The sequence below is a fragment of the Adiantum capillus-veneris genome, chromosome 28 (assembly GCF_014529385.1).
Source record: "Adiantum capillus-veneris isolate H3 chromosome 28, ASM1452938v2, whole genome shotgun sequence".
NCBI lineage: Eukaryota > Viridiplantae > Streptophyta > Polypodiopsida > Polypodiales > Pteridaceae > Adiantum > Adiantum capillus-veneris.
In genome coordinates, this window is record NC_140958.1 from 28,879,842 (window position 1) to 28,951,930 (window position 72,089).

A 72,089-nucleotide genomic window follows, 5' to 3' on the forward strand; every position below is an offset into this window, starting at 1 on the left:
CTACACCGGTTTCTTCACCATTGATACATATATATTCGGCCCTACATTACTGGCCCAGCATGCATGGTATGAGTTTGTTCTTAAGATGCGCGAAAGCCTCCACTGAAGAAGCAGCTCTACTGTCATGTCGGGGACGACATGATCTAGGAGGGGGGGAGTGTTAGCGGCTGGACACACCCAACAGAGGATGATTGCCCGGCAGGATACTAATTTCCTTTGTAATCATTCCTTAATTGAGAGGAAACCGTCATTTCACCTTTATAAATAGTGGGGCTTGCAGAAGCTTCCAAATTGTATCCCATTTTTGACATTTAGACTTTGTAAATGGTTAAATTGGAACGTTAGGGTTTGAGATTGTAAGGTATTTATACCACTTTTGACCTTAATGCAAAAAACCCTTTTGTCATTTTTATAAGTTTTGTCTGTGTGAGTGGAGCGTACTCTGTGTACGAGAGAGAGTGAGAGTTTTATCTTGACGCTACGCGCGCACTGGTGGTTGGAATCAAGTGCGGAGAAGTGCAGTGTGTTGCCCCCGAAGAGAGCTACGCGCCAACACCTACATTGCAGGTGTACGGCCCAGTTTTGCGAGATCGACCCATGAGCTATGTCTGGGTATTCGGTGAGCATACGTTGTCTGTTTTTGCATTTCAGCATATCCACGCGTTCACAATGAATAGAGCTACACATTAGGCACTTTAGTTTTTAGAAATGACGACCTGCAAAAACCTGTCAGACATCCTACGTGATTTTGCACCGGGTGTTTAGGGTTGGGGTTTTGGGTCACGGACCTTAGGGAGAGCGACCTATTGATGTTAATAGGATTTCCCTCAAGTTTCGTAGCGTTTCGAGAACGTTTGATGGGTATTTGGCTCTTGAAAGAGTTGTAGGAAATCTCCTCTTGTGTACTCTTGAAGGCTGTAACTTAGACATTGGGTAGAGACCTCTGTAGGAAGTAGTCAATAGTCGGTCGAGTGTAGGTTGACACCCTATGCTTGCTTCCACGCGCCTGCGGGTCGAGCTTCGTCCTTAGCTGACAAATCTTGTTAGGCGAGTTCTCGCTGTGCTGACGTCCGTCACGGTGTATCCGCCAACAAAGTTCAATGACAGTACAAAGAGCTCTAGAACTAAGAAAGAAAAGGGTCACATAAGGAGACACTCAAGTGATAGTGAGTCTTCTACTGAGGAAAACTCCAGTTCCAGTTCCAACTCTAGTTCATCTGAAAGTGAATCAAATGACAAGGGCAAAGGGAAGGAAAGGATCGTGGACCAGAACGATGGAGGAGATGTCGAAATAGATCTCCAAGATTTCCAAAACAAGACCTTCAGTCAAGAAAATGGAAATTTGGTGCTCCAAGTGTAGATCCAAAGATCATAGGTCGATGAATGTTCACAGGGTACTTACTGTAAAGCCTATGGTCATGTGTGAAACAATTGTGGAATTGGAATCCATCATTTCAACAAAGGGAAGGATCTATCAATGATAGCACTGAAAAAATCTTATAGAAGTCAAGGCAGATGGGGCCAGTGGGTCCAAAGAAAATGAACCCAACCCAAGTACTAAAGGTACTGGTACTAGCAAGGGTAGGTACTACGGGCACATTGGTAGGGGTAGACGTCGAGGATAACTTGAGAAGCGAAGCCTCAACTGCTATACATGCAAAAACTATGGGCATTTTGGAGCTTAGTGCCTAGAAGATCCAAATCTAGAAACTACTGAGCGGAAGGCACCAAAACCGCTATTGATCAGGGTAGTAACCAGAAGAAAGGGGATCATCATAAAGAAGATCTCAAATGAGAATGAGGGAAAGCGGACTGCAGAAACCATAAAGTGGGAGCAAGAGAGGGTAGTCTAAAAGGCGAAGGGCAAGGAAAAGGTAGTGGATGAATGGTAGGAGTAGAGGGAGCTTGCAACAAAAATCACTGAGAATTTGGCTAAGAAGCTTCCATAACAACAAGGAGACTTGTACAATTTAGAAGCTACCGCCCCACTCTTCAAAAGAACATAAAAACCAGAATGAGAAGGCAACATTTGAACCAAGTGAGTCCATGATTGAGTACCAAGTCTAGAAAACGAGGTACGACAAGTCAAATCAGACTTGGCCAGAGCTAGAGCCACTGATTGAAGGGCTCGTGAAGCCTGTGCACGTGCATGCAAGGAAGGGGGAAGGAGAAGATGAGGAGAGTCCAAGTTAGGGGAAACACACAGCTGCAAGCTCTCTTCGCTTGTGTTTCTCTTTATTGTTATGTATAGAATTGCAAAAGGGTTAATGTGTTAGGTTAGTGACACAAGGGTTGAGTCAGCCATGACGGCCTTTACCCAACAATCAAGTGGAGACTATATCTAGTATGTACAACCGTGAAACATGACAACTTCACCCTTGTACAAATCTGTTTAACCTACATCCATTAACTTGATGCAATGTGCCCACTGCTCCTAGCTAAGCTTTTCGTAAGAGCATATGTGGGCTTGTCATCCGTGTGAACCTTGACAAGCTCTAAGCACTTATCGGTCAATGCATCCCAAATGAGATGATACCTCAGATCAATGTGTTTTGACTTGGAATGAAACACAAGATTCTTTGCCAAAGCACTCTGACTATCACAATGCAAACTGGAACCCGTTGAATGTCTAGATCTCCTAGTAAACATGCCAACCATGCAGCTTCTTTGTTGGCATCTGACACTACAACATAGTCAGACTCTGTCGTGGAAGAAGACGTACAATCTTGGAGAGATGATCTCTAAGAAATGGCTCCTCCTACAAATATGAAAATGTAGCCAAACGTAGATCTCTTACTATCGCTGCAACCCACATAATTTGCATCCGTGTAAACAACAATAATTGCATCATTGTTGCCAAAGCATAAACACCTGCTTGTTCCTTCAAGTATCTGAGGATGTGTTTTACCACTATCCAATGCTGCTTACCAAGATGAGTCATATACCAACTATCCACTCCCACTGTAAATGCAATGTCTGGCCTTGTCATATACCAACTAACCACTCCCACTATAAATGCAATGTCTGGCCTTGTAGCTATCATATCATACATAAGAATGCCTATAGCCAAAGAGTATGGCACACTTGCCATTTTTGCTCTCTCAGCATCTGATTTAGGAGAATCATCTTTGCTAGGTTTCAAATATGACGATAGTGGGGTACTCATTGCAAAACCAACCTGCATATTGAAACACTGCAAGACCTTGTGGATATGGGGTTCCTGAGATCACTCAAGAATGCCTCTTTTCTGGTCTCTCTTGATACTCATACCAAGAAAATGATTTGCTTCGCCCAAATCTTTTATAGAAAAGTTTTTTCTCAACATTTGCTTCAATTTGGAAATCTCCTCAATGGAATTTCCTGCAATGATCATGCCATCTACATATAAAATGAGAATGACCAAAGAACCATCACTGAGTTTCTTTGTATACAAGCAGTGATCCTCTTGACTCCTTCTAGAACCCTGGGAATGCATAAAAGCATCAAAATTTTCTTGAGTTTGCATACAAGCTCCTCCCTGCTAGGTTGCTCAAAACCTTCAGGTTGCTTCTTGTAAACATCCTCCTCAAGATCCCTGTGAAGAAAATTTGTCTTCACATCCATTTCGACAAGCTCCATGTCCTCTATGGCTAATAGACCAAGCACTGTACACAATGTAGTCATCTTGACCACTTGCGAGAAGATTTCATCAAAATTAACTCCCATTTGCTGCTTGAATCCCTTAGCGACCAATCTAGCCTTGTAATTTGGCTTGGGATCATCAAATGTAAACTTCTTCTTCTAAACCCATTTGCAAGGTAATGCCTGATTGCCTTCTGGCAATTTAACCAACTCCCATGTCTCATTGTTCAAAATCGAGTTGTACTCAAATTGCATGGCTTGGTCCTACTTGACCTTCTCATCCATTTGCATGGCTTATTGATAACAAGATGGCTCACCGAAGTCCATCAACATAACATAGTCCAACCCGGGTTGAAACCGCTCAAGTGGATGTGAGGATCAAGTAGATTGTCTCCAAGCCTGACTACTACTCTTTGGCCTATCAATTGGAGCGCTGCTAGTGGAAGGTACATCACTAGGCTTTTGAGTTGTCATAGATTCTGAGGCAATGTCCTCAAATGTGACTTTTCTGTATTCAACCTCTTTAATAGGTTTCTTATGAATCTTCAATTCATTGAAGATTACATGTGAGCTACAAATTAATTTTCATGATTCCGAGTGCCAGAGACGATAGCCCATCTCTCCATCTGCACCATAACCAAGGAAAATGCAATTCTGTGACTTTGGGTCTACCTTTTTTCGAAGCTCTTTGGGCACATGTGCATATGCCTCGCATCCAAAGACACGTAAGTGATCATAATGTGGCTTCTTGCCAGACCGCAACTCCTCTAGAATCTTGTAATCCAATGGTGTGCTAGGTGACCTGTTGATAATGTGTACCGCCGTGAGTAATGCTTCTCCCCAAAAATCTTGAGTCAGATTATCCATAGAAGCATGGTTGTGACTCACTCCTGAATCGTTTGATTCATCCTTTCTGCAATTCCATCTTGATTAGGTGTGCAAGGTGCAGTAAGCTACCTCTTAATACCTCTCTTACTGCAAAAATTCTCAAACTCCTTGGAGACGTATTCTCCACCTTTGTTAGTCCTCAAGCATTTGATCTTCTTGCTAGACTGATTCTCTACCAATGCTAAGAATTTTTGGAAAGTAGAGAAGACCCGATCCTTATGTCATAAAGGATAAACCCACACCTTCCTAGCGGAATTGTCTATAAAAGTCATGAAATAGCTAGCTCTCCCTAGAGACTTGGTCGGCATAGGAATGAAAATGTCACTATGGACAAGCTCTAGTGGCTGTGAATGCTTACTATTCAATGGCGATGAGGTTGTCCTACATAGATGCAATGTTCACACATAGAAAAATCGGAATAACTCAACACAAGTAGTACCCAAAACGAGCTAGTGTTTTCATTACCTTCTGGCTCATATGGCCTAGCCGACTATGCCACAAGTCAGTACGACATCTCGGCTTCAGATACAAAATTCTCTTTTATACATGAAATGAACATAAAGTAAAGCGTTCCATGTTTTTGGCCCCTATGAATCACAAGATTTCCCTTGCAAATTGACCATGAACCATTCCCAAAAGTTGTCATGTAACCGAAATCGTCAAGCTGACCAGCAGATATCAAACTTTTTGCTAACTTGGAAACATGTCTAACATTTTTGACTATGAATGTCGTGCCATTTTGCATGACTAGCTTGATGTCTCCAGCACCACATATCTCAAGCTAATAGGCATCACCGAGCTTGACTTTGCAACTAGTATGTGCATACGTAGAGAATCATTCTCTATAAGGGGTTACATGGAAACTGGCTCCAAAATCTATAACCCAATTCTGATCAAAGCTAGCATCACGAGCAATAAGAGCATATGGGCTAAGATCTGCTGTGAAAATGAGAACATCTGAGGAACTATGGACCTCAAGTACATCTACAATTTTAGGAGACTCTATCACATTGAGCTCCTCAATCTTAGCTTTTCCCTTGCTATCGTTGTTAGACTTCTTGTTATCTTGAGACTTTTTCTTCTCTCTCTGCATATGCGACAATCTTTCTTTACATGTCCTTTCTTATGGAAATGATAGCATTCCACATTGCGCAAAGAACCTCTAGCTTTGCTGCGAGCATTTTTGCGATCTTTACTTTTGGCACGGTTGTGAGTGCGACCTCGTTGACCTTTGCTACTAGCAACATATGCATCACCTAGCTTTGCAGACTCCATTGACTTCCTGCCTATCTCTTCACTAAGTAAATTGGAAACTACCACATCATAGGCTAGCTTGCCCTCAGGTGTAGAGTTACTAATGGCTATGCAAAATATGTCCCATGAGAAGGGTAGAGAGCATAATAAGAAGATCTCGGTCCACATCTTGCTCATTGAAAAGTAAAAATCGCCGATATATAGCAAGAGAAAGCCCAAGTTTGCCCTTAAGTTACCAATTAGTTCATAAATAGGGGACCAAGTTCCACCCTTAGTTTACCAATTAGTCCACATGTAGAAGGTCAAAATTATTACCATATTAAGCCTAGTTCACTCCAAGCACACAACTTACTTCACTACCTAGTTTGCCTACCTCACCCGTTTATAGGTGAGCTACCCTTCTTGAGCTTCAACATGGCCTAAGCTTTGGCACCATAAACAAAATGAATTCAAATAATTCTTCCTCACATTTTGTGTGAATCTACTTTTTAGTCCTAGTTTACCAACTTTAGTTTATTCTCAATCTACTAGCAAACATTCTTACATAAATTTCTTGAAATTTAGTGCCTAAAATTTTCGGCATTAGCTCACCCAGAGTTCATTATACCCTAGTTTACCAAATTAGCAGAATGGTCCTGATCTCCTCTTTTTTGGTGCTCTCCCATTTGACCATAAGTCCATCATGCACCATTCCATGCCACATAGTGACTAGTGACAAGAGTAGCTTAGGCTATTGTCCTCTCTAAGTAACACATGCATGGTGGGAGGGGATTAAGTGCAAGAGGTATTTCGAGCAATGCGGTTGAACTCGGAGCTATGGATTCACACCCAAATTTTCAAAATGTTCCCTAGTACAATCGGCTTTACTAAAATTCTCCAATTGACATCGGTTCCCCTTTTACGAAATCAACCTGATTCACATATAATTTAAAATGGGTACACAAGCGAAGTGGTTAGGGACTTGGGCTCCTAAGGGTGATGTTCTGGGTGAAGTGGAGGAGAGCGAGGGGTGAGTGCCGCTCGAAGTTACTCTTTTGCCCCGAATTTACACGATTGTATCGGATGGCCCTGTCTATTGCCAATCCCCTCCCGAAATGCCCCTGTGCCTTAGAAAGTCCTCCACCGTTCAACTTCGTTGCAAGCCTGCACGTGCACACCTTTAAAGTTTAATCCCGCTCCAAACCGTTTTTTGGCTTGCCTAAAGGGCAAAGGCTATAGAGATCACTTCTCTTTTTGCTGACTAAAATAGGAATAAATTGAGTTGTATTTTCAAGTATTTTTTGATAGACTTAAAATGTTGATTGGTTGAAATAAGATAGTGGACACTCATTGAAATGAAGAGTGTGTTAATCTAATGATGGACATGTCTTGAGTTTTGAAAAATGAAATGAACCCTTCTATATCAAAGAAAAGATTTTGTGTTTCATGCCTTAGAAAGCATGAAACATTGACGGCCTTATATGTTAAATGATAAAGCTTAGAGGCTCCACAAATCCCAAGAGTCACTTTTTCATTTTGAAATTTGAGAAGTTCTTTTACCCATCTTTTCATTTTGAGAATTTCATTCACGGTTGAAACTTCAACCTGAGGTAATAACTAAAGTTGTCATTTTCGTTGGTTAAAACTTTATGGAAGGAATTTATCCTTTAGAGCTTTGATCTTTAAAGATATATTTTTTTGAGATTTTAAAGCTAATCCAATGAGGAACTATAAATTTTTTTAATTAGAAGGTAAAAATTTGAATTAAAGAAAGTGAAAATGTTACATGGATCCACAGGTAGGGGGAGGGTCACCCCGAGACGTTAGAGTTTTAGGACTTACTAACTTAGAACTTTAAAGCTTTTAAAGTGGGATTTACAACTTAGGGATCTATAGTTTTAATTTGTAAAAGGCGCTCTAGAGCTTAAAAATGTAGAATTTTTAAAGTGGGGTGTAGAGCATAGGGATCTAAAGCTTAGGGTGTAGAGCTTAAGGGTGTTTTTTAAATTCAATTCACTATGCTTATGTTTTTTTAAAAAGCCTAGAGATGTAGAGATTTTAAAGTGAGATCTAGCTTCATATCAAGGCTTGAAATTGACGCTTTTTTTTTTTGTCAAGGGTAAGGTAATAACTAAAGGTGTCATTTTTGTTGGTTAAAACTTTATGGAAGGAATTTATCCTTGAGAGCTTTAATCTTTAAAGATTATTTTTTTTGAGATTTTAAAGATAATCCAATGAGAAACTAGAGTTTTTTTTTTATCAGAAGGTAAAAAATTGAATTAAAGAAAGTGAAAATGTTACATGGATCCACAGGTAGGGGAAGGGTCACCCCGAGACGTTAGAGTTTTAGGGCTTACTAACTTAGAACTTTAAAGCTTTTAAAGTGGGATTTACAACTTAGGGATCTACAGTTTTAATTTGTAAAAGACGCTCTAGAGCTTAAAAATGTAGAATTTGTAAAGTGGGGTGTAGAGCATAGGGATCTAAAGCTTAGGGTGTAGAGCTTAAGGGTGCTTTTTTAATTCAATTCACTATGCTTATGTTTTTTTTAAAAGCTTAGAGTCGTAGAGATTTTAAAGTGGGATTTAGCCTTAGATCAAGGCCTAAAATTGACGCTTTTTTTTTGTCAAGGGCTATTTTGCCTATCAAAACATGTGCTTTAAAAAAAACTCATGTCATTTGATATGCTAGAATCTCAAAATTGCCTATCATTTTTTGTGTTTATATCTTTAAGTTAACGATATATATGAAAAATTATATAAATTGATTGCATTACACAAAGCATATGAAAGGGTACTTGAAAAATTGCATCTCAAATTTTTTTTTTTATCGGGCCTAGCATGATTCCATACATTATGTTTGTGTTTATCCTATCAAAACACCACTTTGATACTCTTCAATCTTTCATCGCGGTCAATATTTATGATGTAATCTGTAATTCTCTATGGATCAATATGATTATTGTTTCACTTTCATGTTCTTTATTAGTTTCCTTAATTTGGCAGGCCTTGTGATTTTATCAGTTGTTTGACTTTGTGAGACTCTACTTTGAAGATCTCGCACTCACTCTATTGCTCGAGTTTCACATCCCAATACCTGCTTTGCACAAAGCGCGGTTGAAATACAGTACCGTCAGGGTGTGCGCGTCATAGACGAGAGGGTAGTACGCGTGTGGGAACTCAACACCGGTTGTGGAGGAGTGCGCAGTCTGCAAGGGACTTATCTGTTTATGTAGGGCTTGTGCCCGCTTGAGCAAGCGTTGGAGGGTGTCGGGCGAGCTGGATCTGTGGGCCTGGCCTTTTAGAGTGGGCGCATACATATGAAAGGGACTGTGCCAGGCATGATGGTCATTCAAGGTGTTCTGAAGATCAAGGTCATCAAGGGCACCGATCTGGTCGTTCGAGACCTCTTCAGCAGCGATCCATATGTCAAACTCAGTATCGGTGAGCATGTAAGTTATGAGTCTCTTTCTTCTTTTGCCTTTTCGCATTCTCTGGCATGGCTCTTGTGAAGATATAGTGCAATTTGGTTTTGCACTGTTTTTTCTGCACAATTTCCTATTTCTCATACCCGATGGTAAACCATGCCGGTGGGCAGCTCACTTGGGAAGGTTGCTCATGCATTTAGTGAGTGTAAAGACCAAAGGTTCCAAACATAAGCTTCATTGAGCCTCTGTTGGTGGAAACAGGTAAGTGTGTTTGCAAAATGCAGCATCCATCGCTAGTCATTTGTGGGTATTTGCATGGGTTGTAGCTGTATGTGTAGTGGTGTGCATGTGTCTTCTGTTGGATGGGCACTACTTGCAAAGACACACCGGGGGAGAGATGTGCTTGAACATGTTGTGGTCCGCCATCCTTCCAGTATTTCACAAACTGCTGATGTGGTGTGTTCCAAAGACAAAAAATTTCGTTTGTGTGGTGTCCATCTACTCTACCTTAAGTTAAAGTTTCAAGTAAGCCATGAGTACCCTAGTTTATAATATATCTAATTCATGTGCTAGTTTGACATATTGCACAATGTGCATGACCAGTTAGTGTCCATGTGTATATATATACGTTTTATCTTAAAAAAATTTACAAAACCTTTCAGATGGCGTTCGTACATTAATAGAAGCCTCCCAAAACCTTTGAAACCCATTGGAAATTTCCTGTTTTGAAACTACATGGCTACTATGGCTTGCAAATCCCAAGCTTTTGAAGACTACCTTGTGACTTTAACACCTTCCTTTTCTTGCCCATTTGCTCATAACTGCACAGCCATACTGTAAGAGTGGCAAGAGGGACCCACTCGTTGTCCACCATGAAAGCCAAGGCAAGGCCCAAGATGCATGACTCTTTGACTAAACCAACCAACTTCCCTAAGGCTTCACTAAATTGACTCTCAAACAACTCTGCAAACTGCCTAATTGTAACAAACTTGGACACCCTAAGTCTAGATTCTACTGCGACACAACATAGATTCACTTTAAAACAGTTCACAAAAGACGACACGGCCCAGCGTAGTTCCGTGCCAAGAGGTATTGGCCCCAAAGACTGGCGCCCCTTTCGGTTTTTTTTTTAATATTAATCTGTGTGCAAAGTACAAGGGAGTTTGCAGGAACTCACACTCAGACTCTTCGTCTAGATGCTCTGAGTAATGAGGCCCCCATAGACTAATTTATTGTTACAAGCGATGCCCAAAAGCAGAGCCCCAAAATCTCAAACTCAAAAGCTTCAACTCAAAAGCATTATGTCCAAAAGCTGGCCAGCGTAATTTCGGAGATCCGTACGGATTGTCACGTCAGCAAGTCAGTGCGTTTTACGAAAAATTGCCACGCCAGCAGTCAACGCAATTTGTGGGGGTCCGTATAGTCTGCCATGTGTCAGCCTGTCGGCGCCTTTTACGGGCTGTTGCCACGTCATATGTTTTCGAGGGTCTGCCACGTCACTAGTTTGTGACATACCCCCTCTTGAAAGAATTGTAATTTCCCTCGATTACGCCTGCAAAATAGACACAGGCCATAAACTGTCTAAGTAGACACTAACTGTTAGTACCGACGCACTAGACACGATACATCTAGCACTTGTACAAATCGACAGTCACATCACAGGACATCGCTTGACATCACAAGACATCACATGACAAATCACATGCAAATTCATTCTAAATATCAGACCATGATTAATCGGCAATGTATTTAGTAATCGCATCTAGATCCATTCCGGACCTCACGAATGGCCGATTAACTAATCCTTATTGCAATCATGTCTATAGAGATTTATGAGACCAAAATGTTGCAGTCATTTGGTCTTTCAGTTCCTGCACTCAAACAAGTCAAGTACATATCAATTATTTTCATTTTTGGGAATTCTTGTTATAAAGTCATACAACAGTATCCCTGAAACCCAAAAGGGACATAAGTGACTTTAGTATCCCTGAAACCCAAAAGGGACATAAGTGATTTTATTCAAAATCGGGGTAATTCGTTGACAAAGGAGCGGAGTGACTCCCCTTTTGTGTAAACCCGCTGCAAATCGGGGTTCTATCGGAGTAGACTATGCTAAACCGAATGCTTCAAGGTAAAGTTCCAAAATCTGAGGAGTATCTGCTAGGTCCTCCTCCTCCATCCACTTCGCATCCAATGCCGGATAGTTCTTGAACTCAACCAAGAACCGCCTAATCACTTTATCTTTTATCTTTCTGTCCTTGTGTGCCAATATCTGTTCTGGAACGAGTATCTCCTCGCTTTCCTCCACTTCGGGTTGCTCATCAGGCTCCCCATTAACCGACACATCGCCTTTAAAAGGCTTCAATAGACTCACATGAAATGCATTGTGAATCTTCAAGTATCGGGCAGCTTCAACATCAATATATGTGATCCCACAACTTTGGTACATCTTCGTATTGCTGTTTTGACCTGTAATAACCTGTAAATTACCTCTTTTGACCTTAAAACAATCTGTTTTGGCAGTTTTGGTGACCTTTTCGACCCTGGAAGCAAGGGACTTTGCGTTGGAAGCGAAATTGATCGCGGGAGAGCAATTTTAACTTGCTGTCCAGCAGACTGCGCAGGGCTGTTTTGAAACCCTAGGGCTCTGATACCAGTTAAAAGCGCGAAGCAGAGGGTACCGGTAGGTGCGCGTCGCGATGTAGTGCAGGATTGGGGCAACAAGGAGGCAAGAGTGCACAGAGAGCTAGCGTTGGCAATCGAAAGGAGAGAGAGAGAGAGAGAGAGAGAGAGAGAGAGAGAGAGAGAGAGAGAGAGAGAGAGTGTATGATTTGGGGAAAACTCAATTGAGTGAGTTTTTGGGCTTTCCCACTTTTATTATAAGTGACTTTAAAAAATGTGTCCAGGTTCAATGTGAATCTGGACAAAGTATAAAAATATGCAATAGAGGTCATTTAGGGCCTTTAATCCAACAGTCATGATTGTATGAAGGTGGAATCAACTTGCAACAAGCCTGTGTAGGGCGTCCCTCCTTGTGTATGTCACAAACTGCAGCCTCGACTGGGGTGGTCATCAAGAACGGGTTGCTACTCCGTAGAAGGAATACAAAGGGAAGACGAGGACAAGGGTAGCAGCTAGACAAATTAGCCCAACCAAGCCTTCTTGACTAGGGCAGGCGATAGGCTGAGGCAAATAAAGGAAAGGGTGGGAGACGTTGTGTTATGTGCACATGTCTCTATGTGCCGCGTGGACATGCTGCTACTACATCTTTTGGAGCCAAGGTTTGTCTACAGAGTTAAAGGGATTTAGTTACACCATTTTTGTGAGCCTATTTGCATAATCTACATGTTCGGACAAGTCCATCAGCTAGTCTTTCTCAGTTTTTGAACCCTCTTGCATAAATGTTTTGTATATGGTTTGACGGTTGTTATTAAACTTGGGTGGGCATTTGGCATTACGAGCATTTAGATTGAGGTTAGAGGAACCCACGTATCAATTCCCGCGACAATTGGATTCTTGAGTTGGAAGATGTGCGGTAGCTTCACCCAGAAACTAACTCTCTTGATAAATTATAAAGTTTTAGTAAATCATGTCAAAGTCACTTGCCCTACTCAAGGTAGTACTTAAGATACAGGTGTACAAGGGCACAGTTGCATCAGTCTTTGACATGTGATCTGGATCCCTTTTCATGTGCTACATCCTAGCTTTTTCAGCAGGGATCGTCTCCATCCACTTCTGGTGTTTTCTACGGCTGGTCAAAACCAATGTCTCATTAGATGGATTGCCCTAGAGGTGTGGTATTTGCTGTACAAGAATGCGTAGCTAATGCAAGACTTGTCTCAATTTGAATGGATGATGTAGCCGCCATAACTCTTTGGAATGAAGCACCTCCGGGGCTGATTGGATGCACCTTTGTAATCTGGCTAGATGTGGGTTGTGGATGGCCACTACGATGAAGATCCGGGGCTGATTTGCACACCTGATGTACGAGGATTCGAGGGATGACTTCTGGCTGCAAAAACGCAGATTTGAGATGCAGAAACCCAGCAGATCCCACTGTAAGGTGCAGCGGAAGTGAACGTTGAACTTTGCTCAAGATGTGTGCTCTGAACTGTGCTCAAGGGTTCCTTTTACTTATGGAAGGGAGAGCCTTCCGTTCCTTTAGTGAGAGAGTGCAAATGATGCACAAACAAAGTGAATGACAGTGTGAATGAAGGTATTGAGAGTGAGAGATAGAGAGAGAAGAGAATACGACACCAGAATGTTGTCAAAACCTCCTCCAAGGGCCCCACTCTCTATGGCGAGAGAGGTCTACGCTATTGATTGCACAAATCTGGTACAATGGTCTAGATGCAATGGACTGGCCCACGATGTCGACGACAATGATGACGGCGACGAGACGGACTGAAATCTGAAAACGCTGAATTCTGACTCTATGTTGGTGAGGACGGCGATGGTGACAACGCGACGACGATGCACTAAAAACGTAGGTGCTGAAATCTGCGAACAACGGCTGAAACTGCGCTGGCTGATCTGATCGTGCGGCAAGGATCTATTGCGGGAAGGTGAGATCTGCAAGGTTAGGAGCTGTACCTGCGGAGTCTAAGTGCTGAAAACTGAAAACATTGAGCAATAGGTTGAACTTGTCGCCGAGAATCTGCAAACGTTGATGTGACTCTGCACGTGCAAAAACGCTAGGCCTGAATTCTGGGATCGGCCAACGCTAGGGCTGATTCTGCAATCTGCTAACGCTAGGCCTGAAAACTGAAACCGGCCCGTGGTGGGGCGGTAGGCGTTGGCTTTCACCCGAAATTCTTTACTTTAGACACACACACGGAGCACTTTGCAAAGAAAACTTGTGACGGGAATTAACACTTGAATACACACACGGCTCGAAAGCTAGAATGCCCCGAGCAGACGCCGACAACCTGTAGGCCCCAAAATTGGCGCCCCAAAATTCTTTGTTCTTTGAGAGGGAAAATTACAAAGTAAGGTCTTGGGAATTCCTTTACCTGTATCACACTAGATACTACTTGATTTGGCCAAATTTCGGCAGCATAACAACCCCAAAACTTGCACGAAATCAATTCCCCTGCTGGATCTCACTTGCACTGGCGTAAACCCTTTGATTCCTACCCAAAAACAGTAAATTCATTCCAGCCCTAAACAGTCCCCGAACCGTTCTCTGCCAGTGGGGCACGATTCCCAAAGGTTCTGGCGTCTGTATGGCTGAAAAACAGTCAATTTTCTGCGCATACACAACGCTGAATTTGCACCTGTACGGTGAGGTTATGACCCTCACCAGTGCCTGCTTTGGAGTAGCAACTAGCTACCCCTGTTCCTGCTCAAGGAGGCTCTTGCCTCAGCACAAAAGCATGAACCCACACAGCTGTACATCAGTCAAATGAAGAGCCCTCTTGTGGGGCATCACATAACTGCACGTAGGGGAGAGAGAGAGCAGTGTGTAGTGTGCAAGGCATCACTCCTAGCACCACACTGTACATGGGAGGGAAAGAAAGCACTCCATAGCTCTTAACCTTGACAGGTTCTCAATGAGGCATCCCCCTAGCATAAATCGAGCGCCCCCTCTTCTGCCCTTAACCTGTAATGCATCTGTGGACAAATAGATGCAAAACTTGCGTATCGCTGAAAACGCAGCAAAACAGCCCTATAAACACGCATCTGATGCCTTCCAATGCTGAAAACGAGCCTCTCGAACCTAGATAAAGTCATGGGAAGCTCAAAAATGGAGAGAAATGGCTGAAAATCAGTGTTAACAGCCTCCAAAACTGCTCTAAAAAGTCAGTTACGAGTTTTGTTCTCCCAAACTTGGTAAATTGGCCAAAAAGTGCCACTTGGCACTCATGCATGCAATTTCCCCGCATTCGGCTTCCTGCTTAAAAATCTCTGAACTGTTGCATCAATTGACTTTGCAGCAGAGTAATAAAATGTTCCCCTTGTCATTCTGATGCTAATGACACGAATAGATTTCATGGCCCAAAATAGCAGTTCCCTAAATTTTAGGAGATGCTTCCGTTGGGCTCCCACTGGTCTTCTGACCATCTATCCCCATTGGGACCGCATCCAAAAGTGCAATGTGGCCCAACTGTCAGGTATTTTCTGTTGGTGATCCCACCTTGACTTTATGCCTTTATTGAGTTCACTTCCTAGTATCCACCAACTTGCTAAGTGCGACGAGGGGACCTACATGATCTTGAACTGAGCCTAGACATCCTTTTACTTTATGAGTTCCATTGCCGACCAACTTCCCGTCTACGGGTGAAACTACCGTTCACATTGGCCATACATTGTCCGACCATTTGCAACTTCAAAAAGAGGGTCTCAGAAACTAAACAAGAATCATTGGAAAGAAACCAACAACTAAGGTTAGCAGTTGCCACGTCCTCGTGACAAAAACTCTGGTCACTCTGTAGCAAAAAGCCAAGGCTGATCTGCAATAGAAAACGTTGGTTGGTCTCGATGGCTGAAAACGCTGGGGAGTTCCGCCGGTCTTGCTGAGAAGGTGCACTGCCAGATACGGGATCTCTGCTACCTGTTCTGCCAGAAAGTGCTAGCGCTAGTTTCCTAGGGTTAGATGTGCACGTGACACCCACGCTCGATGTAGGGCTGAACATGCAACAAAGAATAGATCTCAACAAACCCATCTCCAGCTTCTTCTTTGCTTTCCTGCTGTTTGCCTTGTCTAAGGAGACAGCATCTGCATAACTTTCCACATCGGCAAGCTCGACCTTCTCTCTAATCTTTGGATGTAGACACTCCAAAAACCTCCCTAACTTGAAGTAGTCGTTGCCTCGATATTGTGTAGCAAATTCTAAGTGCTGCCAAATATCTTCAAATTGCTTTAAAAAGTTGTAAACTCACCGCTTACATCTTGCTTCAAAACCTTAAGTTTTGCATCCAATTCTGCAGGCGAATTCCTGTGCTGGAAGTCATCAATAAACCGAGCTCGAACCACCTTCCATGACTGCCGATCAGGAACTTCCAACCCCTCGAACCAAGCTTTGGCTTTCCCTCGCATCACCAGCGGCACAGCCCTTGACTTGGCTTCGTCGGTCACCATCCGCATTGACAACATCCAGAGCTCCACATCTGACATCCAATCTTCAGCATCTTGCTCACCTGAGAACACTAACTCACAATCTGGCATCATGTTATTGAACCAAGACATCACTTGAGCGATCGGTGTGATCCTCAGTGGGGGCACCACTGATGGGATGGGGAAACGAGAAAACCACCAACACACTTAGTGAATGCCTCTCTATAGCCGAGTGATCTCACAGCACCCCTATCCCCTATTTAACAGACACTGAGATACCCACTCTGCAAACTGATTGCTGTCTAGGCCCAACCCAACCGACCCACACTGTATACACCCGGTCGCAAAGCATGCAATCAATTATCTCGACCTATGACCCTTGATAGCATTATACACTCACATGTAAGTAGTCCCAATACCCACAAACACCCCAAGGGCCAAGACCATCGGTAGACTCAAACTTTCCCGCTAACCATCATGCTCAAGATACCCACCACAATCATATGGGAAGCACTTGCTCAATCAACACTGACTAGAAGCACACATGCACTGATGCACCATTGAACACAGATGCAAGAGAGAGCTAACATTGGTTTGGGAAAAGACCAAAACAATATCATGACAAAATGTCCCGATAAGGGATGCACAATGGTAGTACTTCAAAGATGTTAATAATACTCTTCTTTCAATGCTTTTTTGACTTGCTGCAGTGTGCCTCCTTGCCACAGACTTCAACTATGGCTCTTGGCCTTTCTTGATTTCGGCATCCTCATAGCTCGCCCTTATTATCTTGCGACGGACTGACCGCCTCTTGCTCTGGTAGCAGCCACTTGCTGGCTCTCTTGCATGCACTCTCCACCTTGGCCTCCGTTCCTGGCTACTGCATGTGACACACCGCCATGCTCACCTGCCCTTAAACTAGCGCTCTCAAGAGCTTCTCCCGATTCAGCCCTGATCCTCCGGTCTGTGCTCCTCTTCAAAGCTCACGGTCCTGCTCTTCCTTTGACCCCCTCCATTTTGCAGCACCTTAGCCCTCTGCTGCAGCCCCTCCAATTGCTTGCTCATGGCCCCCAACACAGATGGCGCTCCACCCACATGATTCTCCTGCTCGCCATGCAGCACCTCTCCCGGTCCTCGAGTACCGCCCCCAGATGGCTTCCACCTTGTGCTCCTCTTGAAGCCCGCCATCCCCTGCAGCTCTCGGCCCTCCTGTGCTCTCCCCAAGGGCAGCTCTTCACCTCGCTATTGGCCGCCTTCTGCAAAACTCCCCTCTTCCCATGCAATGGCAGCGTTTTAAATAGCCGCCACTGGCCTCACCTTCCCATGCACGCCCTCGTTGCACTGCAGACTCCCCTCCACGTCTGCCAGTAGTAGTAGCGCCATCCTTCAACCATGCAGAACTGGACTCGTTTTTTTCTTTATTAATAGCTTAAAAACAACTTTGGGCCTTCAAAAAAACTTTGGGCTTGGTCCCCTTGCACACGCCAAAAATTGCCAAGCTTATGTTTGCTTAAAAAAGCTTGCTTTTCTTCCTCAAACTTTAGAGCTCCTGTGGACATAGCCAACCTCATAAAAGTGGCCCTCGAATGTCAGCCATCAACCCGCAATTACCCAAGGAGCTCGAGCTTGCCAAATTGGAGTACCCATTTTGCATACATAGCAAGTCCCGCTTTGGAGATAAATCCATCGACCTTTGGCACCTTCAAGCTCTCTGACCAGGTAAGTTGGAAAAGCATCTTTGACCCGCAAAACACCACATCCGGCATACACATCCTGGCAAGTAGAGCCTCCTGCAGATACTTCAATCAAAATCCCATATCATAAACTCCGTAGCACCTGCATCCAGCACCCCTTGCCTCGGTCCTAACCTTGTGATATAAACATTTACTCCTGTCACCTGTGATAGGAAGAAACAATTGCAGCTTCCACTAGAAAGTGCTCCATCTCGGTGTACCTCTCTCCTAGCACCATCAAATACTTGCCCAATATCCCTGTTATTTGCCTGCAAACAGCCATGCTTGGGCTTCTTGCACTTCCATATGTCGACACAGTTTGGCTATACCAACGTGGCTGCCCGAGAGTAGAAACCCTAATCCTAATTTCTGCCAAAAACCCTACCTGCTGAAACCCTAATTTTGGAAACCCTAACCCTAAAACTTGCAAATCCTAGTTCTGAAAACCCTAACCCTAAAACCTGCAAACCCTAATTCTGCTGCCAAAAACCCTAAAATTGCAAAAACCCTAACCCGAACCCTAAGGGCAGCAGGAAGATTTCCGCATTTTGCGTTGGCTGATGACGTGGCAGGTTGTACGGATTTCCGTGATTTATGCTGGCAGCTTTTTGGCTTTGCTTTTGGACCAGAAGCTTTTGAGTTTTGAAGGCTTTTCATTGTAATTCCTTTTTAGGCCAAGGGCCTTTAAATATGAGGTTAGGACTCATTCTCTGGCATGCTTCCTGGAGAAGGTGCAGAGTCTGGAGTACCGGCTTGTATTGTGTTGATGCAATATAAAGAAATACCGAAAGAGGCGCCAAGGTTTGGGGCCAATACTCTCTGGGGTGGAATTCCGCCACACCGTGTCGCTTGTCGTCTCTCTCTATGAGTTCAGTTGTTATTTGAAGTGCTTAAAGTTGTTCAGTCCGTTCTTTTCTATTGTCACGTGGTGCCCGCCTTGTGACATGTCCTAAAGATGGTTAAGAGGGCAAGAAGCCTCAGGCTCATCTTGACTTTTGTCTCACCCACTTTGAACACCCACTTTAGAATAGCATAGTGCGGTTTCTTATTTCAATGATCCAATCACAAACATGCACAAGAGTTTCGCTAGCCATGTTTAAGATCACACTAATTTCACTGAAATAGCAGTTGTTTGCACTCCTATTGGTGACCAAGACTAATGTTTTATAATAATACGTGTTTGATTTGAGATTGGATCCTCTTGATTAAAATTCCTGTTGTTTGGGTGCAATCATGTTATTGACTCCCTTCTGTTTTCCCCCAAGTTTACACAGCATTAGCCCGTGGAGTATATGCACTAGGCTATTTGAATTGCATCAAATAAGGATTTTGAACTGTGTGTTTGAAAGTGCTGATCAAGAACATATTGATTTCTTAAACTCAGTTTCAAACGAAGTACATACTGCATTCCTGGTTGTTGTATAGCTTGCTTGGGGGCTTTCGTGGGAGAGGTTTTCAAATTTCTACTTGGTTGCAGTCTCCTGCAAGAAGGGATCAATGGATCTAGAGTAGCACACATCTATTCTTATAAATTTTTTGGGTGTGTATGCAGGAGGTGAAGACAAGAGTCATAAGAAATGACTTAAATCCAAAGTGGAATGAGGAGCTTACACTCGCTGTTCCAGATCCTCCATTACCTTTGAAGCTTGTAAGTGTGCTTCACACATTACCTCAAAACTGTTGGGAGCTCTGTTTGCTATCAAATTTATGGGGTACTTCGAAGATTATGAAACACTTGAGGTGCACTCCATATTTTACTTAAATAAGTTTAAATTCAACAGTCTGCCCTTCATTAATGTTGTGAATACTTCATAATTCAACAAGAATAAGCCCATATACACACTCCCCACCAGAAATCAAGAGATGCTATAGGGGCCGGGAACTCTGAATGACTATCCTACGCCTTTGCTGATAGCTTTGATTATGTGGTTATGGATTATGTGCGGTTATTTATTGATTCTTTCAGTGCTAGGCTTCATTATGGCTGAGTTTGCCCTTGATCTTCGGAGTCATGACAGAAAGTACGTTGAACTTTGTGTTGATGTATGCTTATGTCTGTGCGCGTGTGTTGTGTGTTGTGTTTGGGAGCATATGCTAGTGACTAGTTCTACACCCACTATTGGGCACTGACAACGTTAAGTGGGGATGTCGTGGTATTTAGTCAATACTATGCATGATGGAGCTGATGGTTATATTGTCTTGTGGGTGACTACCATGGGTCTATACCTTGCACTTTCCTTTAAGGGTGAATCTGGGCTTATCCTGGATTCATCTAGGTATATGGATTATAAAAGGCAAAGTAGCTTCTGCTGCTGATTCAGTGCAATTTTGCATGCACTGCCGCTGATTTCTCTCTTTACTCCCCCTTCTGTGTTGCTATTGTTGAGTAATTCTCCATTGACATCTAGAGATTCATGCAACATTTCTTGTAGAATTTAGTGTTCCCACTAGTGCAAATAGTCTGTCAAGAATCTATTTCCCTCCCACTCATGCTGAAGAGAGATTTAGGGTGTTATTGTTCTTTTAACTAGTGATCCCAGCCCATGTTTTCCTTAGAAGGAACAGTCTTGTAAGTTTGCTCGATCGAATTTAAAGAGCGTCCCCCGCCCCCCCCCCCCCCCCCCCCACCCCCACACACACACACACAAAACTCCTTTTTTTTTTCAAAAAAATGTTGCTTGCGTTTCATTTTTGTACAAGTCAGAAGGGAGACCAATAAACTTCTATTCTTCCATTTATTAAAATGAAGCTTCATTCTTGGACACAGCCTGTACAAAATTACATAACAAATATTATTCCTTGTCTTTGATCAAAGGTCTCCTCGTGCACACACAAAATCCCTGTTTTTTTTTCGATTGCTAATGCCTTGTTCTTTCCTATAGTATGTACTGGACAGGGACATGTTCAAAGCTGATGATAAGATGGGAGATGCTGAGATAGACCTGCGTACTTTGGTAGCTGCGGCCAAGCTCAAAGCGGGATTGCAGTTCCAAGAAGGCATGAACATCCGCAAGATCGTGGCTACCAATGACAATCATTTTGCAACAGATAGTGTAATCAAATTCAAGGACGGACATATTGTGCAGGAAATATGCATCAAGCTACAGAATGTGGAGAAGGGTCAGATTGAACTAGAGTTGAGGTGGCAGCCCCGTGACCCTTGACATGCAAAGTCTGCTTACTTTGCTTGTGTCCATCTTGGCTAGCCTGTAATTATAAGTAACGGTTGGGGTCATTGTTTAGGAGCTGTAATTATACAAATTAAGTGTGCTGTTGGCTGATTTGATTGATTCAAAAGGGCAATGATGTGCTGTTTTGTGTGTTGTGGGTCATGTATGTATGTATGTATATATATGTGTGCGTGCACGTGTGCTGTGCCTTTTGTCAGGCACCCTGAGCCAAAGGATGCCCTTTGAAACTATACCATCTGTCAGCAGTGGTCCTTGTAGATATGAAGATGAGTCTTCGTTCTGAATTTTCGTTCTTTTTTCATCAGAATGTGGCATTGGGTTAGTGGTCACCAAGTCCTGATTTCTTGGAATATTCAGAGAAAGAGAAGGAAGGAAAAGGTCTCTCCTTCATCTAAAACCTCAAGTGATTCAAAGAGAAAGAGAAGGAAGGAAAAGGTCTCTCCATCATCTAAAACCTCAAGTGATTCAAAGAGTGAATCATCCCTAAGGAAACGGGCTTTCAAGGGGCCTAAGCGTAGAGGGCTATCTTATTGGGTATGCTGTGATTATGGAGATTCCAAACTTGGGGAAACTGTACTTAGCTGCTGTCGCTTATACAGATTATGGCAAATTTGGTCCTCAAAAGATTGTCAAGTTCATAATGGGAAACAGAAGGAAGGTCTTGGATGACTTGAATCACATATGGGCATGTGCGCACACACATACATGTGTATGTACATATTTCAATGTATATGTATATACACGTATATACACGTGTATACGTGATACACGTGTATATGTCTATACATCTGTATATATATGCATACACACACACACACACACACACACACACACGTTTATACAGATCTGTAGATAATGTGTTACTGGTTGCAAGTCGTCTCACCCTCTAGCAGGGTGTGTACTGCTTTGCCCTTGTAGTTTGTAAATGCCTGTTATTCTGGATTTAGCTAGAGTATGCTGGAGATTTTCTTCAATGTCATTGTATTCTTTCTCCTTATCTGGGTTGTTCTGGTATGAAAGAACTTAACTTGTGTCTTGCAGTTGCCCTGTGGTTGAACTTTTGTGATACCATCCTCTCCTTTTTTGTCTGCCCTTGTTTGTTTTTGACAATGGCCTAGCAGTGCCAAAATAAAAAACCCAAAAAAAAAAACTTTTCAGCCTTCAATATTCTATTGCGAACTAATCCGAGGGTGGGGCTTTACTACATCTAGATTATTCACTGGAATTTATATTTGTAACTGCAATGCCCAAATCTTGACTCTGAAAATCACAACCTAGATTTTTTCTTTTTAAAACCAAAAATTTATATTTGTATAGGTGACTGTTTGTTTTGATCCTTGAATTATGACCCTTGGATGAGCATATGCGATTAAGGTTCCCTCTCCTAATGCTCCCTCTGCTCTTCAAAAAAGTGAGAAAACCCCCCACAATTCAAACTCTCTAGATTTATAGGTTAAAATTCAAAAACACATTTTCGTATTCTTAGAAATTGGCCATTGTTTATGCAATCAACGATACACCACCAAGGATGAATATACACATCACCAAAAGCATGTGGGTTATGCAAAAATCCTCATAGATGGTGGTTAAAGATGCAAATTGCGTGTAAGGTCACTATTGAAAAGAAAAGCTTTGGGGAACTTTCTTAGTTTTCTTAAGGTTATAAATTAAAGCATTTGCTGGTATTTACACTAAAAGTTTCTTTGAGACGAGTTTGAAGTTTAGTGTGACTTGACAACTATCTTATGAAAGAGTGTGGTCACAGACTAGTCATTGTTGGAGCAAATGAATGTCATTGTTGTAAGGGAGAGCTTGCCTTAAGATTGGGGTTTTGGAAGCCCATATAGCTAGTCATTGTTGGAGCAAATGATCTTGTCATTGTTGGAAGGGGGAACTTGCCTTACATTGGTATAGAGCATCGACTTTGTGTTTTGCTGTTAAAATTTTTTATAGTCAACATAAATCTAAACATGAATGAATCCATTAATCCAAGAGTTTTTTTTTGCAAATTGCTTATGCCAAAAGCGTCATCAAGGTACATAATGCCTTGGATAGATTTTTTTTCAAAATCCCTAGAGGTTCTTGAACAGTACACATGTGAGATTAATCCTTTAGTGCTTGATTTGGAGGAGAATGGAATGAATTCACCAAAAGTAGATAAATGCTAACATTTATGCAATATTAAATGCATATCTAGAAATGAATAAGTGCCTTTGTGATGCCAAAAAATTTTGAGTTTTGCAAGAAAGATGTAGTAATATAGCTTGCACATAATTGAAGCAAACATAACCTAATATGGATTCTTAACGCGCTTACGTTTCATACATTACACGACACATGTTGCCTTCTTTAGCAACTATTATATTAATAATTGTGGTAAATCACTCAACAAACATAGTCTAGAAAATAAGAAATTTGAGAAGTGCATAAGATTCGGATTTCAATACCATGGCTCTCCTTGAAAGCAGCTTGTATCAAATGATGAATTTGAGAGATCACATGTATGTTGGGAATTTTCATGACGCATTCTTGATTAAGGAGATGAGGAAAAAATAGGTAGAAAGACCTTTGAAAGTGGTGGAAATTGATGGTATGTATGGCTATGTTGGTGTCAAAATGGTAAGTGGCGCGAGAGAAATAGTTAGATGGTACATCTCTCTGTTGAATAGCAAAGAGGAGTGTCCATTTTGAACAAACTGATGCTTTTTGTTACCATATACATGTGGTAGTGATGTGTGTGAACACACTAGGACCGCCGGGGCATTTTTTCCCTCTTTAGGAGGTTTTCCCCCCCGAGCATTGTATATACGCCCATCACTCGAGGGCTATCTATTTTTCCATTACACACTAAGTAAGTAACACACTCTCTATTGTGTGCCTTGAGCTTCCTTCATCTTCTCCAAGTTGTGTGCATTTCTCTGCAACCCTAATTCCAACAATCGGTATCAGAGCAGGTTACGTCCTTCTGGGCTTAGTCGCCAGCTGCTTCAGCACACACGTGCTGACTTTCTCCGATTACAGTGAGGTTTGGCGAGCGTTCGCAGGTTGACAAATATTTTGGGTAAGCTCGTAGAGCTTAGTCTGCACAGATTTCTGATTCCGGCTCATTTTGGCCTCCGTTTTCACTACAGACAGGTCTGCACAGGCAAATTGTCATTTTGTGCAGAATTTTTGTTAGTGTCGATTTCTGCATAACAAGTGCCTTACAGTATTCTACGGTTTGTGCTATATGGCACGTGTTGTTCCCGCTCCATTTCTCCTATTTTCGGGCAGTTTTCACATCAGGTGCAACGTTTACCATGGCTGACAACACACAGATGTGTTCAAGATGTTTGCTGCTGAGGACAGGTTGGATGGGGACAATTACCCTATGTGGGCTTACATGATGCAACATGTTCTTGTGTCAAAGGGCGTCTGGAATATTGTGCAGGGAATTGATGTACGTCCCGGTTCGGAGGATGCAGGCGATGTTGAGGATGTTGCAGGTCTTGCTGCAAGGATTGCTACTATTAGAGTTGTTTTGCCTACGGCATAACAATCTCGTTGGGATGTAAAGGATGCGTAGGCTCATGCATTGATTGCGTTGTCTGTGAAGAGCACCATTTTCCTCATATCCCTTCAGAAAAATCTGCAAAACAGGCTTGAGATATTTTGGCTGGTCTTTATGCAAGTCGCAATGAGGCTAAAATTGCTTTGTTGCGTAAAGAGTTGGAGTCAAAGATTATGCATGAGGAAGGTGATATGGACACTTTCCTTGCTAGTGTCAAGGATATCAATGAGCAACTTATTTCTGTAGGTGAAGTCATTTTAGACAGTTCCCTTGTGCAGACTGTTCTTGATGCCTTACCAGATTCTTATCAGACTTTTGCTAGTACTTGGAGACTGATGACCCAAGGAAATCCTAAAGTTGTCAAGTTTAATGCATTATGCACATTGTTGTTGCAAGAGTCACTTTCCAGAAAAAACAGGACTAGACAGCGTGCAGTTGAACAGACTTTTATTGCTTCTCAAAGAAAGGGTGGTTTCAGCAATGCAACCGCTTCTTATGGTTCTGGTGCGAGTGGCAAAACTGTTCCTAATTCTGCTGGCAGCACTTCGTCTGGCAATTCGGGTGATAAGGGCAAAAAGAAAATGCATGCCATTATTGTAAAGCTAATGATCACTTGATCAAGTCGTGTCCTAAGTTGAAGGCCAAAGAGGCTAAGAAGGAAGAGTGTGGTTCCACTGCAAATGCTGGTTCCACTACAAATCCTGCCATTGTTGAGTCTTCAGTGAAAGGAGACTGTGTTGCTGATGTTGATGCAGAATGGTCTTTTAGCGCAGAGTGAACTTACAATCCTAATGTCCATGATGCATGCTTATCAGTTGCTGCAGATTCACATGTGTGGTATTTCGACAGTGGTGCTACAAAGCACATTACCTCACATCGTGAATTGTTTACCTCTCTCGAGTCTATCCCTCATGGGAATTTAGTCACTTGTGCCAACAATGCCTCTTATCCGGTTCAGGGAGTTGGAAAGATTGTGCTTACTGCAGCAAATAGCAGTTCCTTCACACTTGTTGATGCACTTTATGTACCTGGGATCAAGAAGAATCTCTTGTCTATATCCGCACTTCCTAGACTTGGACTTGTAGTCAAATTTGTGGATGACAAATGTACAGTTCATGATCTCAGTTTTGGTGATAAAATTGTTGCATATGGCCTTTTGTGCCGTGGGCTGTATAAGCTCACTTTGTATGACAAGTGCGGACAAAATTTTGCAAATGCTATTGCAGATTCAAGGGCTATTTCAGATGCAAAACTTTGGCATGCACGTTTTGGTCATCTGAATTTTGCCAGTTTGCTGCGTTTGCAGAAATATGATATGGTTGCTTCTTTGCCGCCTCTTCAAGCACCTGTCAAACATGTTTGTGAAGGCTGTATTTTGGGTAATATGCAGCGTTCTAAGTTTTCAAAGGATGGTTTATTTCGGGCCACATGCAGGTTGCAGCTTGTGCATAGTGATGTTTGTGGGCCCATGCAAACTCCGTCCTTGGGCAACCTTGGGCAATTACCTTTACTTCGTGAATTTCATTGATGATTACTCCAGGTATGCATGGGTATTTCCGCTTAAAGCGAAGTCCAAAGTTTTTATGTGCTTCAAACAATTTCTAGCTATGGCTGAAAATGTCTCGAAATGTACTATGGGCACCCTCCGTTCCGATCGAGGGGGGGAGTATATGTCCCATGAATTTAATGCATTTCTGGCTAGTCATGGGATAAAACACCAATGTACAGTGCCATATACACCTCAGTAAAATGGTGTTGCTGAGAGGAAAAACAGGTCACTGACGGAAATCGCACGATGTATGGTCAAAAGTCAAGCTTTGCCGCATTCTTTTTGGCTTGAGGCCATCATGTGTGCCACTTATGTACTTAACAAGTGTTCTACAAAAGCTTTGCAGTCTATTACTCCATATGAAGCATGGCATGATAGAAAGCCTTCTATTGAGCACATGCATGTTTTTGGCTGTTTGGCATATGCTTTGGTGTCACAAACACAACGTAGAAAACTGGATGATAAGGCTGTCAAATGTATTTTTGTTGGTTATAGTGCTGAAAGAAAAGGTTATAGGTTGTATCATCCGCAAACAAAACGTATTCTGGTTTCACGGGATGTAGTGTTTGTGGAAGATTCTGTTTCAGCCCTTGCTGTCATGTACTAGAGACAGTAATGTAAGCTCACAGGACATTTATGACACTTTGTTGCCTCTTTTCAGTGGTGGAAATACGAATGTAAGTTCCAATGAGGCAAATGTACAGCCTATGGGGGTTTCTGAAAATGTTATAGATCAACCTATTACTGATGCAGATGTACATGATGTACTTGATGAGGAAAGGGCTGAAAATGAGCAGGCTAGAGGTATGCCAAAATGGGTGGTGCACACTTTGTGTGACAGTAAATTGGATGCACCTTTGTCTAGTCGTACTCGTTCAGGCTCTCGCCATGCATCTTATGCATCAGATTGTTATGCTTTGGCTGTGTCTAGCTTACATGATGTTGAGGAGCCTCTGTCTTTTGATGAAGCACAGAATTCAGAAAATTGGAAGGCTGCCATGCAATCAGAATAAGATGCACTTATAGAAAATGACACATGGACTTTATGTGATTTGCCTCCTGGCAAAAAGGCCATTGGTACGAAGTGGGGTTACAAGTTGAAACGCAAGCTGGATGGTGAGATCGATCGCCATAAGGCTCGACTTGTTGCAAAGGGTTATGCACAACAAAAAGGCATAGATCATGAAGAGACTTTTGCTCCCACTTGTCGTATGACTACTCTGTGTTTTCTATGTGCATTGGCAACTCAATTTGGTTGGGATGTACATCAATCAGACATTGTTACTGCTTTCTTGAATGGTGACATATTTGAGGAAGTTTATGTAATGCAGCCTCGCGGGGTTTTGTCATAAAAGGACAAGAGAACAAAGTGTGCAGATGTAAGAAGGCTTTGTATGGGTTGAAGCAATCTCCTCGTGCTTGGTATGAGAAAGCTGACACTCATTTGGTCAAACGAGGCTTTTGTAATAGTCCAACAGAAAGCACGTTGTATGTAAAGCGTGAGGGTGATGTACTTCTCATTGTGGTTCTTTATGTCGATGATTTGCTGATCACTGGACCAAATGAGAGACATATTGCTGAATTTAAGGCTGACTTGAATGCTACTTTCAAGATGAAAGATTTGGGGCTGTTGCATCATTACTTGGGTATACAGTTTAAGCATTGTGATGGTAGTATTGCCTTGTGTCAGAAAAGTTAGATAGAGACATTGCTATGTAAGTTTGGACTTGAGGATTGCAAACCTATTGCCACTCCCATGGAAACAGGTTTGAAGTTGAGTCTACATGATGCTGGTGATCCTTCTGATGTCACTCTTTACCAAACTGCTCTTGGCTGCCTCATTTATGTATGCAACACGAGGCCAGATATTCAGTTTGCAGTCTCACAGGTGAGCAAATTTATGCATAGCCTAGAGTCTAAGCATTGGCAGGCTGTCAAGAGGATTTTCCGCTACCTTAGTGGCACTTTACATCTTGGCTTGTTTTATCCCAAGGGGGGATCATTGCCGCCAGACTTACATGCTTTTTTAGACTCAGATTGGGCTGGTTGTTTTGACACGCGAGTGTCCACAAGTGGTTTTTGTTTCATGCTTGGCAGTTCATGTATATCATGGTTGAGCAAGAAGAAACCTACTGTGGCCACTTCGAGTTGTGAGGGAAAGTACAGGGCAGTCTTCACAGCTACGTTTGAGTGTGTATGGCTCAGACGCCTTATGGCTGATTTGGGTGTTGAACATGAGATTGCCAACACTATCTACACTGACAGTCAGAGCGCATTTGCAGTTGCGAGGAACCCAGTTTTTCATGCTCGCACAAAGCACATTGAGGTGCATTACCACTATGTCAGGGAGAGGCTTTCAGCAGGAGAGATCAGCTTGGCTTATGTGCCAACATAGGACAACCTTGCAGATCTTTTCACAAAGGCATTGTCTCGTGAGAAGCTTGAAGCTTTCCGCAAAGCTCCACAAAGGCATTGTCTCGTGAGAATCTTGAAGCTTTCCGCAAAGCTTTGGGCTTACTCCCCTTTGTGGACTGATCATGTCCTCAGGGCATGGCACTTCCCTTTACTCATGTGCCAGCTCTTGTTCACCGCATCACTCCAGGGGGGATTTGTTACCATATACATGTGGTAGTGATGTGTGTGAGCACACTAGGACGGCCGGGGCATTTTTCCTCTCTTTAGGAGGGGTTTTCCCCCCGAGCATTGTATATACTCCCATCACTCTAGGGCTATCTATCTTTCCATTGCACACTAAGTAACACACTCTCTATTGTGTGCCTTGAGCTTCCTTCATCTTCTCCAAGTTGTGTGCGTTTCTTTGCAACCCTAATTCCAATACTTTTGGCCTAATTTTCCTCACTTCCATCCCTTCCTAGTTTATATTTATGCCTCACCTAGGACTCATTTGAGTGGTTGATGGTTTTCTTATCCACACCACACCTTATCAAATCTTTAGGCCATGTTCTTGTATTCTACGTGCTTCTTAACATTGAAAATTCTCGATATTGAAAAGTTATCTTTTTGGATGTCCTTTTTGTTTTAAACAAAAGTATCCGGACATTCCCTAAAAAAGATTTACAAGTATATCATCTCCAACGTTTGGCAGTACCATTTTTTCTAGCATTTCCTGAACCCTCTAAGGGCCCTTTGAGATTCAGATTAGTTAGAAGCTATCCAATAGGAAGAGGATGGTGGACACACTTCATACCCTCAAAAAAGTAGGGATACAAGGTAACCTTACACCTCTTACCTAGTGAGAGAGTAAGGGAGGTGGCTAGGGGAAAAGGATGGGGGGGGGGGGGGGGCGGGGGGGGGGGGGGGACCACTTTGACCTTTTTTCCCCCATTTTTTGGCTCGGATTAAAAAATACACTAGAAATTTGAAAATTTTAAAAAAGTTCAAAACTCACATTTTCCCTCCTTAAAAGCCCTCAAACCTATTTTATCGTAAAAAAGCATTTTTTGATCCCCAAAATTAAAAACATGCACTCAAGAATCTAAAAAAGTAAAAATTAAAAAAACATTTAAAACATTAATTTCCACCCTACAAAGTCCCCCCAAACCTATCATATAGCTAGAAAGTGGTTTTTTCTCTCTGCAAACCCTATTTCCAAGCTCTCCATTGTTGCAACAACTACATGCACCCTACAATCACACAGTCTATTTCTACTATCTTTCTTCCACCTCCATCATAAAACCAAACAAACTTCTCCCCCTTCTTTTTCCTCTGTCCTCCACATATTTTCACACCAAGCTAGCTACTCCCCCTTCTCTCACCTTAGTTGCAACGTGAAATAAGCTCCTCCTCCTACTTTCATTCACTCATACTATATGCAAACCTCTACACCCGAAGGTGGAAAAAGTATGAGGTCAAAGGACTTGCATACCACAACAATATTAGCTATAAATGGTGAGTGGGCATTGCAAGGATTCACCTCCAACATAAGGATAGAATGGTAAGGAAATTATTCTTGTATACATTCATAGCTTGAAATTATCTCCATCTTTAAGTTTATCATGCTGAAGACAATCAACCTCTTTCTAGCTTTCAACGCTTAGGGCTTCACACCTCTATCGTCAAAAGTTTTTGCATGAGGTTGAAATCTTTTATAAATGCTTTTGTATTTTTACCCATTTTGGTGCAATATAAACTTGTTTTTTAATAAATGGTGTCATGTTGATTGAAAGTATTTAATTTAGATTACTCGAGTTTCATACGGAGTTGAGAAACATTGTTGACCTTTATAGATATTCTGATTTTTTGTTATTGATTTCCTCTAAGATGTTTCAAATCTCAAGTCTTAATCATTCCGCCGTGAAGAAATTCAAGCAATATTTTGTTTGCAGGTTAAGATTAATGGTTATTTTTATTAATGTAAATAATGACCTTTGTCAAAATGGCATTATTTGGGCATGTTGAATATATCCTAATTCATAAGAAACATTTGACAAGTTGAGAAATTTAAGTTCTTGCATTCCAACATGTTAATGTTTCCATATTAGTATGCCTATGTCAAGCTTGACTTAGAGCAAGGACAGCTTGAGATGGAGGTGTTGATGTACAGTGGTGATTGATAAGTAAACAATTAACTTATTATTGATTTATATTTCAACATACATATATTGTAAAGCCTTTGAGTTCCCACCGTCTTTCAATATTATTGATTAACTTATTATTGATAAGTAAACAATTAACTTATTATTGATTTACGTTTCAATATACATATATTGTAAAGCCTTTGAGCTCCCACCAACTTTTAAGCAGTGTTGACTAACAAAAATAGTTGCCAAGTTTTTGGTATCAAATTTTCTCAAATCTCCCTATTCATTAGCTAGTTTGTTGCTCAAGATGATACCAATAGCTACCACCCTTGTGAACTTTTAATTGTGGATTTGACCCCTACTATGTAGCTGATTTGGATAGAAAGTGTAAACAAAAATTATAGATGCATGTATTGTCAACATAGAAGATATGTGCCACTGGAGCCTATGTACACAACTAATCAAGAAACCTTTGGTTGGATACTATAGCAATAGGGGCCACATTTGGTTTCAAATACGAAAGCAATGGCTTTACCAAAACATTTCCAAGAATAGGGAATGGGCACAAGGGAGTAAAAATTGGCCCCTTGTTTTGCCAATTTTCTAGTGCTGAGTGTTTAGTGCATAGGATTTGTGAGGCCTTTGAACAATTTTTTTTTTATTTTTTTTTTTTTGGGGGGGGGGGGGGGGGGGGGGGGGGGGGGGGGGGGGGGGGGTTGTTCCTGCTCTCAATACATCAAACACCGCATCTCTATCTCATGGCCAAGCATAAAAAAAAGGGCCGCAAGCCATTCTAAGGTGCTAGGGCCCCTCTTTTTGAGGGGCCCTAAGACTTTAGAATGGCCTATGGGCCTTTTTTAATGCATATCCATGAGATAGAGATGCTATGTGTGTTGTATTGAGAGCATATATATGATACATGTTTGAGCACCTACCACTTTGTTTTAAAGTCCTCAATTTTTAAGATGTTTTCAACGGCTTGTAGCTTCCAATTGGCTCTGAGTCTGCCTGGACTTGTCTCACATCAATTTGTTCAACTTGTCGTTCTCTTTGACCAATGTGTGACGCTAAAAAAGTCATATCCTACTGAGATTCTTCAAAAATCAACCTGCAAGTTGGCAATCTCTACAAAAATGATGTAAAATAGATATTTCTTATCTTCTTCTTTAATCCACGAGCTTCACCGAGCATCAAAACCATGAAATTTGTAAATAGTCAAAGAACCAATCTTTTTCCTTGTTTTAAGGGCTGCATTTCCTACGTACAAAAATTTCTAAAAATCTCGTCTTAACACCTTCAAAAGTGGCTCCCAAAGAGTGTCCCTGGTAATTTAAAACTGAAGAAAAACTATCAGAATGTACTAAATTGTGTACAAACTTTTAAAACAACCAAAATTTTCATGAATAGCTTACAACATGTAGTGCAATCATGGTTCTTGCATCCATTGCATGACATGGTATGCTCATGGTGATCTATCACATAAAAATATGATTGGTGGGGTTGCCCCCATGTTAGAAAAGGATAGCTTTCTCATGGAAGGTTGTTGTAATGCTATTAGGGATCTCCCAACGTTAGCATAATGGCTCTTGTGTGGTGGGAGACACATGCCAAGGATACCAAGACATGAGGGAAGCTCCCCAAGATCCACCATATCAAATGTTGAAGCCAAAAACTTCTTGACTTGTTTAAGCAATCTCAAATTATTAGAAACAAGGACTGTATTATCCACATAACGAGAAAGGATCACAAAACTACAATTTTGGCATTTTATATATAAGTTGAGGTCTAAAAAGCAAGAGATCAATCAATGGAAGGTAAAAAAAAGAAAAAGATCAAACTTTGTATACAAGGACCGTGAAGCTTACTTGAGACCGTATAATTCTTTATGAAGTTGAGCAACAAGGTCTTTCTCACTTGGATTAACAATCCCTTTTGGTTGTTCCATATAAATTTCTTCATTCAAATCATCATTCAAAAAAGCAGTTCGCACGTCCATTTGGTGAGTCTCTAAATCAAATTGAAAAGAAAATACCAATAAGACCCCCATACTAGTAATGCAAACTGTTAGGAAATAAGACATAGCTAAATAGATATTTGAGTAGATTACTTAATGGAGAGAGATAGATTTCACACACAAAAGATTATAGAGTAGAGAGAGAGAGAGAGAGAGAGAGAGAGTACACACGATATACGTGGTTCACCCAATGTGGGCTACGTCCACGAGAAAGCAAGCACTCAATGGCTTTAGTACTTCAAAACAAGAAGTAGTTTACAAAGGGATTATATCCTTAATGGAGCTCCCGCCTTGCTTCACTCTCACCACCTCACACTCACCTTGTTGCATCAACTTCACACTATGAAATGTGTGTAGAAATGGCCTCCTTTTATAGGCCAAAAGGGCTGCCCTCTCTCATGAGAGGCAGCTATGTGTAGCCGCCCTTGTGTAGATAAGTCCAAATCGGACCCTTCAATCCGCCCATGTGTGGCCGTCCTTGAGAAGACAAGTTCGCTTTTGAATTCGGCCACCGGCCATTGAATTTGGCCACCGGCCATTGACTTCCGACCACCGGCCATTCACTACCGGCCACCGGCCAACCGATCGGTTGTTTTTCGACCACTTTCTGGCCGCCATTCAGGCGATAATATTCAGGCGAAAAGGAATATTCCGATGAGAAAAAAAAAGTCTCAGGGGCTTCCGCCCCTGAGGCCCCTAAAGTTGCCCCTGATTTTTGGCCGTGAAAATGTTGGTTTTCAGCGAGTGATTTTCCTTCACGCTGCTCGATGGCTTCTCCTCATAATGGGGGCCTTACAAATGTGCGCTTTTACCACAGAAAATTACAAGGGTAAATCAGGCTCCATACTTAACACAAACAAATGGTAAAAATATCTCTTGATAATCAATGCCAGCAACTTGAGAATAATCTTTGGCAACTAATGGTGCCTTGAATTTATCAAAAGATTCATTGTTTTGACTTTTATCCTATACACCCATTTACACTTAATGGTTGTATGGCCAAGAGGCAATTTGGTCAGTATCCATGTATCATTAGAGATAAGAGAATCGTACTCCGCTTCCATAGCCTCTTGCTAGTGATCCTTTTATGGAGAAGAGATATCTTCACTATAGGTGACAGGATCTTCAGAAGTAGAAAGAGCGTTATCAATGATATCTTCATCATAAATATGATAGGAATCGTACTCAAAATCAATAGACAAATCAACAAAAATATCAATATCATCGTTGGTAACATTCAGAATTGATGGTTATGAAGTGGAAAGCTACTCTTTAAGAAAAGTTTCATCATCATAAAAGAATGGAAAATCCTCATTAGCAACATCCATGGACCTTGTACCTCCCATCATCTATTCATTGAAAGTAGCATCACGATTCACGACGATTACTTTTTTAGAGGAAGGAACATAGAATTTGTAGCCTTTGGAATAATATCCAATAAAAATAACTTTAAAACCAAGAGCGTCAAGCTTTGTTCATGTTTCTTTGGGAACACAAATATAAGCAATACATCCAAAGGTTTAAAAATCAAATACAGAAAAGATTTTACATGTCCATGCTGTGATGGCTATCTTACCAGAAAGAGAAATAGTAGGAAGATGATTCTAAATAAATATTTTTGTCAAGACAGCTTCAGCTTAGAAAATACAAGATAACATAGAATGAATCAACATATATCTTACAACATTAAGAATAGTGCAATTCTTTTGTTCAACAACACCATTCTGTTGAGGCAAATATGGAACAATATGTTCATTGATGAATATCTTGTTCAATACAATAACTCAAAAACTCACGAGAAATATATTCTCCACCATTATCACTACAAAGTTTCTTGAGACGATAATTAGTTTGAAGTTATGTAGCCTTCTACAATCTTTTGAAAATAGATAACGCCTTATATTTTTGTCTAAGCATGAAAACAGTTGTATACTATGAGTAATTATCAATAAACATAATGAAATAATGATGTGATGATCTCGATGAAGGCAAAGGTCCATAAATAATAGTGTGAAGAAGATCTCAAAGATCATGAGATTGAGTTGCATTTGAGAGAGAAAAGAGTTCATGGTTCTGTTTTCCAAGAGCACAAAACTCACAAATTTCCATATGAGGACGAGTTTTAAGATCCACACCATGTACACTGTCATGACAATGAAGGTCGAAGCATGAACAAAGCGGTGATGCCATACCTTGCAATCATGATCACCTGGAGCAATGAAAGCATTTTCTATAGCATCATTTAGAGAGAGTCCAAAAAAATCTCCATTGCAAGAAGCAATCACAATAGTCTATCCATCTTTCTTGATGCAGCATTTCGTATAACCAAAGCCCACAAACAGACCAAGGTCAACAAGTCTTGGGACTGAGAGAAGATTACATTGAAGATCCGGAACATGTATAACCTCTCACAAGACTCGAGTTGAAGAAGACTAAATCTCCAATACCCTTTACTTGACAAGCCGTATCATCAACAAGATAAACAACATGCTTAACATGTAGAGAATGATAGTTGTATAGCCACTTAGATTGATAAGCTGTATTTTCTATAGCACAAAAAATTGATAATGAAAAACAAACCATCATGTACATAAAGTATTTTGTTTGGAGGAACCAAACATAAAACATAGCATGTTTTTGGTACAATATTATCATGATGGTCAACAATATATACTCTATTTTTATCCGCATCAAATCGGTGCTTAAAGCACATGTAAGAGGGATGATCAAATTGTCCATAATAATCACAACAAGAAGAAGAATCTCTAAATAAACATGGTTGTTTTGTGGTAATGTTGTGATGTTTGTCGTATTGACATGCTCAACAATCATCTTTAGTATGACAATTTCTGTTGTAGTAAGAACATTGCTTGCTAGGAAACTTGAGACAAAAAACTACGATTGCAATGACCACCTCTACGGCTTGTTTGTTGAAATGGACGCCTTCAAATATTAAAAGCTCGTTCAAACTATTATGACATAGACTCCTTTTGTGACCAACATTACATCGTTCTTAACATTGAGAGTATTCAATTGAAGATATGTTGTTTGATCAAAGTCGAAACCATCCTTCTTAAAAAGACTTATAACAATGTTTTTATAAGAAGAATCTTTTAGCGTATCAAGAAGAAGTGTAATTAGTTGCTTCTATGGAACAAGATCACCTCGCAACAACAAGTTGATTAATAACAAATTTGAAAGACTCAATATGTCCCATCATAGTAGTACCAATTTTATATTGTAACTTGGTAAGCCAATCTCTCAAATAAAGTATTTGTGCAATAGACTTCTTTTGAAAGTTTGCTATACCATACTTCCATACGTTGTGGGAAGTAGACATTCTATATGCATTAAGCAAAAGAGAATCACTAAGAGCAAAAAGAATATATTGATGACTCGTGAGCTGCTTTAACACCCCACTACTAATCTATATGCCACTCTTCAAAAATAGGTCCTTTAGTGATAAGAAAATTTCTATGATTCAGATTAACATGCTGGGATAGACATACATACTTTCCAAGAACAACATGCAAGAGTTCATTGCCTTTAAGAATTAACGTCATCTTTGCTTTCCAACCAAGAAACCCTTGGCCTTTAAAAGGAGGAAAAGAACATTGGCCAGAGGAAAAACCATTGACGAGAATAGTCATAGCCATATCTAGTTGCGAGAAGACGTATAAGATAAGATCACAAAATTTGCACACCATATACGATGAAGACCGCAAGAGACGAGAGACTTCAATTGAGGATAGAGAAAAGTATTGTGATCGTACTTTGCCAAAAATGAGCAAAAAAGTATGCTCAACAAAAGCTCAAAGAGGACGAGACACAACATATAAAAGGACACATAAAAGTAGATGTAAAAAATAAAAGGATCCTCAAAATAAAGATACGTGAGACTCAAGATTGGTAATCTCACTATACAATGTAAAATGCTAGTTTTTTAAGAAAAGATTAATGCTAAAAATAGAAAAACAATAGCGGACACTTCATGAAGACAAAACTTGCATCAAATTCAATCGTGCTTAAAACAACATACCTTACAGCTACGAACTCCGTTTTTAGCAAATCTAGACACAAATCACAGAGTGCAAGCTTACGAATAATTTTTGACTAAAGTGCAATCGTTGCTTTGCCAACAAGAGTGTGTCTCTAATGCGCTATCCGTTTTTTCAAATTTTGAGCAAAAGATCCTAAAAAATTGATCCAAAGTTGAGGATGTCAAAACACAAATCGATAAGTAAATGTAATCATAAGTTAATCACATCAATTAGTAACAAACACCACTCAAAATACTAATTATATTCCTCTCAAAACAAACAATTACTACGAACAAGAATCTCTCATGAAAATAAAATTTGTAGTAATTGCGAATGTTGCAAATGAGCCATAGCATACTCTATCCCTTCCCCATGAGCTGCATCACTACGTGGTCATTATCGCTCTAATACCATATTGATGGATTATTAGAGAGAGAGAGAGAGAGAGAGAGAGAGAGAGAGAGAGAGAGAGAGAGAGAGAGAGAGAGAGAGAGAGAGAGAGAGAGACAAAAGAATACTCTATCCCTTCCCCATGAGCTGCATCACTACGTGGTCATTATCGCTCTGATACCATATTGATGGATTATTAGAGAGAGAGAGAGAGAGAGAGAGAGAGAGAGAGAGAGAGAGAGAGAGAGAGAGAGAGAGAGAGAGAGAGAGAGAGAGAGAGAGAGAGACGAGAGACACACCAAGTACACTCCCAAAGATTGATTCATAATGAGGATTACATATATATAGGGGAAACCAAGTTAGATCAAGTGAGCCATATATAGCTTCAAGAAGATGGAGTTGAGGCCCCCCATAGCGAAGCTACTTGGTGATAAAGCCATTGATATGAGCCCTTGCAAAGCATACTAGGGGCTACTAGCTTTTGATTGTTGTCTTGCACATGGCTAGATCATGGCACCTAAAAATTCATGCTAACACCATCGTCACTAGTCATGTGATCGTGGCTAGGCAGCACTAATAGGCTGCATTAGGCAAGAGGGAGTCACCGGACAAGCAAGGGCCAAGAAAGAGCTACCGATCAAGTCGATGTTTGACATGCCAAAGAAACATTGTCGTAGTAGAGCTAGGGGAGAACTGTTGGGAGCACAACCTATGGGGGATGATGGTGAAGCGAACGAGCAGCCATGGTGAACGTGTAGGCAGAAGAACGAGCGAGAGAGGAGGGAGAGAGATTCGACAAGCTTGCAAAAACAAAACGATATTGCTTATATTTAAGAGCTCGAATTCATCTGCATGCTCTAGGAGATGTTCCCATGGGCAAGGAGATGCTCTAGGAAAACCGTGAGTTTTAGGTTCTCTCACAACCAAGGATTTTGGTGGATCCATAACCTGGTGATATGATAGTAAACCCCCCCTTGAATAGATAGGGTGTAGATTAAAAACTTAGCTACCAAAATGGGAGTTTTTGGTTCACTGCTAAACCTTGGGTTTAAGGTGTACCCAATAACCTCACAAGAAGCGGGACAAAAATGGGTTGAGAACAAATATGTTTGGGAGGTCTTACCACTTATATATGTGTGGTAGTGTCTAACCCGTACAAGTTTTTATCATGGCATGACTGACAAAAGATAAAGTGAAAGAGGCTTTGATTGAAAAAGATAATTTTGTTGACAAAAAACTTCTATGACACTTAACATGGAAAAAACAATTTTGGACTTTGTATATGTTGTTGTAGCAAGTGTTTTGAGCAAACCGTTGAATGAGCTTTCCTTTCCTTCTGCATGGGGTTTGAATTTGAAATTGTATACCACGTTGTTGAAGCAAATATTCATGTATTATAGCCGGTGCTTCACTGTGGACTTTGTCCAATTCACAAGAAAAACCACTAAATTGACATATATGGCATATATATCCAAGAGAAGAAAAAGAAAGCTTTGTGAACTCTATGGTGATGTACCTAGTCTTTGGCAAATAATAGTAGCATCAAGAGAATCTAAGTATTGCACAAATCCAAAAACCTCGTAGCTTCCAAATGCGGTAGTATCACGGTGGATATACATCGCAAACTCACTAAAAACTGTAAAAAAAATAATCCTAAAACCTTCAAATATGCTCCCTTTGGAGATGTTACGCACTAAAACTACAGTGTGTGCTCCAAATCGACCACAAGGAGGACTCCTCCCTAGTATTATGAGAGGCTAAACAAGACTGTAGTAAGCAAGGCATTTCAAGATGTTGCAGTTGTAGGGGAGCATGTTCACAGGCCCGCAGGCAGTGTTTCAGGATGCCTAAAAGAAAAACGCCAATGGAAAACACACCTGTAGGCGCGTTTTAAAAATGCTATGTGTGCCAAGAATAGTAGCCTGTCCACGTAGGATCCGCCTCTGAGCATCTTGATATGCCCGCCTGGGCTCCGCCACACAGTGGCTTTTTGAGATGTTGTTGATGCTTCCCAGCTGCAGCACCTACCAAACGCGAGCGTCTTCTGCAACATTTTGAAACGCCTTTCCAGGCTTGACTTGCCTTGCCAACACCAAGAGCACCAAGGTCTAATACCAGGTGTTGGGAGCATAGCCTATGGGGGATGATGGCAAAGTGGATGAGCAGCCATGGTGAAGGTGCAGGCAGAAGAACGAGCGAGAGAGGAGGGAGAGATATTCAACAAGCTTGCAAAAAACTACCGATATTGATTGTATTTAAAATCCTTGTTACATATAAAGCCTCATAGCCATGCAAACTAAAAAAGAGCTTGAGTTCATCTGCATGCTCTAAGACATGTTCCCACGGGCTTGGAAACCCAACAAGAACTGCCACGGTGACAAGAGTTGCAAGCGCGGAATGGCCGTGAGCCGACAAAGAAGTAGCAGGCACCATTGCATCATTGATCGCAACATTGCCCCCACCTTGCCACCTAAAGAGGCTAAGGCCAAGAACACTTGGTGGATACACGTATCTTTGCCGATGATACTACAGTTAGACTACAATGACTTGATCTACCTACCAGAGTGATGACCTTTATCCATCCAAGTCACTCACTAGCGGTTCACACTAGACCATTGTACTAGTTTTACTTTATGTTCTACTTTCTCTTTTATGCATTGTAGACTTCTTATCTTGAGTTAGTGAAGAAGAAAGCAAAGCATGTTGTTGTGTTTGAGAAGCTTGGAGTAGCAACTAGGTGCAGTAGAAGAAGCGATCTTGAGATTCCAAGGAGCCATCACTGAAACCAATCTTCAATTGAGGTGCTTCTTTTTGGTGATTGTGTGTCTCAAGTTTGTGCTAACACTGTGCATTCAAATTTCCATTGCGAGTATATTTCGACCCCTACAAATGCTAACTTTTAAGATTCTACTAACCTAGCCTTTGGCTGTAGAAAAAAGTTCTATTTTGGTTATAGTGTTCAAAGATATTATTTTTAACTATAGAATAGAAGCTTGCATAAGAGGAAATGATATAGATAGTAGTGGCATAGACATAAGATTGTATAGGAAAAAGTGATGTATAACAGCTATATAGATAATATAGAGATAACTAGAGAGAACAAATCATCAGATGGACAACCCTCCGGGATCACATGGAAAGCTAGGCACTTCCCCATGTGCCACATAAACCCCACCTGGATAAAAAAATAATGTAGCCATCATTCCCTAGATCAAATATATGGCACTGGTCATAATCTTCCACATGTAAAGCATGTATATCATACCCTCTATTTGCATCTTTAAACCCAAATATAGGCCACCCCAGTAGCCTCTCATAGCATTGTCCCTTATCACCATGTATCCATAAGCTCTCATACACATTGTAAGAACATAGATCAACCTTTGGAGTACCTATACCAATTGCAATGGTCTAGCCATCTACTAGAGAAGACTCCACATCATAACACACATCAAGAAAGCCTTGTTTTCCGTGAAAAGCTACTTGTAAAGAAACCTTCCACATCATGTCCATCAATAGCATACCATAAAGCTTTAATATCTAGCCATTTTTCTTTGCATGTTGCATAGCCAAGCATACCTGCTTTTCATCTATACCACTAGTTGTAGGTTCTTCCAATGGCACACACTTTGTATTTGACTCACCATACCAATCTTTGACCATCATAGCCTTGGATGTTAAGTCTTCGACCTCTTGAAGTGACAGTAAACTGGATTGCTTGATCACCAAATCTTGAACACCTACCTTCTCTACCTGCTCGTCAGATACTTATCCTACTGCCATATCACTTGCTAATCAAGAAATAAAATCAACTTTTCCCTTGTTTTGTGGCAAGTCTCGATAGTAGCCATATCTAGTGACATAGGGCTAGCTTCCTTTCATTGAATCCCTGTTGTTTAGGCTTCACCACCTGGCCCTACAAAACATGGTATCGAAGCACCTTCTTCAAACAACTTCTATAATATTCCCCTTGCTATCTTCTAATTCTAGATCTTTTATCATCAACTTTTTGTCAACTTGAACCTTACATTGTGGGATTCCCATATCCTCATCTTTTTCTTCAACTAGCTCAACAGTCTCTATGTATAGCTTGAGAGCCCATTCTGCTTTCTGGCCTTTAAATCCTGCTACAACCTGGTCTTCATGCATGGCTACATTTGGCACAACGTCAAGGCATGCTTCCTCATTGAGGTAGCTATCTTGATCTTCATGTATGACCACATGAGAAGCATAAGGCACAAAATATGCAGCTTGTCCAAATGTTGAAGGAATGAAAATCCTTCAACATTTGGGCTACTTACTTGTGTTAGATTTTTTTGATTTCAATTTATGTGAGCATTGCATCTATGGCAAGCAAACTAGGCAAACTTCCTTGCCATTACATTGAGAGTTGGGAAACCCTCTAGATTTGGTTCATAGCAATTTATTTGGGTCTATGCCACACAAATTTCTAGGGGGAGCACTATATTTCTTGACATTCATAGATGACTCTACTCGGAAGGTGTGGGTCTCCCTCTTGAAGGGGAAAGATAAAGTGTTTGCTACATTCCATAAATTCTTAGCCATGGTTGAGAACCAATGTGGTAGAAAGATAAAAGCTTTACAATTTGACAATGGTGGTGAGTACGTCTCCACAAAGTTCAAGAACTTCTCTAGCAAACAAGGGATTCAGTAACAATTTTCTAAGCCATATACACCCGCTCAAAATGTAATTACGGAGCATTTGAATTGCACAATTCAAGAAAAGTCATAACCATGTTATCTATGGAGAATTCACCTCATGAGTTTTGGAGCGAGATTGTTATAACAGCGGTACACATCACCAATAGATCGCCTAGTGTTCCATTGAATTTCAAGATTATGCAAGAGATATGGATTGGAAAGAAGCCAACTTATGATAGATTATGTGTATTTGGGTGTGAGGCATTCTCACATGTGCCAAAAGAGCTTAGGCAAAAGATGGACCCCAAATCACACAAGTGCATCTTCATTGGTTATGGTGCAGATGGAGAGATGGGATATTGTCTCTGGCATTCGAAATCTAGAAAGGTTATTTGCAGCTCACAAGTGATATTCAATGAGTCTAAAATGCATAGATAGCTTATTAAAGAGGTCAAATATAGGAAAGTCAAATTTGAGGATGTAACCTCCACAAATTTTGGAAACACAATTTAGGAACATGTCTGAGTCCATGAAGCATAAATTTAATGCCATTCGTCATGCATAACTTGACATCTCTCATACTGCATATATCAAGCTGATAGGAATCTCCGAGCTTGAGTAAACCATGTATAGCAGTATATGTGGAGAACCATTCCCTATGGGTAGTAACATGGAAATTGGCACTTGAATCAATGATCCAATTTTGCAATAACACTCATCAAAAGCCAATAATGGATTTGGATCAAATCAAAAGTGAAAACAAGCACATCTGACGACTGCTCACGTCAAGAATAACCTTTGGAGGTGGAGATTTAACCACATGATCTCCTCTATCCTTACACTACTCTTTGGAGAGTCAGACTTCACAATAGCTTTTCCCTTTTCACGCTGTAAAACACGGCAATCTTTCTTGAAATGGCCTTCTTACTGTAATGATAGCATTCAACATTTCTCAAGTCACGGCCTTGACTCCTGCTATGATTATGGAAATCCTTACAATCCTGTGAATGATCATGGCTGTGACTACATCCACCTCTTTGCCTATGGCTATTATGGTCACTTGCCATATATGCATCTCCGTGCCCACCACTATCAAGAGATTGCGTCTAATCTTCAGTGAGCAGTGCACTAGTAACATCAATACTTGAACTTCAATTTACCGCCTAGTGCGGAGTTACTAATGGTAGTATTGAATGTATCCCTAGAAGAAGGCAAAAATCATAGCAAGCAAATGGCCTTCATTTCACCGACAAAATTCATTCCTTTTGATGTCAACTGAGAAAATGTGCTATTGAACTCATTCAAGTGTGCACTAACATAGCTACCTTCTTCCATATTCAAGCACATAAGTTTCTTCATCAAGAAAACTTTGCTAGAAGCACCTTTCCCATCCCAAGCTATGCATAGAGAGTCCCAAAGATCTCATGTTGTAGTGTTGTCCATAATCATGAAGAATATGGTCTTGCCAAGATGTAATCTAATTGTGGCCATAGCACAGGCATCTAAATCTTCCCACTGATCATTAGTGTCAGCATTCTCTCTATGCTCTTTCGATGGTGTTGTCAGGCCCTTGTTGACCAAGACATCAAGCATATGTTGCTTCCAAAAGGTAAAGTTGGTGCCATCAAATGTCTTTATGTAGTAGACTTCCCTTTTCGAAGCACTACTAGGAGCCATAACTCAATAGACAATGACCAAAGATTCATGGCAAAATTTTCCGGGAAAATTCAAGTAGAGTTTTCCCTAAAACAGGAGTAGAAACTCAAGACAAAATGCGACAAAATCACTGGTTGTAAGCGGTCAAATGTGCCAAGAATGCATATGGTTGACTTGTGGGGAAAATCCAACAGAGTCTCCTCTGTGTACGGGGAGCAAGATCTCAAACCCGACAAGAAAAAATCAACGCATAAACTACCAAAAGAAACCACTAGGCATAAGAATGATGTAACAAATTGTTGTGTGACGCAGCTCAATGTCAAAAGCAAAAGTGTCCATCCAGATACATGGCCTATGGCGAGGATATCGAAAGAGGGGTACTCTAGCAACCTAAATCACCGAAAGTGTCTCAACATTCAAGAACACACTAGCTCTTATGGAACGACCCTCCAAAGGCTAAGCAGACTCAAGACTAGCCACAATCTCAGAAAGGGCTCTTTCAAAGCGATTCTCAAAAACAACCACCTAGCTACCAAAAGTCAAGCCAGATTGGCTCCACAAACAATGTACATAGGCCGTAACTGCAACTCAATGTACATGAGGAATTGCGCACAAACAGGTGCCAAAAAAGTGATGCATGCAATAAACAAATCACTGCGGGGATATCTACTCTCAAAAGAGCCAATGGCATTGTGTGTGAAGAAAGTATGCATGTGTCAATGCATGACCATCTACAGAGAAATTGCTGCCAAAATGACTGCTAAGAATGGCTTAAAAGGTATTGTACCTGTGCATATATGAAAACCTGTAAAACTCCACCTGTAATGTTGATGCAAAATGCTAGGCCTTGACCAGAAAATGACTACGATCGGATCTCCAATGCTAACTATGTCTTGTGGTGGGAATCATGGACTCAGGAAAAATCCAGAGGTATATGCATCAATCAATCCACAAAAGACATACATCCAATCACTGTCTATGTATGAGAATGATGTAGATGGCATAAAAAGCGATGTCGGAGATGTCAGAGATGTTGAAGCTAACGAGGATGATGTCAGAGATGTCAAAGCAAATGTCAAAGAAAGTTGATGCCAAAACCAATGTCGATGAGAATAGATGCCAAAACTAAGAGTACTTAAGATGGTGTCGATGTTGAAGCCAAATGTGCACTCACATTGTGTGTGTCGATGTCAAAGTCGAAGATGAAATTGGAGAGCTCTATGTCGAAGAGTCTGAAGCCGAAGAGTGGGGTGCCGATGTTGGAGAAGCCCACGCACACATAGTCACTCTCTCTCTCTCTCTCTCTCTCTCTCTCTCTCTCTCTATAGCACTTCAAAAGAGCCAATGTTATCTTCAATTCTTTGTAACACTATGCAACCAAGCTAACATTTTAAAAATCAACACTATGAAAACTCTTCAGAATTAATGCTATTGTATTGTTTTCAGTGAGTGTTATCTTCAGTAGCTTACTATGTAGCATTCAAATTGTTTCTCTAATGTTATCATATAGCCTTCGATTTTACAGCACTCACTTGTTGTAGAGATCCAAAAACTCCCCCTCTATAAAGTGTCGAGCTCCCCAAAAACACAATGAAAAATCACTTTTTGCTAAATCTTTGAGACTTAGCTCAAATTGAAGCTTCTGCACGCATCATCGTCAGAGTCGAGAGCATCAGCGTGCTCAAATACCACTTGTGGGGCGAGCAAATGCGTGCGTAGTGCGAGTACAGGAGTGCATGTAGCAGGACACAAAGGTGTGGTGGAGTTCAATGTGGATAAGTATCCACAGGTCCTTATTCTTTTTATGTTATGTAAATAAATAAGGATAGTAATGGGTGACGCCCAGCTAATATGGCCTGCAATCTTACAAACTTGGCTTCATCTCACCATCCGCATCAATGACATCCAGAGACCACATTTGACATCCAATCTTTAGTATCGTCTTCACCTTAGAATACTAACCCGCAATATGGCACCATGTTATTGAACCACGCCATCCTTTGAGCAACCAGTGTGGTACTCAATGGGGGCACCACAAGATGGAAAAGGGGGAATGGGAGAACACCTATGTTGAGATGTCGAGCTCTACACCTTGAGCTGGCATCCACTACGGGTCTTGGCCGCTTACGGCATTTACTCACTGGCGCGTTAGGTGACCGACACGGAGGATCTCTGCCAGTGATTCTACAGCTGGACTACACTTATAGTGCCAGCCTAGTACGCTTCTAGCGAGTTCACACTTAGTGACCGCATGTACATATGTGCTACTTTTCAGCTTTAGCACTTAGTCATTTTGTACTCTCTTTTCTGTGAAGAAGAAGAAGAAGCTTTCCATCTCTGTGTGCTTTGTGCTTGTCTTGTGTAGCTCTCTTGCATCCTCATTCTTTACAACCTAACACACAACCCAAATTCCTCTTTATAGCCCAGGGTTTCCACATCACCCCTATTCCCTATTTTACACATACCTAGACACCCAATTTGCAAGCAACTACTACACGTGCCCGTACCCAGCCAACCCAAATTGCACACAATCGGCTGCCAAGCATACCATCATGGTTCTTGACTACCATAGAAAGTCAATCCAACCTCAGCCGACACACAAATAAACACCACACTTTCATAAGAACCTTTTATGACATCCGTATGGGGATGAGAACAAGAGAGAAAATGATGATGTTGTCCCAAAAAACAAGAGTATGAGACAAGAGCTGATTTGATTAGCTTCAACTAGAGCATGTACATTGGCAGATCTTGCTAAAAAAAACATCCTCTTTGGTGTATCTTCCGTTGAAGTCTCAAAATATTATGAGTGAGAGAGTGTATCTGACTACCCTCGAACACCCCTTTAGCAGCAACAAATCTTCTCTCAACCAAAAGCTTCAACTTTCCTACCTCTTGGATCCTCTATGGCCTCTCAAGCCAGCCCCATGCTACTTTTATGCGGCCTCAACACTCCCCTATCCTTCTGCAATGCCTTCTCGATAGCTTTCATTTATTTTTCACAACCCCTTTTAGCTTGCGGCCCTCAACTCGCACCAATTCTCCCCTTCAAAAGCTTACGGCCCTCAGCATCCTCAGCATCTCATGGCTTTTTTCTCTCTCTCTCTCTCTCTCTCTCTCTCTCTCTCTCTCTCTCTCTCTCTCTCTCTCTCTCTCTCTCTTTCAGCCGTTTTTTGACCTAGTAGACAGCAGTTCACTCTTTTGACCATAACTTGCTCATCCGAACTCCGATTTAGGTGATCTATAGCCTCAATCGAAGAGCACGAAGCCCTCTACGCATTGATGTAAAGACAGAATTTTTCTGTGTAATGGAAGGCTTTGCTGTAACAGCATCTCAGAACTGAAAAAACTGTCAAAACTTTGCGTTTTTTGTTGCCGACTTGAAGGCAATGTCAGACAAAACTCGCAAGGGTGGAAAAGCCACACTCGCCATGGAGAATGATGCAAAATCTCCAAGGAATTTGGATGCTAATCCAACCATATCGTCTACAACAACGGAAGCAATGATCATGGCTTACTTGATCTCGTTACAAGAAACCGTCAACAAGCAAGGTGAAGAGTTGTGCGCACTTGCAATGGAGAATGGTACTTTAAGAGTTCTCGTTGTGGAGAATGAGCACCTCAAGAAGGTTCTTGAAATGCAAACAACACGCTTGATGCATCTTGAGAATGAAGTTCAAGAATGTAAACGCTCTCTTGTTGACATGAATGTAGTGAAAGAGCGCTTGAGCAAAGTTGAGAGTGATCATGTATTGAAAGAGGAAACGATAGATACAATACGTCATGATGTATGTGAGATGAGAAATGCATCCAAATCATGGGCTGATATATGTAAGGATAATGTGGTTTCTACATCTCCTATCACGCAAGCCGTTGTCCAAGCAAAGAATGTAGAGAATGTGGACACTCAAGAATTGCAAGAACGACAAAAACGCTCAAAGAACATCGTCATTCGTGGAATCAAGGAGGAAAGCATGGAAACACCCCAATCTCTTGCGGTTGCTATTGAAGAGTTTTTTGCTACACACTTTGGCATGTCAGGAATCATGGCTTATGGTGCACATCGAGTTGGAAAACAAGGAGTCCCTCGCTCGGGAGAAAGACCTATTGTATGTACCATGGCTGATGAGGTAAAGAGAAAGATCATCCTTGACAATGGTTGGATCTACCTCAAAGGAACGGGTTGTAATGTATATGAGGATCGCACTCTTATACAACAAAATGTACGTCGCAAAGCATACGAGGAAAGAAGCAAGAAGGTTAAGGTATCATCTCAAGAAGAAAAGGCACTTGAGGAGGATGCAAGTCCACCCAACAAATAGGGACACATGATCTATGAGACCAACTCACGCTTGCGAATAAGCTTTTGGAATTGTAACGGGTATCCATGGAATGCGGGAATTAGCATTGATGAGCTTACCAATGACTCCGATGTGATACTTCTTGTTGAAACATGGGAGCATGATGCGCAACGAATTCTTGGATTTGACAAATACGATGTGCATTCTTTGATGTGGGCCAAAAATGCAAAGCAACGAAGAGGCCAAGGAGGCGTAGCATGTATGACCAAAAAGGGTTTGAAAGATGTTTCCATTGTCAAAGAAGATAAGTATAAACGCTACGTATAGCTGAAAATCAGCCCACCAAATGGTTAAGTCATGTTTGTGGCCGGCTGCTACATTCCTCACTATGACTCCAACTTTTATGCTCCCTTGAATATGGATAGAGATCAGCCCTTTGTTGAACTAGAGGAAGACATTGCTCATTACAAGGATCAAGGTGAAGTCATTGTTTTTGGAGACATGAATGCTCGCACAAATATGTTACAACACGACACACAACAAGTCGACATGCCGCATGTCTCAAGAAGAGTGGATGACTCATACATGTATAATCGAAGTTCTAATGATGCAAAAGAAGTGGATCACTATGGAAAGTCACTTCTACATATGTGCAATAGTACCGGAATGCTCATTGCAAATGGTGTATCTCTATGGCAAGACACCAATGACTTTACATGTAGAAAGCACAATGGTGCTAGCGTGATTGACTATATGTTGTTCTCAGAAGCCACTCTAGAATGCATACAAAGCTTTACACTTGGTGAATGGAATCCGGAATCGGATCATAGTATGTTATGTATTGACCTCAAGTGTGGTAAACGGCCCGAGCATGTAGCCTCCAATCATGATGTGAATCATTTGTACCTACGTCTAGACATCAAACGAGCACTTATATATGCTGATATGGTGGACCAAATGTTAAGCATGATAGAGCATCAAGAGAGCCCAACATTAGAATGCAAGTGGAAAGTTTTCAAAGAAGTAATTTTCTCTTGTGCGAAGGAATGCTTTTCGGTGAAACACATGTCTTGCAAAAGGTCTAAGAAGGGTAGCACCAAGAAGAAATGGTTTGACATGGAATGTAGTCAAGCCCAAAAACACTTGCTAAGATTGGATGCAATCAAAGACAAGGAAGTTTACTTGGAATGTTCACACACATACAAAGCACTTGTTCAAAAGAAGAGAAGAAGGTGGGAAGTCGAAAAACAACTTCTTTTAGCACAAGAGAAAGCACATGCATGTGGCAAGTTTTGGCAAAATCTAAAAGGCAAGTGCGTTGAGAGCTTTGGTGACTTGACTCTTGAGGATATGTATATGCATTGTAAGAACCTCTATGAGCAACCCAATGTTGATAAGATGGAGGGTTGTAGCTCCCTTCCATTTATGTCTCCCTTCTTTACCATTGAAGATGTATGCCGCGCGCTTGAGAAACTTGCTACTCGCAAGGCAGGTGACCTTCAAGGTGTCAAGGCTGAAATGATTAAATGGACAAACAAGAAAACACAATATTGGATATGCGATATGTTTAACCTTGCACTTGAGTATGGCATGCCTCATGATTGGAGTGCAAATTGGATCAAACCTTTGCACAAAGGAGGAGATGTAAACAATGTGAACAACTATCGCACTATAATGGTTGGTTCTTTGATGGCAAAGTTATTTGGATGTATCATGGAGATGAAGATAAGTGAATGGGATGAAAAGAATGGCAAATGTGCACTTGGCCAAGCAGGTTTTCGAAATCATCATAGCACTATTGATCACCTTGTCACTCTTCGAGTTCTTATGGAAGCGTCTCGATTGAAAGGAAAAAAGTTGTATTGTTGCTTTGTGGATTTCAAGAAAGCTTTTGACATGGTACCGCGAGGAAATCTTTGGAGACGTATGCAAAGCCTTCAAGTGCCGAGAGAATTTATGCATGCAGTCTTTCGCATCTACCAAAAAGTGATATGTCGATTATGTATGGGAGATGGAATTTCAGAATTTTTTGCAAGCACTATTGGTGTCAAACAAGGATGCCCACTTTCCCCAACCCTCTTTGGGCTACTCATTGATGAATTGGAATACATGGTTCTTGATTTTATGTAGCAAGAAGGCATAGAAGAGGTTAAGATTGGAAATGCGGTGATCATGCTTTTGCTTTATGCTGATGATGTAGTGCTCTTGGCACATACCTTAGAAGATGCACAAAAGCTTATGAGTGTCTTGGAACGCTTTTGCCTACATAACGGGCTGATCGTGAATGGATCCAAAACCAAGGTTATGCTTGTAAAGACCCTCAATGACGAAAATCCATGCATTGTATACAACAATGAGAAACTTGAAGTGGTAAATCACTTCAAGTACCTTGGCCTTGAGGTTCCATCCAATCATAAATGGAAGAATTGTGCAATGCGTCGCTTGGAAGCCGGAAAGAGGGCTTATTATGCATTTGAGAACATGTGCAATGCAGGAGAGATCAAGTGTTGGGCTCTCAAAAAGTACCTCTTTGACACATTGGTGACACCGGTGCTTCTTTATGGAGTGGAGGTGTGGGGTGGAAGCATCGGGAAGTCTACTTGGAAAGAGTTTGAGAATGTCCAAAAGCGTTTTCTCGCCAACTTTCTCCAAGTCAAGACACAAACACCCTACATGCTCTTACTTGTTGAGTCCGGATCGCTTCCCATTGAGGTCTTGGGCATGGAAAGGGTTGTGGAGTACATGCGTAAGACACAACGTAGCCCTTTGCATCGACTTCCTAGAATCGCATATGAAGCAAGTCAAAAGGTTCAAAAGACATGCAAGAGCAAAATACTAAGTTCGGGGTGGATGCTTGATATCAAGAAATGGTTTGGAAGATGGGATGCATGTCACTTGGTCAAGGATGCGTCGATCGACTCCCAAGTTAATGAGGCCTTCTTACAACGCCAATGTATCATGGCCTGGGAGAAATCCGGAGGTTCTCGCTTCATCCATTACACCACACACGTTGCCCCAAACTACAAATCTCTCTTCTTCTCGGAACGAGGTAACCGAACGCATTCCTACATCCTTGAGCCCATCCCGTTGAGTGCGATCCGCACCATTGCCTCCATTCGTCTTAGCTCCCATTCTCTACGCTGCGAGACAGGACGTTGGGGCACTGGCGAGGAGTGTCATCGACTTTGCACCTTATGCCCTCATCAAGTGCGAGAGAGTGAGTACCACACACTACTTGAGTGCTTAGCTTTTGACCACATTAGGTCCTCTTTTCCCCATATATTCATCCATGAGCTCTCCCTACATACCTTCCTCTCCCAACCACGATGTGGACTCTCTATTGCGACGCTCATTTCAGCCATTTTTGAGCATCGAGAGTCACTTATGAACTCCACTCACACCACGTGACATGTTCATTTGGTCCCATAGGTCATATTTGACCTCCCAGGACGATAATAGAACTATCTATCTATCTATCTCTCTCTCTCTCTCTCTCTCTCTCTCTCTCTATCTCTCTCTCTACGGCCCTCTTCTTTCACATACTCCTCATGGCCTCTGCAGCACCTTTCTTTATTTCATGCTCCAAGCTCCTCTTCACAGCATGCCAAGCAACTGAAACCAAATTTGGGGTCAAATTGAAAACAAAATCACACTGAAATCAAGGAAATTGGAAAAAAATCACCAAAAGCTAGTGAAATTGACCAAAATGTGGGGATTTTCAACTTTTTGTGATCAAAATCCCAAACGTTTTGGAGAATAACTTCAAAATAGCATAGACAACTAGCTGACCAAGCTTCATGTCCATGTTCCTCATCCAAAATCTTGGACATAAAATTTATCAACCTATAGCAGAGACCATTTCAAGCAATACTTCCCAAAGCAAGATAGCCAAAAGAGTCCAAAAGGATGTCAAAAGAGCCAAATAATAATTCCAAGTAAAAATTGCAAGTCTGACCTAGGGTTTGACTTTCAGCTGACCTAATCAAGTCCAAACCACACAAAAAACATATAGCTAGTGTCAGAGTACCAAGGGCAAGATGTATGTGAAGTTTCATCGCGTTCTGCCAATTGAGGTACATGAATTGCAATTCATGTATCATAGCTAGATCTGATCATAAGAAGCATAGTGATTTTTTAAAAATTGAATTTGGACTTTATTTGAGGATTTTGCAAGCTAAAATTGATTTTGTGCCAAAAGCACGATTGTTTAATCATATCAAAGAATTTTGACTAATCTAGTGCCTCTAAACTCATAGCCACCATGTGTTTTCTGTAAAAATTACAAGGGATAGATAATTGTGGCTTGAAGTGATTCCAAGTGAGGGATTGGAAGCATTAAAGGGGTATCAAGTCAGGAATCTACAAGAGTGAATTTTCTTGATGTATTTGAGATCAGGTGGACTAGACTAGAGTAGAAACATTGTTGTAGGAGACCAAGTTCACAGTATTTCCACAAAAGAGAGTGTGAATCAAGGACCATTGCCTCCCTTAGAGCCAATCCCAGAGGAAATTTTGTATGATACGTCATCAGAAATATCCTATACATCTCCTATACATACATGGTTGAGGGATACAGAAGTGTGAGTTTTGAAGAGGAAACAAACATGGGAGCAAGACCATCCCAACCAACACCAACCATGAAATTGTTGCACTTGATATACTAGTTTGAAAATGACCAGAGTGCAAAAATTTATGAAAAATGATATGGATCGCTACTTTGTGAAGCTAGAAGAGAGACCTAGTGAGTTCAAGAACCTAGTGCCTGTGGACTACCGTGGTGATTGATACTTCAATGATGAGGGTATAATGTATCTAGATGTGCAAATCCCTATATTATAGACAAATGGGTAATGATATGCACAAGAGACAAAGTTGACATAGAGCTTGAGATAAGCTGTCTAAGCTGGACATTTTGAATGCAAAACTAAGTTGTATAAATGAGACAACTTGAGTCAGCATAAACAACATTCATGCGGGGTTGTACATATAGTAATGGTGAGAAAATGCTCTATCATAAGTGTGATGAGCCCTACATTCGAGAGTTATTAAATTAAAAAATGCTTCTATGTTTTTACATACATAGAAGGTAGAGATACCTATATCATCATGTTCGATAAGTATAGGTGGAGATACTCTACTATAGATCGTAAGGAGCTTGAGAGATATACATACTTTGGGGCCCCGCTCCATCATTATTATGTCACTCCAAGCATGTTCATATCTATTGTATCAAAGACCAGATAAAAAATAGAGAGAGTGAGTCCTGATATAACAAGAATGGTAGACTCATTTAGTCGATTGCAATTTTCAATACCAAGACCGATGGGATCCTTGGGTTCAAGAGTTCAGATGGCCACACACAGGGGCATTGAATCTCCAAGAACAATTTATATGACAAGAGTTCTAGATACTTGAATAAAACCAAGAGATGTGAAACATGAGGAGAGAGAGCCAACGAGAGAAATCCAACTATAGTTCCTACTAGGGGTTACGAGACTAGAGATGTCCTTGTAAGAGAACTTGGAGTTGTGAGAATGGTTGTCACTGAAGCATAAAGGATGCAACCGTCTCAAGTATGAAGTGTATTTCCAAGAAGTACATTGGGTCAAGGGATCCATGTGCACATGTTTCACTTTTTAAGCAAGTCTTGAGAGTTGAATAAGTGGCAGATTTCCATACTCAGTACGAGAGATTTGGGTTAACATTGGAAAGAACAACTTTAACATGATTCAAACCATTGAGTAGTAGAAATTTCCCAAACATAGAGAAAATTCTACAAGAATTTCCCAAGGAATTCTCAAAAAGAGGAATCAAGCACAATATAGTGTCCCAAATCTATGCTTTTAAGCAAAAAGAGAACGAGAAAGTGAAGGAAGCTTTGCTTTGCTTCAAACAATACATCAATAGATGTCATGTTAGAGAGCTACTGCAAGACGAGAGACTATCATTTTTCTTCATAGAGGGATTGAGAAACAAAACTCTCAAAAAAGGACTTGCATTTGAAAGCTTGAACTACATTCAAGCAAGTCACTAGAGAAGCATTGTATCTAGTTGACAATTGTAAGGTTTACAAAAAGGTAATGGAAGATGCAGACAATACGACCAACAATGCCTCTTCTACTACAAGTGAATCCACAACAAAGCAGAGTGTCCAAGCTCCAGCCGTACCAAATGTTGATCAAATGGTCCAAGAAGTGATCAAAAGAATGAACTAGAGCTATCGACAAAACCCAAAACATGCAACAACCACTTGCAATAGCAAATGTACCACGTGACTTGAAGTGGTGTGCAATCGAGCAAAAGTATATGAATTACGAGATGACTGAATGTTTTTACAACAGAAACTACATGAGGGAAAGGCCATACAGACTTTTGGGGTACAACACCTTTGCCACCACCACCAAGATACCAAATAGGCCCACATAACGCAGCCCAAGGGGGAGACAAACCTCACTCGGTGTTGGGCCAATAGCCTCCTTTGCCTCAAGGGAACTAGCAATTGCTAGATATACAAAATCAATAAAAACACTTGCGAGTCAAAAAATGTTTCCATTGACTTCTTATTACAAAGAACTAAGTGAGACTTACGAAAGAGAACTTGAGAGTGCTGCATATGTTGATGAAGGTTATCCTTCTTGCTCAGATGAAGCTACAGAGCCATCATGCATTGCTCAATCGACAAAAAATCAATACACGATGGATGAGAACACTCTCATGTTCATAGAAAACTAGAACTACAAACCTAGAGGTTATCCTCCTAGGATAGGACAACTAATGGGGACTTAACAAGCATCTCAGTGCAGGAAGATCCTTGCTATGAATGTGAAGATAATGGGCTAGAATTTTTTTTGCACAAAGGTGAGCGTAAAAAGATTTTTGGGTTATGTGATGGTTGTGGGATAGATCATTTACTTCTAAACTGTCCAGAATATCTTGACAACAAGGAAAAAGCGATGATGAATGTCATTAAAATTTTACCGTGCTCGAGTGGGTCTAAAATTGAGCCTACAATTCCAATCAATGTGGTGACTAGAGGTCAAGCTCAAGAAGCTGCAAGAACACACTGGTCGAGGATGGACAAAAATTTCCAATTCAAACTAAATTTGAGAGTTTTATGGTAAGGACTCTTAGAAAATTATGGAAAGAAAAAAGAGATAAAATGAAAGAAAAAAGGCTAAAGAAGAAATAGGCCTTGGAAACCGAGTTGTAACAAACAAGAGAGCATCTTAAACATGAAAAGGAAAACAAGCAACGAGCAAAAGGAGAGATGTTTTCAAAAGTATCATTGGGAGCTTCCATCTTAATGGACAAAGTGTTAGAAACTTTAGAGGCTCTATCACACACTTGCAAGACTAGACTAATGATCAACCAAACATTAGAACAGAGATGGTTGATGTATTTGTATCTTGAAGTTGAAAAACAGAGATTAGAAATGTGCAAACGACTCCTAGAGACATATCAAGCTCTAATGGAGGCAAAAAATTTAAACATCCCTAGATAAGAAGTGTCAATCCACCAAAGGGATAGGGAATTTGAGCACAAGGGAGACAAAATGTTTGATCAAACAAAGCCTGGAATTGAAAGACCATTGGACACAAGGGTAGTGGCGATACCACATATGACACCAAGTCACAAGTAATGATACCCATTTAGGAAGTGGAAGAGCCGTGGCCACAAGCCTTATGAGAGAAAATAAGAAATAGAAAAGATGATAGTTAAGTCTCCCCCTATCATAGAGATCAATATGGATCAAAAGTTCTACCCTAGAGATATACAATCTCTGCAACATTGATGTAAGAATAGAAGTATCTACAGAGAGAAAACTGGAGACAGTGAAGACTTTCCATCTTTCATAAGAGAACATGAAATGAAATCAGAGGTCAAGGTAGTGGCTTCTCAATCCCAATGCCTTCTTTGACGTGGTTTTTATAGCTCTACATTTGGGTCTATTTGCTAGAAGATCTCCAACCAGATGCTATGTTGGGCAAAAATCGATGGCGATTGAGACGGTTGTACTATTCTAGAAGGTGGACATTTCACACAGTTGTGCAAGAGGAGTCATATTCTCTTACAGTTATGAGCTGACGACGCAAGAAAACTTTTGTTTTAGTGATATTATGGCGAGCGAAGCTTGAGGTGGGGGGTCAACTATGTAATATCCCTTGAGGTCATTGACTCAATTCAAAAGGTGGGGAGGAGCTACTAGTTGGGGAAGGGGTTATGGTGGGATTGTTTTTGCTCGAAGGTGATAGGCATGAGGATGAGGAGGAGCTAAGAAAGAGTTTTTTAATGCCAGCAATTGAAGGCGATCATGAACGTGGGATAGGTGGCCAAGAAAAACTTTTTTAAGTTAAGCTAGAAATAACTTTGAGCTAAAAAAACAACATCGAGCCTGGCTCTACATGGGAGGGCAGTGCCACCACAGTAGGGTCAAAGGAAAAGGTGAGGTGGGTGTCAATTTGCAAGGAAAGGGAAGGAAGGAAGGCTACCAAGGGCCTAGCCATGAATGAGGCAAAGGAGAGATATTTAAGGACATTGTATGCAAGAGGTTGTGAGCAAGGAGCATTGTATGCAGGAGGTTGTGAGCAAGGCAAAGGTTGTGGTTCGCTAGTAATTGCAAGAGGAGCCAGGATTGACTTGGTCTATCCTATGCATGTCTATGAGGTACAAGATGACATAGTTATTGCAAACATGTCAGTGAGAGATGGGACAAGTCTTTTTTATAGATCTCTAGATTTTTGTTATAGATGCAACGTTAGAGCAGTCACTCTAGCAACACACATCAGATTGATCCTCTAAGGATAGAGATGCCTCCTACCATTGAGATGAGGGATATACAGTTTTTTGACATGATCATGCTAGAGCTTGATATGGTGATGCAAAGACATATATAGTAGCTACAATGAGAGCATTTGCAATTGGGATTGTCAGTCATGCAATGGTTGATGCTAGCATGATGCATCATGGAGCAGTGCTGTAGGGTATGCATATTGATTTTAATAGGGATATATGATTCCACACACCGCTAGAGCCTATATGGCGACATGCATCAACTTTGAGAGATCCAATGCGCATAGGTTGAGACAAGGTTCCTTCCTATACCTCATGTACATACTGCTAGGTCCTATAGTAGTACCACTTATTGGTAGATTCTCCTTTAAGTAGGAGATTGGTGGGATAAATTTTGTGCGCCTCTTATCCACATTGGACACGCCAAAGATGTTCGACCACCCATCATTTGTGCATGCGTGCGCACACACACACACACACACAGACACACATACACATACTTTATTCTTTACTATATAAAAGAATGAGGGATTCTCTCACATTGTGGTGAGCAACTCCACCCACACAGCAATGTCATGTCGTGGCACGTACACAATGTGAAATAAAAACATTCACCTCACCTTTGATGCTTTTCAATGCATGGGAATAAAAGAAATAATGTACATATTGTGATATATGCTAAAGCAGCTATTGTGGTTGCTAAAATGTACATACCTATCTAGGGAGTTGTGGCCTTAGATGTGGCGTCGTTGCATGTTTTTCAAATTTATAACATTCCTAATTCGGTTTGATAATGTACATATTTCAAGCTCTTCATGGTGGCACACTCATCTCGCCTACAAAGATTGATGCGGGTAAAATTGCCAAAGATAGTAGCTGACGGACATCGTCGTGAAATTGCATAAAAAGTGACTCAAATTGGAAAATGACATTAGGAAAGAAATGGACTCATTTTTTGGCCTTTTAGCTCTAGTGAGAGAATGCTCCTTATCCAATAAGAAGAAAGCTAACATTACATAGAAAAATTCTTTTTTCTCATTTTGAAAATGTCCATGAAAACCATTTTGGTGAAATTGTCACTATCACTAGAAAAGTAAGGTGCTTGATAGTGGCATCTTGCACAAGCGCCGGGCGCCTTTTTATGACCCGTTGTTGCTATCCTATAAAGTGAAGTGCTTGAATGTGTGCATTCGCACAAGCATCAATCATCTTTTTATGAGCTACTCGCAATTCAAAGTAAACGGATCATACTTGATAGTGATTGATAATAGGTACTATTTAAGACTATGAAAAGGTCAGAATCAAGCAAATAGAGGCCCTTGAGGGGTCTTTGGAGCCTCTATCCGTTTGGTTCTGACCTCATCAGGCCCTACGCTTCTAGCTCAAGATATAGTACTTTTAACCCTAGGGCCTCATCTAGTCAGAACCAAGCGAATAGAGGCCCTTGAGGGGTCTCTGGACCCTCTATTTGCTTGGTTCTGACCTCATGAGGCCCTAGGCTTAAAAATGTTATATCTTGAGCTAGAGACGTTAGATTTCAACATTTTAAAGTGCTATCCTTAGGTTTTTGAATGTTTTGGATGCATCCATGGCAAAGTGAAGACCAAGTGGGCATAGCAAAATGTAAGGGTAAGAGGCCAAGGAGAGGAGGTGCAAAGTTGAGCCTAAAGAGGGGTAAAAAATGAAAAAAAATAAAAAATAAAAAGGCTAGGGGGCAATAGCGACATCGCTAATGCCCCCCCCCCCAGTGCAAAAGAGAGAAATAGAGAGCAGATGGAATAAGGCGGTGCCCCCCTTCCCAAAAGATACCAAAAATGGGTGCCATATGGACCAATTGAAGAGCAATTTCCCCAAATTGAAGACTCCCCCCTATAAAAGTCAAAAATCAATCAAATTAGGGGCTTCTTCTTAGCTTTTTTCCTGGCTTTAGGAGGCCGTTTGAAGCCTGCAAAGTGGAGCTTTTGGACAGAGGAGTGTGCCTATCAAGCCCTTTGCATTTTTCTTGTGTAAATGGCCATGGTGATGGCAGTGTGAGTCTGTACAAGTGGTTTGTGGAGTGCAATAGAGTGGTTGTTGCCTCCCGTGCTGTTGTTTCCCCTTCCCCCCTTCTCTTTCTCCTACTTTCATGTTTCTCCTCGGTGCCGACTGTGTGGAAGTGTGTGCCCCCCGAGACAGATGGTGTTTTGAGTGAGAGAGTGAGATCGAGTGGCTGTGTGCGCGTGTAAGGGTGGAGACAGGCAGTGGTAGTAGGTGTGCCTTGTGTGGTGGATTTGTGGAGTGTGTGAGCAGTGGAAATTGAGCAGGTGGTGGTTTGCTATTGTAAAGTGTTTCTTTGAAGGTGTTTTCTAAGAGGATAGGGGTGCTGTGGATACCCTGAGCTACAGAGAGGCCTTTGTGTTGGTGCCGGGCATATTCCCCCTCTCCATCTTCTGGTGCCCCCATTGAGGAGTATGTTGATGCTCCTAGTTGAAATTGAAGCAGTGATTTTGGTGATACCAAACGTGCGACCTTTGAAGAGCAGGTGTTGCTAGTGATGGCTTGGGCAGGATTTCCCATTTTCACTGGGGTTGAAGATGCGGAAACTTGGCTCCAAAACTATGGGTTGTTCGTGTTGGAAAGCGGTTTATCGAGAGAAGATGGTGCGGTACAGGTGTTCCTGCTCCTGGTTCGTGGTAAAGCGAGGCTATGGTTCGATAGCCTTGGGGAAGAAAAAAGAGCAGATATTGAAGCCCTAGAGGTGGCTTTTCGAAGCAGATTTGTTGCGGATGCGCAACTGGATGAACTAAAGCGGAAGCTGGACGGATTGAAGCAAAGCTTGGAGGGAGATTTTCAAGCGTTCGAGTGGGAGTTCGAAGCCCTTGGGAGGAAATTGATCAAGATCAGAAAATGCCAGTTTTTTGAAATTGTGTAAATTCATGGATTGCCTGCATGAGGAAGTGCGAGATAAGGTGGAGATAGATGACCTGATGTCGTATGAAGAGGTGGTAGCTCTAGCGAGAGGGTGAACCAAGAAGATTTTGAAGAAGCGCGAGGCTAGGCAAGGTTTGCCAAATGCAGTGATGCCAAGGCAGTGTGATGCGGTGGTAGTGGAGCCGCAAGTGGTGCAAAGAGAAGTGTAGGTGCGAGAAGAACTAGGGGTTCTTTGGCTGCAAAGAGACAGGATGGTTCCTGTGCCGAAGATGCCGGCTAGAGCGGTTCCAATTATGGGGGATGTGCAAGTGGTTCTTGAGTAGACAAAGGATGAGTTGCCAAATTCAAGTGTAGTTGTTGAAGCTCCATTGAAGTGCGGTAAAGAGCAAGGAGTGCGGTTTGCAGACGAGGTTGAAGTGGTGAATCTAGAGGAGGTTCCCGAGCTTGAAGCCGAAGAGGAGACTGGACTGAGTGATGATAGCTCTATGGACACAAATACGAGTTGGGAGACCGAGTCATCCCAATCCAAGTATGATGAGTTCGACCTCTTACATGTGAGTGGAGAGGCAGTGAATATGTGCGAGGAGCAGCATGAAGTGCAAACCGAGGTGCTTAGTGAAGACCGAATGGAGCACTCTAGGCCTACGAGTAGTGAAGAGCAGGTATAGCTGGTGTGCAGTGCCATGCTAATGGCCATGTTGATGAAAATAGCAGTAGAATATGCCATAGTGGTGCAGTAGGTGCAAAATTTTGCTAAAAGGTGTGAAGCAGTTGTACCCATGGGAGAGGACGAGGATAATGTGATAGAGAACGAGTTTCTCTCTTCCTTGGCAGAGATTGAGGATGCAACAGTAGAAGAGCACGTAATTGCAACGGACAAGCAAGCGGTGCTTATTGACCTTGAAGGGCCAATTGACGAGGAGGAGCTCGACGATGTTGGAATTGAGTTCATGGTAGGTGAGAAGGACGGTGTGGAGTCAAAGTTAGAGGTGCTTCCTATGCAGTTGGTGCCCTCTATGACAGGTGATGCGGACTCCAAGGTGGTGTCCAAGCTTTGTAAGGAGGTCTATGAGTGGTGGTTAAAGGGAATGCTAATCAAGGTCTATGAGTGGTGGTTAAAGGGAATGATAATCAAGGTAGCTGTGCAGTGTGCTGTCGAGTAGGTGCAGGATCTGCTAGATGAGGATCTAGCCTTACATGGATGGGAGGGCGGGTCAGGTACGTCACCAATGTTGATTGGACAGGATGGGGAGCACGAAGGTGCTCTATTTGGTGTTCTTCAAAGTTCTTTGTTGCGAGTGGGCAGTTTGCCAAGGAGTGCTGGGAGTGGTAGAAGAATGCTGATGGCAGTTTGGATATGCAGTTGGGTGTGTGACTTGGTGTGGCACTATGCAAGGTTGTTGCAGGTGGATGGAGAAGACCAATGCAAGGTATTTGACCTAGGAGGTTGATGATAGTGAGGCGGTCTGGGGCGGGCAACAAGAAGAGCAACCTCTAGACACCCTTCAAGGCTCCTGTGCTGCTCAATGGGGCTGGGGCACAACACAACACAAACCAAAACAACAAACCCCCAGCCAAATCCCAACTACACAAGGGGTACCACCTAGTTTAAGAGCGAACTAGGACGCAAAAGAGGAGAATCGTTAGAGAAACCCACAAACAAGCAAGGAATTTACACTAACCCTAACACCAATGGAACACTCTCACACACTAAAACACGAGAGAGAGAGAGAGAGAGAGAGAGAGAGAGAGAGAGAGAGAGAGAGAGAGAGAGAGAGAGAGAGAGAGAGAGAGAGAGAGAGAGAGAGAGAGAGAGAGAGATGGTGCTCGGGCTGCTTTGAAGTGTATCGTTAATGATCAAACAAACATAAATATATATATGTAAGAAAGGGAGAGAGGGGGGAAGGGGGTGCTTGTTGCACTAATGCCTTCTTACAAATCTGTCATGACAAGTCAAAGTGAGATTAGTATTTGTTCAACATAGCTTGCGTAAATTTCACCACAACACATCACAAGAAAAGCCACCCCAATCACTGTCTTAAGGCCAGGGGAGTCCTCTCCACCCTGTCGCCCTCTTACAGTATGTGGGATTTATGGCTAGATTGATGACAACACCAGAGACAAGCTATCAAGAACTTAACAAAAAACACCAAGATACTTACGCATCATTGTTGCCCATTACTTCACGTTGGAAGGGAGACAAAGTATCCAAGCTTAGTCCAAATCCACCCTCCTTGATTCAGAAAATGTTGGGCTTACACTAGTAGGAGAAATGATAGATTTCCTACTCTCAATTGAATGATCACTCTCTCTCTTACAATGGCATAGAGTTCCCTTGCTAATCCCCTATTACAACACATGCACATGCATAAGACAATGAGCTTCCACTCAAGAGCTCCTTCTAGAGAGGTTGAGCTTGGCTTCTCAAGCTATAGCATAGTGCTCTTGCTTATGGCTCCCCCTTTTGTGCTAGCTACACCCTCCTTTTATAGCAATTTTGAAGGCTAGGGTTACTCCTCTAACCATGGTTGGGTTAGATTTTCAGCACTTTATCTAATTTCTTTTGCTTGGAATTATCAAGAATTTGGTTGGGAAAGAGAGAGGAGAGAAATGGAGGTGATAGGACTTTTCATAGTGGGTTAGTGTTAGTAGAGTTAGTATTAATTTACACATGGAACTGGATATTTACAATGGGAGTATCCATGTAGGATACAAATAAGGAAGAAAAACTCTTAAGAGGTAAGAAAAGGTGGATTTCTTACAAGGTTGATGCTCCAAGTGTCTTGAGTAGGGCCAATTTTGACGCTTGTTGACGGTCCACTAGCTTTGACGGTACATTTTTTCTCCACTCTTGACCTTCCTTGAGAGACAAGGTAATTGAAGCTGAGTAATCAACCACCATGATGCTGTCTTTTAAGAGAAGAGGCTGAATTTTGTGGTTTTTTTGATAGATATGGGTAATTTGGAGGAGGAAAAATGAGACTAGGTGGTCACTTTTGGAATGGAATTGTGTGTGGGAGGTATGAGTTCACCATGGTTTCTCTTATTCTTCAAGGTTGAGGAGAAGGTGAGTAGGGTGCAGAGAGGAGTGGTGAGAGAGGTGGGGATGATGAGTGGAGAAGTGTGTGTGAAAGAGGAAAATGATAAAGTGGAAGAGAGAGTGTGGCTGCATAGCATGGGAAAACTGGGGTCCACTAATAAAATCATAGCTCACAGCTCGTAGCTCAAAAAAATATGAAAAACTTTGAGGCAAAAGTTCAGCCCACGAGCTACAACTTTTGTTTGTATCACCTTTTCAAATTCGGAGAGCAAGTGAACTTTAAAAATTCAGCAAAACCGACCATTTTTTTCCACTGCACAAGGTCCTTGTGGGGTCCTTCTTTGGATGATTCTTTTGAATACCTCCAAGAGTGAGCCCTCCATAGTGCATGTATGCATGCCACCTACCCTTGACCTTATTTGGTAGGTCTATAATTGAAGATATTGTTGAGATTAGGATATAAGTGAATAGTACAACTAAGAAAATCAAATATTGAGGGGTCTAAAAAATATGTACATGTCAAATATAAATAATATAAGTGGAAAAAATATAAAGGGGTCAAAAGAAATCTCTCTCATTATGAGGCTCCCATAAAAAGATAAATATTTTTGGTGTTCTAATTTTTTAGAAAAAAACAAAATAGATGTAGGAAGGGAAAAATCAAAATAGTGAAAAAATATACACATAAATAAAACTAGTTTTTTTGGATTTTTGTTGGGGTGGAGTTACACCAAATATAAGAGAAGCTTACATGAAAATATTTCTATATGGAATAAAGAGTATGAAAAATGGTAAGAAAAAATTGTGGTAATGGTGAGGCAATGTACAGAGCATAAATAACACACACCTAGGTAGAAATATTTAAATAAATACCAAAATAATTATGAAAAAAATCTTTTATTTAGGCCCTATATATAAAGAAATATTTACATACGCATGGGCCATAATATACTTATATTTTTTTTATATATTTTTTTATTTTTGGCTCAACTAGCCCAATGACTAGCTAATTGAGGGTTTTTTAAGAAGATATGGGAAAAGTCCCGTGACTCACACACGCCTATGTACAGTGAAATGGTAGGGATAGCCACAGTGTTTGGGTGATTTTGGTAGGGTGAGGTAACTCACTGTGGTAATTACAAAGAGCCGAAAAACGGCTATCAATAGGTAAAGCAAGGGGTTGGGCAGCCCGCATGAGCAAAGACAACGAGTAGTAGGTGCCAGTTTTGTACATGTATTAGGTGTTTTTGCAGTGTAGAAAGAGTCTGTTTTTGGTGTGCAGTTTTTTAGTGCAATAAGGCCATGTGTGGTTGAACATAAATGTTCAACGAGGGGGTGGGCAATGATGGTGCAACCAAAGTTGGTCCGAGCTAGGAAATGGTCTATGCTAGTCAGAGGCAGCAGTCGAGTGCAGTGCAGAAGGCTAGGGCAGGTACCAAAGCGCTAGGCAACCAAAGGGTAGCGGAAGTGTATGCTAGATGTGGTTTTTAGGCCAAAAGTGCTGTGGGATGGTCTAGATAGGATGGCAAATGAAGGTGTTCAAAATGCCAAATCAATGTCGTAGAATGTAGTGCTCAGTGTGCTCTAGAAGCCGGTCCAGACGGCTCGTCAAACGGAGCCCCCTATGCTCAAGATATTGCAGTTTAAAGGAAGAGTGTGTAGCAGATCCCCGACGGATAGGGCAGCTGAGGACAGGTGGCCCAGGCTGATGTCAGTATATACATGTGTAGTGATCGAGTTATGGAGCGTGCCTGTCTTCTCGGATTGCAAATCGGAGCTCTGGATAGTAAGATATGGTCAGTTGAATTTTTTCCGAGGGTCGGGACTGAGGTCATTTGACCGATGGCAGTGATAGCCGTTTTTCGGCTCTTTGTAATTGCCACAGTGAGTTACCTCACCCTACCAAAATCACCCAAACACTGTGGCTATCCCTACCATTTCACTGTACATAGGCGTGCGTGAGTCACGGGACTTTTCCCATATCTTCTTAAAAAACCCTCAATTAGCTAGTCATTGGGCTAGTTGAGCCAAAAAAATTAAAAAATTAAAAAAATATAAGTATATTATGGCCCATGCGTATGTAAATATTTCTTTGTATATAGGGCCTAAATAAAAGATTTTTTCATAATTATTTTGGTATTTATTTAAATATTTCTACCTAGGTGTGTGTTATTTATGCTCTGTACATTGCCTCACCATTACCACAATTTTTTCTTACCATTTTTCATACTCTTTATTCCATATAGAAATATTTTCATGTAAGTTTCTCTTATATTTGGTGTAACTCCACCCCAACAAAATTCCAAAAAAACTAGTTTTATTTATGTGTATATTTTTTCACTATTGTGATTTTTCCCTTCCTACATCTATTTTGTTTTTTTTTCTAAAAAATTAGAACACCAAAAATATTTATCTTTTTATGGTAGCCTCATAATGAGAGAGATTTCTTTTGACCCCTTTATATTTTTTTCACTTATATTATTTATATTTGACATGTACATATTTTTTAGACCCCTCAATATTTGATTTTCTTAGTTGTACTATTCACTTATATCATGATCTCAACAATATCTTCAATTATAGACCTACCAAATAAGGTCAAGGGTAGGTGGCATGCATACATGCACTATGGAGGGCTCACTCTTGGAGGTATTCAAAAGAATCATCCAAAGAAGGACCCCACAAGGACCTTGTGCAGTGGAAAAAAACGGTCGGTTTTGCTGAATTTTTAAAGTTCACTTGCTCTCCGAATTTGAAAAGGTGATACAAACAAAAGTTGTAGCTCGTGGGCTGAACTTTTGCCTCAAAGTTTTTCATATTTTTTTGAGCTACGAGCTGTGAGCTATGATTTTATTAGTGGACCCCAGTTTTCCCATGCTATGCAGCCACACTCTCTCTTCCACTTTATCATTTTCCTCTTTCACACACACTTCTCCACTCATCATCCCCACCTCTCTCACCACTCCTCTCTGTACCCTACTCACCTTCTCCTCAACCTTGAAGAATAAGAGAAACCATGGTGAACTCATACCTCCCACACACAATTCCATTCCAAAATTGACCACCTAGTCTCATTTTTCCTCCTCCAAATTACCCATATCTATCAAAAAAACCACAAAATTCAGCCTCTTCTCTTAAAAGACAGCATCATGGTGGTTGATTACTCAGCTTCAATTACCTTGTCTCTCAAGGAAGGTCAAGAGTGGAGAAAAAATGTACCGTCAAAGCTAGTGGACCGTCAACAAGCGTCAAAATTGGACCTACTCAAGACACTTGGAGCATCAACCTTGTAAGAAATCCACCTTTTCTTACCTCTTAAGAGTTTTTCTTCCTTATTTGTATCCTACATGGATACTCCCATTGTAAATATCCAGTTCCATGTGTAAATTAATACTAACTCTACTAACACTAACCCACTATGAAAAGTCCTATCACCTCCATTTCTCTCCTCTCTCTTTCCCCACCAACTTCTTGATAATTCCAAGCAAAAGAAATTAGATAAATTGCTGAAAATCTAACCCAACCATGGTTAGAGGAGTAACCCTAGCCTTCAAAATTGCTATAAAAGGAGGGTGTAGCTAGCACAAAAGGGGGAGCCATAAGCAAGAGCACTATGCTATAGCTTGAGAAGCCAAGCTCAACCTCTCTAGAAGGAGCTCTTGAGTGGAAGCTCATTGTCTTATGCATGTGCATGTGTTGTAATAGGGGATTAGCAAGGGAACTCTATGCCATTGTAAGAGAGAGAGAGTGATCATTCAATTGAGAGTACGAAATCTATCATTTCTCCTACTAGTGTAAGCCCAACATTTGCTGAATCAAGGAGGGTGGATTTGGACTAAGCTTGGATACTTTGTCTCCCTTCCAACGTGAAGTAATGGACAACAATGATGCGTAAGTGTCTTGGTGTTTTTTGTTAAGTTCTTGATAGCTTGTCTCTGGTGTTGTCATCAATCTAGCCATAAATCCCACATACTGTAAGAGGGCGACAGGGTGGAGAGGACTCCCCTGGCCTTAAGACAGTGATTGGGGTAGCTTTTCTTGTGATGTGTTGTGGTGAAATTTACGCAAGCTATGTTGAACAAATACTAATCTCACTTTGATTTGTCATGACAGATTTGTAAGGAGGTATTAATGCAACAAGCACCCCCTCCCCCTTTCTCTCTCTTTCTTACATATATAATTGTGTTTGCTTGATCATTGCCGATACGTTTCAAAGCAGCCCGAGCACTATCTCTCTCTCTCTCTCTCTCTCTCTCTCTCTCTCTCTCTCTCTCTCTCTCTCTCTCTCTCTCTCTCTCTCTCTCTCTCTCTACGCGTCCTAGTTCGCATCCAAAACTAGGCGGTGCCCCAAATGTGTGTAGGGTTAGGTTGCGGGTTTGTGTGTTTGTTTGTTGTTTTTTCCAACCCCAACCCAATTGAGCAGCACGGGAGCCTTGAAGGGTGTCTAGAGGTTGCTCTTCTTGTTGCCCGCCCCGGACCGCCTCAAATTGGTGCCCCCACTGAGGAAGGCTTGTGTATTTTTGTGTAGAATCAACCTTTAGCATAGTCAAGTAGTTTGCATGAATCAACCTTAGTTTGGACGTCTATATTTTTGTTTATTTTTAAGCATTAGGTCATGCAAAGACCATAGATAATGGCCCAGGAATAGAGGTTTTCCCCTTCCATTTCACTCCACACATTAGAATAAACATTGCAATTAGTAGGAAAATCCATTTTCAACAACGTATGGTGTTCATGTTTGGTGCCCAAAGAGTAGGAGAAATTCTCGCATCACCAAACCCTGTCATCCTACCTCTTATTGATTATCATAGGTCGTTTGATGTGAATATCTTTATTTTGTTGTAGAATAGATTGCAAGCTAGAAAACATTATTGTGTAAATCTTTTTAAGAAAGAAAAACAAAAACGGGTGTCACTTTGAAATCAATTCAATGGAAAGCCAACGCCAAATGTCTGGGTATCCTCTTTTCTTTGGAGAGCCTGGAGAGGATGCAGAATTATTTTTAGCGAATTTCAAGATGTCTTGCCGTATCAAGAGGATAATAACTGATCAAGAACGTGTAGAAATGTTTGAGGTGGTCCTTAGGAAAGATGCTAGCACTTGGTTTGACTCTTTGCCTGAGGAAGTTAAGGGGAATTACACAGAAGTTTTGAATCGTTTCAAGAAATACTTCTTTGATCCCCAAAACACTCAAAAATTATGGCAAGACATTGTTTCTCATAAGCAAAAAGACTTAGATGACTACTACTTGTACAAGCAAGAGTTTCTACGTCTTTGGGCTCTATGGATACGAAATGTTGCTAACCCTGGTGATGGTGCAGAATTTCTAAAGAAGGAGAGGTTCATAGCCGGACTCTTTCCTGACCTTAGGGTAAAAGTTGAGGCGGGTGCACCTGCTACCTTTGATGCAGCTGAAACTAGGGCTGCTGAGAAATATAGAAAACTCAAGTCCTTAAGGGGAGAGGTTCCAATAGAAGGTCTTAGACCCAAAGGTAAGTCACAAGCATCAACATCGAGGGAGCTTCCTGAGGTAACAGCGGAAGTAATTGAGAAGTTAAACGAATCTTTAAGCAGCTTGTCAATTCACCTTGCACAAGCTGTAGGTCCAAAGGGACAAGCAAAGAAGTCTGAAGAGCGAGATCCACGACCTAGGAGAGTCTTGCAATGTTGGAATTGCGGAGAGTCTGGACATGAGATGTATAATTGTCCTTGGCCCCGTGGAGAGCTAGGGAGACCTAACATGAATTACCCAGTGATGAATGCAGGAGAAGGAGCTGGTTAACAACCAAGGCTTCTACAAAGGCCAAATGGACCAAGACCACCTCCACAAGGGGTAGAAGGAGTTCCACCTTTGCGAGATCCAAATGTGCATGTGGTAGAGGTGACATTGAGCATGGCCGAGGAAAAGGTAAAGAGAAAGAGGTTGTCCCATCACAGAGTGACCATGGACAAGGCAAGAAGGCAAAGGAGACCAAGGAAGCTAAGAGGACTCGACGTCGTATCAATCTCCAAGACTTCCCTCTTGGACATGGTATGGCTCCATACAACCTGTTGGAAGACATGCGAGGTAAGGGTCCTGATATCTCATGGCCTCAGTTTCTTGCATTATGCCCACAAGTTAGGAGGGATTTAACAAAGGCAGTTAGCACTAGGAGAAAGGTAAAAGAGAGTTTTCCTGTTGTAAAAATTGCACATGCTGAAATGAACGAGGATATTACACCTGTGCTAGATTGTTACATAAAACGAAGATTGGTTAGGAAAGGTCTAGTGGATGGGGGTGCACAAATTTGCATCATGACAGAAGGGCTCATGCAAAGACTAGGCATACACATCCATGAGACACCTGAAATCAAAGTGAAAATGGCAAACAATAGCAAGGCTAGGTGCGTAGGCATTTGTAAAAATGTTTTTGTGGAGGCCTTTGGCATTAAGAAAGCGGTGGATTTTTATGTTATGTCAACCAAGGGAAGTGGTTATCCATTTATCCTAGGAAGACCATGGCTAATGAAAATGCGAGCTTTGCAGGATTGGGAGAGTGGGAAATTAATTTGCAGGAATGACAATCATAAGAAGGTTGTCTTTGACATGAAGGAGCAACGCCAAGAGGAGCTCCATGAAGAATCATCTCAAAGTGAGACGGAAGAAGGTTGGACCGATAGCACTTCAGAAGAAGAAAGTAGCGGCAGCATTACTGAAGAGGAGTCTTCCATCGAAGTCATGGGGGTAAGGTTTAAGCCAAGCAACCAAGAGACCTCTTGTCAAGGCTTGGAGGAGGTAGGTCCTCAAGAGAACGAAGGTGTTCAAGATGAAGGGATGCTGGAAGGTATTCTATCAACAACACTTACAAAGGATGAAAGAGAGGAGTTCAAATGTGTGCTAAGGAAATTTCCTAGGATTTTTGCTAAAGACTACACCGATGTGCGTGGAGTAGATGCTGTTCAACACAAAATTGAGTTGAAGCCAGAGGCCACACCTAAGGCTCAGAAGCTACGAAGGCTAGGAGTCATCAAGGAGCAGGTTTTACTCAAGGAGGTAAGAAAGCTTCTAGCAGCAGGTTTCATTTATCCAGTGGAGAATTCAGAGTGGGTCTCTCCCGTTGTTGTCACTCCTAAGAAAAACGGAAAGTGGAGGGTGTGTGTGGATTATCGTCCACTCAATGAGGCAACAAAAAGAGATCACTTTCCCCTCCCATTTCAGGATGAGATACTAAATGAGGTAGCTGGTCATGAGAAGTACACTGTGTGTGATGGCTACTCAGGCTACTTTCAAATAGGTATCGCATTGGAAGATCAGTTGAAAACAACCTTTATCACTCCTTGGGGTTGTTATGCTTTTAGAGTCATGCCATTTGGTCTGACAAATGCTCCTGCAACATTCCAATGTTTCATGAACATGGTGTTTCAAGCATTCTTTGGAAAGTCAATTAGGGTGTTCATTGATGATTTCTGCATTTATAGCTCAAAATCATTGCATCTACAAAGGGTAGAAGAAGGTTTAAAGAAGCTCTACGACATGGGAGGTCAACTCAACCCCGACAAGTGCCACATAGGTGAGGATGAAGTGATCTTGCTCGGTCACAAGGTTTCCTATAAAGGCATTGAGGTGGATCCTTCAAAGGCAAAGGCTCTTATTGAGCTCCCATCACCGAAGAGTCTTAAGGAGGTCATCTCTTTCATTCAGAAGGTGAAGTATATGTCACGCTTCATTCACTTAGCCTCGGAGTTGCTTCATCCTTTGCAAAAGTTGACACAAAAAGTAGAATTTGCATGGTCTGATGAGCTTGAAGAGTATTTTTGTAACATTAAAGTCATTTTGTCAGAGCTACCAACACTCATGCCTCCTTGTTGGGAGTACACATTCTTTGTTAGCTCTAGTGTTGGAAGGGAAACAATTGGTGCTGTGTTGCTACAACAAGATCCCCACAGTACAAGGATGCGACCCATCTACTTTGCTAGTAGGGTCATGAATGCTTTGGAGAGAGATTACACAGAAGCAGAACTCATGATGCTTCTCTCATGTTTGCGGTGAGAAAGTTTAGATCCTACCTGCTACCAAAACCTTTGGTAATTCTCACTGCAAAAAATTTGTTCCCTTGGGTGTCATCTCAAATGAATCTTAGTACTTGGATCTCAAAGTGGATTATGGAGTTGCAAGAGTTCCAATACTCTTTCAAGGTAGAAGATAGTGTGCGTGCACAATTGGCAGGGATTCTCACTTATAGGGTACATGAGAAGGAAATTAAGGTGCCTCAAGTAAAGACCCTACCATTGCCACCACCAAAAAGTATTCCCAATGCTTTTACCTTGTTCTTTGATGGAGCTTTTCGATGAGCCACAGGGAAAGCAGGGGGAGGGCTAGTGTTGCTCAACCCAAGTGGAGAGGTGGTCATGAAAGAGAAGGTCAATCTACCAGGTTCAACTAGCAACAATGAAGCAGAATACGACACACTACTTCATGGTTTGAAGATGTGCATTGGCCAAGGGATAAAACGTCTCATGGTAAAGGGAGATGCACTTCTCATTGTTAAACAGATTTTAGGCATTTGGGCATGCAAGAATGAAAGCTTAAGGACAAAAGTTCATGCCATTCGTAAGATGTTTAATCAGTTTGAAGAAGTGCAACTATATCATATTCCGAGGAAACAAAATGAAGATGCCGATTTACTCGCACAACAAGCAGTTACATGTGTTGAGAGAGAAGTGCAGGTCATCATGGTGGCAACAACTGTCAAGCAACCGAGATACCAGGGATTGGAGTCATTGGCTCCCATTATTGGCTACATTTTGGAGGGTGAGTTTCCACAAGACTTCACGAAGGCTCAGAAGAGGAGACTCATGAAGAAGGCAAGTTTCTATCTCTTCCTTGAAGGCTCCCTCTATCAAATAGGGAAGGATCAAGTGTGCAGAAGAGTACCAACTATCGAGGAAATTCCAGCCATTCTAAAAGGTTTGCATGAAGAGGCATGTGGTGGTCATTTTGCCCAAGAATCAACTGTGAAGAAGATTTTGCTTGCGGGGTATGTTTGGCCAAGCTTGCATGTGGATGTTCAACATTGGTGTAAAAGCTGTCACAATTGTCAGATAAATGGAAATAGAAGGTTGGTGCATGGCCCGAGGCAAATAGTGCTTGCAAATGGACCCTTTGAAAAGTGGGGCATTGATGCTACGGGTCCTCTGCTTAGGACAAAAAATGGTAAACTCTACATTCTAGTGGCTGTAGACTATATGACTAGGTGGGTGGAAGCACAAAGTGTGGCAAAGGTAAATGAGAGGACAGTGAGCAAATTCGTCTACACTCACATTTGTTGTAGATTTGGCACACCTTTGGAGATTGTTTCTGATAATGGTCCGGGGTTTAGAAAGGGATTGCTCACAGAAGTCTGTGAAGAACTTCACATTCTACATCGTCACAGTACACCATACTACCCACAGTCAAATGGTTTGGTGGAGAAGGCTAATGGTGTCATTGTAGGAATCATTAGAAAGATGGTGAAAAA

General features: G+C 41.4%; 2 protein-coding genes across 2 annotated transcripts; one reads left to right on the forward strand and one right to left on the reverse strand.

Annotated features, from left to right (window-relative positions):
• The first annotated feature begins 8,788 nt into the window (after positions 1-8,788).
• Positions 8,789-21,240, forward strand: LOC147420220 (putative ADP-ribosylation factor GTPase-activating protein AGD11). The gene is made up of 3 exons (XM_086504148.1): positions 8,789-9,193; positions 19,512-19,607; positions 20,842-21,240. Exons 1-3 carry the CDS (start codon positions 9,062-9,064, stop codon positions 21,121-21,123), a joined length of 510 nt encoding a protein of 169 aa, XP_086360274.1. The 5' UTR covers positions 8,789-9,061; the 3' UTR covers positions 21,124-21,240.
• LOC147420221 (uncharacterized) lies at positions 11,989-19,491 on the reverse strand. Its single transcript, XM_086504149.1, has one exon. The coding sequence runs from the start codon at positions 16,356-16,358 to the stop codon at positions 16,032-16,034; it is 327 nt and encodes a 108-aa protein (XP_086360275.1). The 5' UTR covers positions 16,359-19,491; the 3' UTR covers positions 11,989-16,031.
• Positions 21,241-72,089: the final 50,849 nt, after the last annotated feature.

Bases quoted from the DNA above. Each gene is read 5' to 3' on its own strand.
- LOC147420220 (XM_086504148.1), top strand. From the start codon at position 9,062: ATGAAAGGGACTGTGCCAGGCATGATGGTCATTCAAGGTGTTCTGAAG. The intron at 9,194-19,511 runs GTAAGTTATGAG...GTGTGTATGCAG, and splicing joins AACTCAGTATCGGTGAGCAT to GAGGTGAAGACAAGAGTCAT. The intron at 19,608-20,841 runs GTAAGTGTGCTT...TCTTTCCTATAG, and splicing joins CTCCATTACCTTTGAAGCTT to TATGTACTGGACAGGGACAT.
- LOC147420221 (XM_086504149.1), bottom strand. From the start codon at position 16,358: ATGTCTTGGTTCAATAACATGATGCCAGATTGTGAGTTAGTGTTCTCA.